Genomic DNA, 72,089 nt, shown 5'->3' with positions numbered 1-72,089 from the left:
ATTATGTAATTGATGATGCCTCTTTATCAATAAGAAGTTCTTCTCCTTCTCTATCTCTATCTCTTGCTTTAACCTAATTGATACTACAATTTTTTTTTTAATATTTGCTTATTTTTATTATTGATAATTAAAAAAAAAGGTCCAATGGTATATAAAATAATTTAAAAGGAAAAATAATAATCTTTACAAATAAAATGATTGTATATAAATTTAAAGGTTTTTTTTTTCTCATTTATAAAATAGGGATAGAAAAATAAATTAAGCATTAAATTTGGGTGGGGCCGAAGTTTTTGTAAAGTTTAAGACCTCCTCCTCCGCAACTTTTAAAAGTTGAGGAATTTTGAAAGTGTTTTCGACAAAAAACACTTTAAAAATATTTTACCAAACACCAATGTAAAAAATTATTAACATATATACGTTTCGAAAGTGCTTTTTGAAAAGAAAAAAAAAACGAAGAAAAAAGACACTACCAAACCTAACCTTAATATATACGTCCAAGCTTCTAGAACCCCAGAAACCCGAATTAGTAGTTTACCAAAATATCCCTACTTATCTAATCTAAATCTAAATAATATAAAGAAAACTACTCTTTTCGGTGAAGCCTTGGTCTAATACTGATATTACCTCTATATCCTCTACCTTAAATAATTTTTACAATCATACACATGAGATACAAAGACTAGTAATGAAAGAGTTTTGAGGGTTTATCTGTAACATGCCGATGTACTGGTCAGAGGTTCTAATTCGGCTGACCTCAATTTGGTGTCTTTTAACTATTTTTTCTCTTTCTCTAGCCAACTACTACTACTTTCGCCTCCACATCTTTCATACGAAGTCAAATACATGAGCATCAATTTTACATCTTTGACACGGTTTTGCAACGCAAATCTATCAACATCATCGAAGAATTGATCAAAACCATCTTCAATCCTTGGTTGTTCCATCGTAGATCAGGTAAAAAACTTAATTTAGGGTTTGGGTTTTCAATCTTTTATTCATACTACATAACTGAACATTGGGCGACGAGAAAATCAATTTAACCATTTGATTCCTTTCCTCGATTTCTCTGCTTCCAAGAGCATATTTAATTTTAATTACAATTGGTTTAATTATACAATTTAAATTACAATATGGTTTACTAATTATTATGCTCAATAGATTTACAATTTGTGATATAAAGTTAATTACCCTCAAAACAGTTATGAGTTTCAGAAAGTAGAAACAAATTAAAAGAAGAGAAATAGTGATTTGAATTACTCATTTTTCTTGTTCATTTGAATTTGTTTTTGAGAGTTTTATAAAAGTTTGTGTTTGGAAATGAAACAATGGAATTAAATGCATGTGCATCTGATTGGGAAGGATAGTAGTAGAATGTTATAGCACTCCGTCTACCTTATCCTTTTGTTTATATGGTTGAGTTCAGATTCAAATGTTAATACTTAGTCTACCTTATCTATTTGATCAAAAACTCTAATATAGTGGATATGTGCAGGCATCACAAATCAATATAGATGAACTAAACTATTTACTCAATTTTTTTATGTGGCAGAGTTTATATTCATTTACAGCATAGTGACAACCATATGTTATCTACTTTTCACACCCCCAAACCTGAACTTTGCTCGTCCACAAGTAAAAAAAAAACTAAAAATACTCCTACCTACACCACTATTGCTGGTCTCTCGATTGGATTTAGCAAATGTAATGAGCCTTTTAAACCACTAAGTGCTCCTATTGTACGAGTTGAAGTCTCGTGAGGGTTTTCTTCGTAACTCAATATACCTAAGTTGTACAAAACAACTATTAGATATATTTCCTTGACACTTTGATCATAGAACGGCCAAGTCATCAATACCAGAGACAAGTAAAAAAAATTATACTTTGTGTTATGTTATTAATATTAAATGACTTGAAAAAAACGTAGATAAAAATGGAACAATTAAAGTTCGTGTTACTAACCTCGAACTAAAAGATGATGTGTCTGTTAATGCCGATACGTCTTCAGCTTCTTCATGAGTAACAAGAGCGAGTCTCAACATTTATGTGTTCCTATTCTAACCAGTGAGGTTCCGTGGAAGAGTGATAGGGTCACCAATTACTGAGGATCTCCCCCTAATCTTAGATAGGTCGTCTGGGGGTTCCCTGCGGTTCATTGTTGTGCCCTAACAAAGTTGATTTTAGTAATAAAATAAAGTATCTTCAAGTTTTGGAACTAAAATATGACAACCAAACTTGACATACCAACGCTTGGTGGGTTCAACCAAGCAATGCTCTAACATATATTTCGAATTCAAGCTAGTACTTGATAAATTTTGATTTATTTTTCAAGAAATAGAAGTTATAAAGAACTTATCGCATAATAGATTAAGAAAAATTTATTGTTCAACATAATTATAATTGCGGAAGAAGTTTATAGGTGACATCAAGTTATATTCATATTCACGAACTGATTTGGCCAGTACACGAAATTTGATCATATTGATAATATACTTGGTGAATAAATATCTTATTAACTCACGTACATGAAGTGATTGGTTAGTTGAACTGATTGATTTTGAGGATATTTTTTAATCCTCAAGTACGTGATCTGATTCGGTTAGTACGTGAACTCGTTAATTTTAGGTTCCTAGATAATCTTGTAACTTGAGTATACGTACGAACTGATTTGCACAGTTCGCGATCTAATTAATATAAAAAGTTTTCGAACTTCGAGATAACAAACTGTTTTTGCATAGTTCACAAACTAATTTAGTCTTTGAGATTTATTTAACTCCTTCACTGACAACTTAACTACTGTTTTTTGGCTAACCATTTGGTGCACAAATCTTATATCGATAAATACATGAGTGCACATTCTTCTTTGTAACTCAAGGAAAACTTATCACATGATCAATCTATATTGAGAAGTTGATATAATTTAGTGTTAAATCAATTTGTATATATGAATACTAGTTCGCGAACTCAGCTTTGATTATGAGCTACATAACCTTGTTCATCATCATAAATAAAAGATTCTTTGTATTTTATAGAATCTCAATCCTGAAATATATGTATCCTAGTTGCGATTAGAGTCGTCCTTGTAAAACTGTATTAGGTTACGACTCTTGATATCCACAATCTTTTCTTGATCATAGTAGCTCTTGTCTATTATAGGGTCGTCTCTTCTGATATACCCCTCAAGATATATCGATCAGGAAATAAGATTGATAACAATTATAAAGTTCTCTTCCTCTCAGACTTCGTAGTCCCACATGTTCCATATTTGTCATAGGTTGATTTTGTGAGGTAGAATCAATTTGGAACCTCCATAACCTTTTGAAAAGAGTAAGTTATCCTAAATATTTAGGTTTGATTATTATCTTATTTATCATTAAAGATCGTTATAAGGAAACATATTTCAATTATCTTGATTTTGTATCTTTCTAGGAGAATGAATAGGCTATTAGATGAAGAATAATTAAATTCTTTACTGTGGATGAAGGAACTTCTAGGCATGTAAAGGATGCCAGCTAAGGAATAAAATGCGTAGGGTCTTACGAGATCCAAAAGACATAAGGAGCACTACTGAAGCTGAATTTATAGAAGGATCAATTTGGTCTCGGCTAACATTCAAGTTTGTCTGATAGCTAGTAGGCTAGTGTTTATAACAACTTAATACAGTACGATGTTCAAACTGGATAACGTCCTGGGGTTTTCCTACAAGATTGTAGTTTCTTGGTTAACATAATTTTTGGTGTCTTGTGTTATTTCCGCATTATATTTTACCTTTATAATTGAAATATCACAAAAAGTACGTTAATCAACCGAGACAGCTTTTAACTCAACTGTATAGAACTTACAATAAGACTTGTTTTTGTTGGAATTTCGTTTATGTGCAGTTCGGGTACATACTAGGTTATTTTTGGATACTGATTTTTGAGATCCTACAATGAACTTTTACAATCAGGTATAAGGATCTTTTCTACTTAATTGATATATACTTATTGTTTGTACAAGTAATTTTCCATATAGGTTCACAAACGAAATAGTTGATGGTGTATTTGATACCCTCTCCTATTCAATTGGTATCAGAGAAGGCAAGCACTGTAAAAACCTTATAAGTTTGTGTTCATATCGATCTGGAATCTATGAAGAAGATTTTTATCTTTGTTAACTTACCACCATCTTTCGATGACACCAATTACTCATGATAAAAGTATTTATGTATTCCTTCTTACAATCTCGTGAATTCAATACATGGGTGAGGTTGTCAAAGGATATACTCGTCCCACAGTTTCTGGAGACGATTTAACCTCTAACAAGGATATTGGTGAATATGACGCGATTGAAATCAATGTTGCAAAGCATAACTATAATAGATTAAGTGCTATTATACATGTAGTAAACCCATATTTTAAACATCATGTGTCTACATGTGAAACATCTAAAGATGCTTGGGATACTTTAGAAACCGTATTCGAATGAAATATATCAGAAAAATAAAAGCACGACTTCAAAACCTAACTTCTGAGTGGGAAAACCTTATAATGGCTGATGAAGATTCGTTTAAGTAATTAAATAACAAACTCTATCAAATAATTAATATCTCCCATGCGTTAAGAAAAATTCTTTCAGAAAAAGATATTGTGTTAAATTTTTTGAGATTGATACCAGCTCGGTACGAGTCCAAAAAATATGACATCACAGAAGAAAACGATCTTTCAACTCCTTAAAGAAGTGAGTATTGTAAATGAGAAATCAATTGCCTTCGAAGAAACTACCAAACCTCGTTTCTTTGATATTTCATGGGCCGATGAATGTTGTGATGATCAAGTTAAAGTTGAACTAAACACCGTAATGTTTTTGATCGCGTAACAAGTCATAGAAATTCCAAAAATAAGAATAGATAGACGCTTTGGGAGGAGATTTAACTCTAAATCTCGAATCCTTAATGAAGAAAAAGACTTTCTAGATGAGGTACCTTTAATGCTTTAAGTGTCGTGATTTTGAACACATGGAAAAGAATATCCTAGTAAGGAATTTATCGAGGAATTAAAGATCTTGTTGTATCTCTTAATGATATGCCTAACAGACACATCTTTGAAAATTGTACAGATAATTCAACCTTTATTGCAAAAACATTTGTAGATTCTTGTCTTGACCTAAATGATGAATCAAATGATCTAATTCTTGATTTTTTGAGCTATAGTGAGAAATTGCATCAGTAAGACTAGATAATGCAGGAAAAGTCTCTTTCAGATGGAACTTATAAGTATGAGAAACTGGTATTGAATTACTATTAACATTCAAATTCAAAGAGGTATAAATTTGTGTATTAACTTAAATACAAGTAGAGAATTAAAATTTTAACATCTTAGAAGCCCGGAATCAGATTATTCATAATCAATCATGGATAAAATACATATAGAGGATGAGTGAAGATTGAACTTCTTACATTTCTAGGATATGACATTGAAATCCAGAAACACTAGCGTCGGAGAGAGAGTTGAGATAGTAGTTGCGATAGTGAAGAGGATTACAAAAAGAGACAAAAGTGAAGTCAGTTGATAGATTCGATTGGGAACTGGAACTGGTTTGTGGGCCTTTTTATTTATTTTTTATTCTTTTGGAACTTTTGGAAATGATATTTTGGCCCAACATTTGCTACACTTAGCTTAGATGTATGTTCATCGGTGTATTATAGTTTGATTATGTGCATTCTTTCTCTAAAGTGTTCACCTGACATTTTTCTTTTAGAAATAATTTTTACCTGACATCCCCATGTAGTGAGTACTGTCAAATCTCATCTGGTCGTTCAATTTAATTTTAGTACTTCTATGTCCAACATATATAGGAGGGGTTTTGGATTTTGGTAGTCTATTTAGATAATCAAACTCCAATTTCAAGATGAGATTTTTCCTATATTGTACACCCATATTTATTATGTATATGTATCGTTAAAATCAAGTTAATGTTTTTAGCTATTGGAAATTGGTTAAGGATTAATTGGGAAAAAAACATGAAAATTTGTATATAAGAAAAAAAATTCTTAAACTGAAAAAAAAACCTCCCCTCCTCGTATATAAATTAGATGGAGGGAGTAGTTAATAGAAGTAAGGGAAACCTTAAAAAAATGAGGAAAAGAGATTGAGCACACTATACGTAAGAGATGAGCTCTCTTCCCATGAATTCATCCGGAAGATTGAAAACTTTTCAAAGATTAACTCTCACGACGGACATTGCTCTAGTGTTTTCTATGTGGGTAGCTCCAAATGGTATTTATAATTTGATTTTTACTGTTTTAATTTTATTTAGCATTACTAATATGTTTCTTTCATATCCTCTGCTTTTGGTTAACCCATCAAAAGATTCTTTTTTTCCTCTTTGCTAATCTCTCTCAATTCTCTCCCTAAGTTTGAATCTCCCTGATTTTTCCCTTTCTTTCCCTCCGGTCTCCTATCTCCGTCAATTTCTAGCCATTATGCTTGTCTTCATCTGAGCTAACGGCTATCTCCTACCGGACTTTCTCGCCTTCTCACCGATCTTCAAATCTCTATGCCTACTTCCTCAGAATCTTAACCGATGTTCCTAGTTTCTGTTATTGGCTACTCAATCATTCACTCTAATGGAGATTACTAAACAAAATCACCTCTGTGCTTGCAATTGTCTCAATTACAATCCCACCCAAATCATAGAAACTATGAATTTCAAAGAAATCATTGATAACACAGGAAGTAAACATCTCAAAGAAATCACTGATGACACAAAAAGTAAATATCTCAGAGCAATCACAAATTTCACAAATTTCACAGGAAAAATAGAAATCTCGAGAATCATAAACACCACAACCAATGCAGGAAGCTCAGGAATCACAAATCAAACTACTGTCCCTGATAATGCATCAATAACATTAAATACAGTCCCTGATAGTGCTTTCACAACATCAATCACAAACTCTCATGTCAACGGTAATAATAACAATCAGAACTACCTGGATGAAAGCAATAACCTCAAGGATGAAACCTCTCAACTCAGGTGCAATCTATCTCAAGCTCAATTCAAGTACAAACTCAATTCAGGTTACAATTTCACCTAGGTCCCTTACTAATTTTCCTAAAGGGTTATCAATCAAACCCAATTTTTACCCAGTACCAAACCACAAATTCATCATACTATCATTTTCATCACAAACCAAATTTAATAAATAAAGCACCACCAAAATATCTTGTCTGCCATTACAGAATTAAAAAACCTTGTCCTGATAAACCAACACTAAATAGAAATAAAATGTTCAACCTAACCAAAAGTCAAAGTTTAAACCTTCCCCCTCTTAATTCTAGCACCCTATCAAATTCACGAAAAGATGGCATTACTTTGCAGATGCTAGAAATAGACAGCTCCTCTAAGTACTTACTTTTGTTGCCGTCCAACTTTGCTCCGAGTCCCCTGGCTGACACTCCGGGGGTCCGGCTTTGAGTCATGCGAACAGAAATCTCTGCAATTCGCTGCTTCGGCTTAGACTGGATGGAAGATCCAACAACTGCTGCAAGGTCAATCTCGACTTCATCCTCATCACAATACGGCTCAAGAGTAGAAGTCATTGGCTCATTCTCGTCAGGAACATTGTATCGATAATTTGGATCGGGGATCGGATCGGCAGAGGAATGCATTACACCATAAAAGATTGCCTTGCCAATCAATCCATTTGCAGGGCAAAGAGCATCCATCACCGGAAAATGCACTGGTTCATTGTGTCACCATGGTTTAGCAGACAATTGACGCACCATAAACCTTTCCTCAACAGCAAAAGTGATGGACTGAAAGCCAACTCTACTCAATCCAAACACAAGGAACCGATCTGCAACAACAACAACACCTTCATGCACTTGGAAAGTCTCGTACTTTGGATGATAAGCATACAACACCCAAGAATCATCATCAGAACCAACCCATCGAGGCTTTGCTGCAGAAGGTGGAGAAGAAGGCCCAATTTCATCTTCATCAGCACAAACCTCATCGTTTCCATCTCGATGCTTGCTGCTCTCTGGAATTTTTTGTTGACCTTGAGCCTCAAAAGGATTACTGGTATCTTGATTGATAGGTGCAGGCTTTGGTTTCTTGAAGAACTGTCTCAATATGTCTACAGGGGAATCAACCAACAACTCATGAACAATTCCAGGAGGTCCATCTTTCTACAAGCACTCCTCCACCTTCACATTTACATTGTGTTGCAGATCGTCCAAATACCAGGAAAAGCTCTCTTCAAAATCAGGGGATTTGCATCCTTGAGGAAATGCAATCCCATAAGGCAAATAGTCTACAAAATACTCATGGGGATACCAAGGAATACGAGGCTCAATATCAACTTCCTGAATCTTTCTATTGCCTTTTCGATCAACGTTGTTGTGATTATCAGACATGATGTTGAAGATCCTATAAACCGATTTAGGACTCAGATAAAGGGGAGGAGCAAACAATAAATAGTGGATATGAAATTCTCCCTGACGGTTAATTGGCTCCATTTAAAGGATTTCTCGAATTGGTCACGGGTCGAATTAATATTAACTGACAGCGGTTCCCGGAAATAAACCACTCGCTTCACTTAACCTCTTCCTTCTTGCACTGTCTTTTCAATCTCCCCTCCATTAGCCCCTATAACTTTCTCTTGTATCGCCTTCTTAGCCTCATGGCCTCCTCCCCAAACTCCAATCCTAACTCCATTGATAACCTAGTCCATAAAATGAACTCAACTCTAAACATTCCAGAGGATTTTTTCCCAAAAGTCTTCATCAATCCTGATAATATCAAAACCAAACAACCTCAAGACTGGAAATGATGTTTTATTGGTAAACTCTGCAGCAACATTTTCTTTCAAACATCCAGAGTTAGTAACCTCATTAATGCAAATTGGGAAATTCATAGTAGAATTGAAGTAATTGATGTTTGGAACATGAGAAGAAATTTCTACATCATAAGAACCACTCATGAAGAAGACTATACAACTTTAAGAAAAGGAGGTACTAGAGGAGTTTTTGAGAAACTTATGGTCTTAGTAGGTGTTTATCAAGATGCTAAAAAACCATATGATAGGGATATATTTGAAAAAAATTTGGAGGTAAAGCTTACAATCAATGTCACTAAATCTCTCAAGTTTGGTATTGAAGCTTTTGAAACTCCTATTATTTCTCATTGGTTGGAAGTTGCCTATGCCCTTAATGGCATGAAGTTCTGTAAAGTCTGTGGAATTCTTGAACACCCTGGCCCCCTTTGTGCCACTTCACCAACCAACTTAAAACCATCCTGCTCACCAGTCCTTTTCAACCCCTCAACCAGCCCCCTCACCAAGAACCCCTCAACAAAAAATTGTTCAAGCTGGTAAAGATATCATTCATAGACACTACTCTGATGCTGATGTAGCTGCAGAATTTGAAGCAAAAATGAAAGCTGCTAAAAGACTGGAACTTGAAAAATCCATAGCTAACGTTGTTTCATCCTCCAACAATCCCATCATCTTTGGAGCCCAGCCTTCTCCTTTTGATCTGTCAAGCTCTCCTCACCCTGATGTGCTGGCATGTCAAATCAAAAACAGAAGATTAGAATTTACAAAAAAAAATAGTGGGTTCATACAAGAAAAAACTTCCAAAAATGAAAGCTGCTGCAAGAGATCATCATATTAACAACTCTGAAGCAGTAGCTGATGCTGCTGATAGTGCTGCTGTTGAACACATTTTCCAAACTTCTCCTGCACCAAAATTTTTTCCTTTCAATACCCTTCCCACTATGGCCCAAATCAAAGCCAATATGGATATTGAAATTTCCAAGAAGAAGAAGGAAGTCTGGAAAGCCAAGAAAAAATCTCATAACTTTGAAAACCTAAGTTAATCCCCTTCAAATACTGTCACTCATGACCCTAAAAGGAAGAAACCTCTCCCCAATGAAAATAATCAACCTCACAACAGTTCTGAGTTGTCCAACACCAAGAGATTCAAAGACTTGACTGAAGATACAAATGATCAGATTGGCAATACTCCTCTCTTAATGGCTAATGGTATCTTGGAAAGCTCCTCTTCTGGATCATTGGTACAATTTCTTATCCCCTTTTATTTCTTTATTTTAAGATCTCTCTATCTTTTATGCATAGCTCACTATATCATACACACTTATTATGACCACATCATTAGAAGACTCATCTCCAAGTATCCAAATGTGTCCTACTTCTGGCAATTTTTCACTGCTTTGGCATGGAATTGTCAAGGATTGGGAACTAGGGATGCTAAGAGCCACCTTAATGATATGCTTAATATGTTGAACCCTGGCATCATATTTCTCTCGAGACTAAACAACATCAAGATAAGCTTAAGAAAACTCTCCATGATATTGGTGTCAACAACTACTGGTTTGTCAATCCAGAAGGGACAAGTGGCACAGCTGGTGGATTATCATTGATATGGAAAAGCAATATTTCCTTAGACATTATGGACTTCTCCTTAAACCATATCAATGAAATAATCAGTCCTGCCAATAGCCTCCCTTGGCTCTTCACAGGGTATTATGGAAGTCCCTATGATACTCAAAAAACAATTAATGTAATACCCAATATTTTTCTGTCCGGGTTTAGGCTTCTAGTTATGGTCCATTTGGTATATGATGAATATAGAAGTCCAATATACATATATTTATAATCAAATAGTTGGCCCATAAAATCTTTATTGTGATATTTAAAAATAATGTTAGACTTTTAAGTTTTGTTAATAGAAGTGAAATGTATGCAAATAGTTAGAATACATTTATTTACTAAAATAAAGTGAATGCTAGTAATTTATTAATTTGTTACGTATATTCTTACATGATGCCTAATTATTGTATTTGATGATGCCTAATTATTGTATTTGATGAAATTGATAAATGAAAGTATTTAGACGTATTTTAGAAAATAATAAGAAGAAAAGTTTCAATTTGTAACGTAAGGAAATTTAAAGCAAACACAAATAACATCTAAGGTTATTATGATTTTAGTGCATATACTTATTATGGCCCAGTGGAAATACAATTAAAATGCATGAAACCTAATAATTAATATTATTTAATTGTTTTGCATGTGTGATATAATAGATTTAATAGTGACTATTAAAGTAGAAGTAGAAAAGTTAGCCAAGGTTTAGCAAAATGTAATCTTGTTGATACGTTTGATATTATAGGTTTAAAGAAAAATTTAAGCTATTAATGGTAGTAAAAGAGAATTATTGTCTTAGTGGTAATAAAGGAAAATTAATCAGTTTATTTTGATTTATGTATATATATTGGCTTTGGAGAGAAAACAATCCTTTTTCTTGAAATCCATATTCTCTTCTTTTTGCTTTCTTTGTCTCTTAGATATAGATCTTTGTTAACAATAGAATTCTACATAGTTATCTACCCTATTTCCTTATGTGAATAATTTGGAGAATAATATTTAGTGTGAATTATGGAATGGAAGAAGCATGTTGTTGTATGGTATGATTTATGGGTTCTATTGGAGTTTAACTATGAGATGATAAACAATAATCAAGGTAGGTTTACTAACTCATCTTCTAATTATATCCATTTGTGATTTCTCTGGTTGGAAATGATGTCTTCATCTTTTATCTTATTTGGAATTCTGAATGAGTAAGTATGATTGTTATTTTGCTAATGTATGCATGACCATGAATTTGAAATGGGAAGAGTATATAAATTAAATTGTAAAAATAATTACTAAAAGGAAGAGTTCATGTTTTACCGTTAGATGAAATATTGTTTCATGCTAACGGCGGGTAATGATCCCCGTGATTTAAATGGGTAATGATTCCCAGTAGGAACTTGTGTTTCCTGACTATCAATGGCGGTTGTTCGTGTCGGATAACGAAAATGAAACGGGTGATGATCCCCGAGAGCAATGGGCATGATCCCCATAGGAACTTTTGTTCCTGACCATTGATGGCGGTTTTCCGTGCCGAGAAACGATAGGTGGATGTACGAACCAAGGACATTCGTACAGTGAACTCGTAAACTGAAATGAACTCATAAATTAAAATGAAAATGAATAATAATTCTGAATTAATTCGGGTGTTGTGAAATTATAAACAAATGGTTGAATGCGTTTTTTTTTGTTTAATTCATTGTGATGTTTGTATATTTTTAGAGGATGGGAAAGTATTCCTATTGAGCCGTCAACTCACTCCAATTGACATTTTTTGCAGATTTCTTAAATGGTGGAAGTAGAACTAAAAATTAGATGGATTTTTGACCGAGTTGCTTTTGTGAATATCATTTGATGTGTAATTTGATTTTAATGTATTCTTGAGAATATTGTTAATAAATTTTATAATTAATTTAATTCATGTATAAGAATAAATCATTATGTTTATCGAAATAATTGTACAAAAAAATAACACTTTTAGTCTCTTTCCGACCCGTAACGCTTCGAGTTCGGATCTCCATACGGGTTCGACCCTGGTCCGGAACTCGGGGTGTTACAATTAAACTCTTGGAAAATGATAGATAAAACTGTAGCCACAAATAAGTTACCTTGGATGGTAATAGGTGACTTCAATTTTATCCTTCATGATACTGAAAAATTCAGTACTCACCCAATTGATGCCCCTGAAGCTTCTATATTCAAGAACAAGATTATTTATATGGATTTGGTTGATATTGGCTTTACTGGATGCCCATTTACTTGGTCAAACAAAAGAAGGGGTCATGCTCTTATTGAAAAGAGATTAGATATGGGACTAGCAACTGATGATTGGCTAGCTCTCTTTCCAAACACAACTATCACCAATATGTTGGCCATTGGGTCTGACCATCACCCCATTCTACTAAATCCAAACCCACATTGAAAAAATGGAAAAATACCATTCAAGTTCTTTGGCCCTTGGTTGGATCATGAAGATTGCAAGAAAATAATAGTTGAATGCTGGAGCAAAGATATTTCTGGATCCAGTGCCTTCACTATTGCCAGAAGACTCAAAGATATAAAACTACAAGTCAGAGTATGGAACAAGGAAGTCTATGGCAACGTCAAGACCAATATTGAAGAAAGCAAATACTGCTTAAACTGGCTACAAAATAAATACTACAAGGAGGATAGAGGACATGCCCTAGCAGATGCAAGGAAACAACTCAAAAACTGGCATGACATATAAGAAAATTTCTAGAAAACCAAAAGCAGAGATCAGCTGATTAAATTGGGAGACTAAAACACCAATTACTTTCACAGATCCACTAAGAGTAGAATTAGAAGAAACAAGATTGACACTATACAAAATGAGAAAGGCAACTGGATTACAGATTATCAAGAAGTCAAGAGTTGTTTTACTACTCACTTCTCCAACATGGCTACTGCTGAACCCATAAACATTTTCCCAGAAGTCAAGAGTTGTTTTACCATAACCTCAACTTACAACATTATGCTCAACAGGAACCCTGATTACAATGAAATAAAATCTATTTTATTCAGCATGTCTAGTGATAAAGCTCTAGGACCTGATGGATTCCCACCAAACTTCTTCAAATCCAACTGGGATATCATAGGAAATGACATTTTCAAAATGGTTCAACACTTCTTCACCTCTGGCCACCTTCTAAAAGAAATGAATTCTACCTTAATACCCTCATCCCAAAAACTGACAATCCTACTTTCCCTAGCCATTTTAGACCCACCAGTCTCTGCAATACAACCTATAAAATCGTATCCAAACTCATAGCTCAGAGAATGAAACCTCACCTAAACAAAATCATATCTCCTTATCAATCTTCCTTCATTCCTGGAAGACAAATATCTGACAACATAGCTATTGCTCATGCGATCATACACAACATGAGATCAAAAAGAGGAAGAAAAAAGGAGACTCTAGAACTATGGGTATCAAAATAGATATGGCAAAAGCTTTTGATAGAGTTGATTGGAATTTTTAGTTATCAATAATGAAGAAGATTGGATTCAATGATCAATGGTGTAACAAGATAAAGCAATGCATATCAACCTCCACTTCTGTTGTTTTTATAAATAGCTCACCTGACAAGTTCTTCAAACCCTCCAGAGGCTTAAGACAAGGTGATCCTCTTTCACCATATCTCTTTCTCTTCTGCATGGAATCTCTTTCCAGAACTCTTATCCATGCTGAGGAACTGGCATTATTCATGGAATAAAAATTTGCAAAGCTGCACCATCAATCAACCACCTCCTCTTCGCTGATGACTGCATGATATTCTACAAAGCCAACTTGCCTGAAGCTCAAAACACCATGGAAATCTTACAAATCTTTGGAAGCACATCTGGGCAACTTATCAATTACAAAAAATCAGGAGTTTCTTCAGCAAGAATACAAACCCAAATCTTATACCTCTCATAAGCAACACTATGGGTGTCCAAGTTCTTCAGTTGGATGATAAATACCTAGGCTTACCCCTCTTCACACTCATAGAAGCAAAATCATCTCTTTCAAACCTGGAGTTGAAAAACTTAAACCGAGACTTTCTAGCTGGAAGAATGTTCCTCTGAATCCTGCAGGGATGGAAGTGCTCATTAAATCTGTCACCTCATCTGCATGTATTTATCAGATGAACTGCTTGAAGATACCTAAGAAGACCTGCAAAGAAATCAACAACCTTCAAAGGGATTTTTTCTGGGGGAAAAACATAGAAAACCCAACTGGCTACTACCCTAAAGCGTAGACTGCAGTGTGCAAACCAAAAGAGCTAGGAGGAGATTGAGCTTCATGAACATGGAACTTTTTAACAGCTCTATGATCACAAAAATTGGCTGGAGGCTAGAGCAAGATAAAGACTCTCTTTGGTACAAACTTATGGATGCAAAGTATCTAATTGGAAGGAATGTCCTCAACATGGATACAAAATCAAAAGATGGTGACTCCTGGATATGGAAAGGAATTCTTGAAGGAATCAGTAACATTCAGCATCACTGTATCTGGAGAATTGGTAATGGGAGAAAAATAAAAATTTGGGAGGATATCTGGATCCCAAATATCACTGAAAGACTCAATAAACCACCAAATTGTCCACATCATATTGAAACAGTGAAGTCTCTCCTTATTCCAAATGGGAACTAGAATGTCACTCAAGTGAAATTTCTTTTCTACAACAATGTTTCTCAAGATATTATTGCCATGGAAACCCGTCCTGTTGAAGAAGATAAGATAATATGGAACCTTAGTGACTCTGGAAAATTCTCTGTCAAGGCTTTATATAAGGCAAAGATTGACAATCTTTACAGGAATGATACTATAACATGAAACTGGGAGGAAATACGGAACATGAATGTGGCTCCAATTATCAGGATCTTTTTATGGAAATGTGCTCATGAAATACTCCCCACTAATGCTAAAAAAGCTAGCATATTGCATTACATTGATCCCTTATGTAACATTTGCAATAGTGGGGAAGAAGAAACCATGACACATATGTTCTTAAATTTCTGCAACTTTAGTTTGGCAGGAAATTCTTGGCTCTTATAACACTCACTTTGATAACACTACTATATTCATGGAATGGCTGAACTCCTGGTTTCTGACTGGGATGACCAACCAGGACTGCAATATGTATGCCACTACATGTTGGTATATCTTGAAGGAGAGATGTGATCTGGTGTTCATACAGATCAAGCCAAATGCGGCAATCACTTCTATGCGCATTAAACAACATCTCTGCAACTACAATAGAATCCACAACTTACCAGAGCACATTATGAATGATTTTTCTCTCTTACCTGAGGAAATAGATTCAACAATGAGCCACAACATCACTCCCTATAATCTGAATCAGAATTTACAAACAGATTATGAGAAGACCATCAAAATATGTACCCTGCAAGATCCAGAAAGCTTGATTTACTATACTGCTCTGACTATGTTGGATTTTGCAGGAAACATCATTGATACCAGAGGACATCCAGGACACTCTGGATCTTGGGGAGCAACAGGGGGTGCAAACCTAGCTTTCCAATGGGCCAAAGAAATGCAGCAAACAAATATAGAGATACAAGCTTAAACCATGGAGATTCTAATTCGGTTCAAGTTGCTCTACCATAAAGTTGTCAAAGGAAGATTTCATTTAAGTTATTATGAAAGAAGCAATAGTGAAGAGGAGGACAGTACTACTGATATCAATCCTGTATCTTTTGTTTTATTAAGTCTCAAGACCATCCATAGACTTTAGAACATGGATTCTTTTAATTATGATCTCTTATGTAAGAACAATTCTGGTTGGATGTGCAATCCTACCACTGAAAACTCTATGTATCAGTCTTAGGTGCTCTTTTAGCCTAAGTTTTCCTAAAAGAAAAAAAAAAAGCTCTCTTCCTTGGGCAGCTCAGTCTAGCAAGTACTAGACAAGGCGTCTCAGTGTGATAGACAAAAAGATTGCATGTGTTACAATTGCGGCAAGTTAAAATCACTTTGCCAAAGATTTTCGGTCTATGAAAATAGACGATTGGTAAAATGACGAATGTTCCCTTTTATAGTCCTGACCAATTGTAATTGCAGAAGGTATACCACGTTCAAGCTGATAAATCACGAAAATAAATGCCATTTTGGACACCGCAAAAAGAGGATGCTAGGTATACCGCTGGAAAACTAAGACACCCTAAAGATGTTATTGTTGACCGACAACCGGCAGGTGTTATACATCAAAACAATATGATGTTCAATGAAGCGTCATCCATGAAGGTTACCACAAAAGATGATATTTCTGTATTTAAAGAAATTCAAAGTAAAGACTAAACAGAGTACAAAGACATGCACAAACCTGAGTCAGCTCCTGCATGCAAATAGACGACACCAGAAACTATCCGCATAGTGAACAAAGTCCACAGAGAATAACAAATCCAAGAACCGATCAAGAGCCACAACCAAAAACAACATTAAATACGTAGCCAAAGAGGGCAGAGTGCGTCGATTAGTTCTGAAATATGATTGCTTGGTCAATTTAGCAATAGTCATCGAAAATGCATTCGGTGAAGTAGAAAAGTCAGCATTGGGAATAGCGTTACAGATCCACCACCGACATAATTAGGAGTTCCTACCTATATTTAGATTTATTTTAGACCAGATCGTCGGATGCACTATGTATGTGCCTAAATTTTCGGATACCCCTCAAGTTTCCACGATTTACTTTTATTCCCCCAATTTATTTTAAATTTTCGTCCATGAGTTGTATTAATAGTTTTAGGGGTAAAATTATAAATCGTTTTTTGTTAAATTAAAACCTTTCTATTATGACGTGGTTACATTATACTTCACTTTATTTTGAGTTTTCAATATTTTCTTCTACAAGTACGGTAGAAGAATCAGAGGATCTCTCCGGTCATACTTTTGTTTTTCAGTTTTTCATTATGCTTTTACTTAAATAAATTGGGGGAGTAAAAGTAAATCATAGGATCCTTCCAATCGTACTCTTGTTTTCAATTTTTTCATTATGCTTTTACTTAAATAAGGGTAAGATTGAACTTCGCAGTAACACACCGTTCATCTGCAAAATGAGCTGATGAAAAAATTTAATAGGGGGTTAGTCAGTTGGGATTAGTAGATACATTAAGAGACTTTTTATGCAAGAGATTTTGGGTGACTCTCTGTGAGTATAGAGATTTTGAGAACTCTCTGAATGATTTTCAAGGAATTATGGTGATTCATTGAGAAAAACATATATGAATTTCAGCTTACACACATGAGACTAATAATATAGTATTTATTTATTTTAAAAAATGAATATAAGAATATTCCAATGAAAATGTATTAGTCCATGCATGGCTAACAGAAATTGTAACCAGTTTTCCAATAAAATCAAAACGAGACGAACAGAAGGGATATGAATCTCTAGTAAACTTATTGGGTTTTGGAAGACAACAATTTTTTTCTTCATTTTTTATGAGTTTAATTGTAGCTTATTTGGTTATTGTTTTTAATATTTTGATATTTAATCCTTAAAGAAACGAGAAAAGAACAAAATCTCTCAAAATATCACCCACTTAGGAGAGACTTTTTTTTATCCATTTATAGTATGTTTTGTAATAAAAGTCTCTACAAGGCTCTCAAAATTATAAATCATTGATTTTAAATTTCAAATCCAATAACAAAGAATTATGAAGACTTTTAGAAAGTCACGAACCAATAACAAAGATTGTTTGAGATTTTAAAGAACTCTCTATTAACTAGCAAGAGATTTTAGAAGTCACTAAAATTCTTTTAACATCTCCACAAATCTCAATTGACTAACCCCGTGTAAATCAAGGGCAAAAGTGAGAAAGAAAAAAATCGAGCTTCCCTATGCACTACCGCCAAACAGTTAAACTTGTCCTTTTAGTGCTAAACAATAGAATCTTCTAATACTTTAAGAGTTAAATTCATCAGTTTTTTAAAAGCACACGTATAAAACTGGGACAAGGTAAAATAGAAAAGTAGAATTTACAGCTTCACTTGTAGTTTTTGGTCTATTGCTTTCATGTATTAAAATTAAAATTTTTGAATTGAATAGAGTAGATATCTCTAGGTTGCTCATCATGCTCTAGAAATTTCCAGAGTACGAGATTGAGTGAAGTGAGAGTAATCAGTTTGAGTGTTGAGATAAGTGAGTAGGTGGACGTTGAAGTTGTTGGCACTGTGTTAATTTGTAAAGTCAAGCTAATAGTGATTTGTGAGTAAAGCTGTAAAGTTCAGTTTGTGATTAATAAACTCAAACAATTCTCAAGAGGATGCTTCTCAAGTGCATCAAACAAACACCGATATGGAAAAAGCAACCAAGTTGGCCCGACCGGCTTGAGCTTGGCCTACAAACATAGCAAGAGGAACAAGTTGCGAGCCCAGCGCCAACTTGTATCCTGACCAGCTTGATGTTAACTCATCATCTGGTACGTGTGTTACTTGACACACGATACCTTGTTAGTCACGTAGTTTGTATTTTAAGAAATCAGTTTTAAGTTAGGAAATCTTCTTACCTTGCGGTTCAAGGAAAATTGTGTGTATATACACTTTGTATCTCTTACGAAAAGTTTGTACAAGTAATAAAAAATAAGTTGTCTTCTAATAAGTTTATCTCTGTCTAGTTCTTCTTCTGTTAAATCAAACACTAAATAGTTTTAACTTGGTATCAGCTAGGTTTAGGTCCTTTCAACCCTTTCGTCGATTATCTTTCTTAAACCAACACCATGCCCACCGAAGCCTCTACAATCTCTTCTACATCCTCTGTTCTTATTAACTCTACTATCTCTTCACAATCTTCAACAATGGCACCTGTTCAATTCTCCCAACCTCACCATATAATTACCGTCAAACTAGATGAAAACAACTATAACTTATGGTGTGCTCAGTTTCTGCCGTATCTCCAGGGATACGAATTGGATGGTTACGTCACTGGTGAAAAACCTTGCCCTGCGCCTCTCCTTGCTAATGAAACTCCTAACCCTGCTTTCGTATCATGGAGAAAACAAGATAAAATTTTGGTTAGTTGGCTCTTCTCTTCATTAACTCCAGCTGTTTTGCGTCATGTACATCGACTCACTACTTCTCAACAAATCTGGACCTCACTGGAATCTCTATATGCATCCAAATCTGATGTTCAAGTTCATCATCTTCACTGTGAGTTAGTGCCTTGAAAAGGGGTTCTCAAACTATGCGAGCATACATAGATCGTGCTCGAGATTTGGTTGACAGTCTTGCTGCTGCAGATACCGTTGTTACTGACAAGGAATTACGCCACTGTCTCCTAGCTGGTTTGGATAGTTCCTATGATGCTATTGTTACATCACTCACCACAACCATGAGCTCTCTTACAGTCGAAGATTTTCTCACGTTTCTGCTTACGTTTGAGTTACGAATTGAACAACAGACAAGATCGTTGAACACCCAGCCAGTTGTTAATCTCGCTGCACAATCTCGACAGCCTCCGTCGCGTTTTTCTTCACCAGTTGGTTCTTCCGCATCCTCTGTTTCCAAGTTTGCTCAATCTCGCTTTTCTGGTAACAGAAGTCAACCTCAACGTGGGCCTGCTCGTTTTGACACTCAACGTGGGCCTGCCAGTTTTGAAACTCAACGTGGGCCTGCTATTTTTGAAGCTTCAGTTGTGACTTGTCAACTTTGTGGGCGCAAGAATCATGAGGCCCAGGATTGCTGGAACCGTTATGACAAAAGTTTTCTCCCACCCAAGCGTCAACCACCATCCTCTGCACCACGGGCTTATGCTGCTTATGGACCTGGACTTCTACCGTCACCCTCATGGACACCTGACAGCGGTGCTACAGATCACATCACCAATGATCTTTCTCGTCTTCAATTTCCTACTGAGTATACTAGTCCTGATCAAATACAGATGGGTAATGGTTCTTCTATACCAATTTCTAATGTTGGTTCCTCTATTTTAGGAACTCCCAATCGTAAGTTGAAGCTGCGCAATGTTCTCTTTGCACCCAAAATCTCTCATAATCTCTTATTCGTTTCTCGTCTTACGACTGATAATAATGTCTTATTTGAATTTCCTCCAAATTTTTGTCTTGTGAAGGATCGATGTACCGGGAAGGTTCTTCTTCGCGGCAGTAGGAAGGGTGGTCTCTATCAACTTGATGCCTCGTCTCAATCTCCTCAAGCTTGCATAGGAGAACGTGCTAGTTTACAAGCCTGACATGCTAGAAAGGGACATCCAATGATGCGCACAGTTCGCAAAGTTATTTCTCAGTTTTCTCTTCCAGTTTCAAACCAAACTATTAGTTTTTGTTCTTCGTGTCATGAACATAGGAGTCATAAGCTACCGTTTAAATCCAGTACAACTGTTTATTTGAATCCATTAGATTTAATTATCTTGGACGTATGGGGACCCTCTCATATTTTATCTAATGAAGGATACAAATATTATGTTATATTTATTGATGCGTATAGTCGTTTTACTTGGATGTTTCCTATGTCTCAGAAATCTTATGTTTTTTCTATATTTATTTTGTTCCACAAGCATGTTAAAAATCTTTTTAATCGAAAGATAAAAATATTTCAGTCTGACAATGTTGCTGAGTATCGCAAACTTACTCTGCATCTCCAGAAACTTGGAATTTTTCATCGTTTTTCATGCCCACATACTTCTGAGCAAAATGGTTTGGTTGAACGTCGTCATCGTCATATTCGTGAAACTGGTCTTACTATCCTAAATATGGCTTCTGTGCCATCTTCATATTCGTATGATTCGTTTTACGCTGCTTGTTATTTAATGAATCGTGTCCCTTCGACTTCCGTTAATAATACCTCTCCATATGAAGCTCTTTTTGGTCTCCCACCTGCTCTCTTCGTGTATTTGGTTTTCTATGTTATCCTCACTTGCGTTCGTATAGGTCTCATAAAATGGATCCTCTTTCTTCTCCTTGTGTTTTTATTGGCTATAGTCCATCTCACAAAGGTTATAAGTGTCTTCATGTTCCCACGGGTCGAATATACGTCAGTTGTCATGTTGTTTTTGATGAGACTACCTTTTCCTTTGCGTCCGCATCATCACCTTCGCCGGCATCGATTGCTTCACAAGTAACTTCACTCTCTCCCCTATCGGTTTCTTCACCTCTGGTTTCTTTTACTCGGTACTCTGCCCCTCTTATGTTGTCAGATCGCACAGCTTCTATTAGACAGCCTACAGTTCGTCCACCTGCTCAACAATTTATGTCCCCTGAGTCTCCAGTGCAGCAGACTCCAGCACCAGCTTCTGCTCCTCGGTCTCCAGCACCTGCTTCACAACAATTGATGTTTCTACTTGCTCAACAACTTATGTTCCCTGAGTCTCCGGCACAGCAGACTCCAACACCAGCTACTGCTCCTCGGTCTCCATCACATGTTCCCAGCAATTGACGTCATCCATAGCTCCTCGGTCTCCAGCTCCTGCTTCTCAAGTGGATTTTTTTCCACCCAATGCTCATTCAACAGCACCAGCTCCTGCGTCTTCTTGTGATGCATTAAGCTCCACATCTACAGCAGCACACTCCAGTGATCCAGCTTCTAGTGTTCTACCCACTCTTTCAACACATCCAATGGTGACTAGGTGTAAGGATGACATTTTAAAACCCAACTCCAAATATTCACTGGTATGTGATTCACTTTGTGAACCTACTTGTATTTCACAACCTCATAAGGATCAAGACTGACGTGTTTCCTCTGATGATGAAATCAATGCATTAATTCCAAATGGTACATGGTCTCTAGGATCATATGATCCTTCTATGAACGTTATTGGTTGTAAATGGGTATTTCGTATCAAAAGAAATCCTGATGGTACAATTGCACGTCGTAAATCTCGCTTGGTTGCAAAGGGATACAATCAACAAGAAGAAATTGATTACTCTGAAACGTTTAGTCCGGTTGTTAAACCATGTACTATACGTATTATTCTTACATTAGCTTTATCTTCCAATTGGCCTATTCATCAACTTGATGTGCAGAATGCTTTCTTACATGGAGAACTTCAAGAAGAGGTGTACATGAATCAACCTCCAGGTTATGTAGATTCTCGTTTTCCTACACATGTTTGCAAGTTACATCGTTCTCTTTATGGACTTAAATAGGCTCCTCGTGCATGGTATCACAGGCTTAGTACTTTTTTGTTACAAATTGGGTTTGTTACTTCGAAGTGTGACTCGTCATTGTTTATTTACAATGGCACTCTTGGTGTTATTTATTTGTTGGTCTATGTGGACGACATTATTGTCACTGGCTCCAGTACCACAGGTATTGCCTCTATTCTCACTCGTTTACAACAAGAATTTGCAATTAAAGATCTTGGTCAATTGTCTTATTTTCTCGGTATTGAGGCAATTCGTACTTCTTCGGGTTCATTTCTTTCTCAACAACGTTATGCTCATGATCTTCTTATTCGAGCAAAAATGGATGGAGTCAAACCAATCACCACTCCACTGAGTACTTCTGGTGATATTTCTTCTGATCGTAGCACTTTATTAACTGATTCTACTGAATATCGTAGTATTGTTGGAGCATTGCAATATTTAACATTTACTCGTCCAGATCTTGCATTTGTTGTCAATAAAGTTTGTCAATTTATGCATGCTCCTACCGAGTTTCACTGGAGTTTAGTTAAGCGTATTCTTCGTTATCTCAAGAGTACAAGTACCTTTGGTATACTTCTTCGGCCATCTTCTTCTTTACAATTATCTTTCAGTGCATATATTGATTCTTATTGGGCTGGTTCTCTTGATGATCGTCGTTCTACTAGTGGATATTGTGTCTATTTAGGTGGAAATATTATCTCCTGGAGTGCTCGTAAACAAAAAACAGTTTCTCGTTCTAGTACTGAAGCTGAATATCGGGGACTTGCTATTGCTACTGCTGAAATTATGTGGATTCAGTCACTCATTTCGGACACGATCTCCTCCAATATTATGGTGTGAAAATCTTGGTGCAACTTATCTCACAGTTAATCCAATATTTCATGCTCGGACGAAGCATATAGAAATTGACTATCATTTTGTTCGTGATCAAATCGCTTCTAAACTTCTTGATGTTCGTTTTATATCCTCTAAAGATCAAATTGCGGATATTTTTACAAAACCACTCTCTAAAGATCGGTTTTCTCTTTTACGGTTCAAGCTAACGGTTCAGGATAACCCGTTACGCCTGCGGGAGGGTGTTAACTCATCATCTGGTACGTGTGTTACTTGACACACGATACCTTGTTAGTCACGTAGTTTGTATTTTAAGAAATCAGTTTTAAGTTAGGAAATCTTCTTACCTTGCAGTTCAAGGAAAATTGTGTATATATACACTTTGTATCTCTTACGAAAAGTTTGTACAAGGAATAAAAAATAAGTTGTCTTCTAATAAGTCTATCCCTGTCTAGTTCTTCTTCTGTTAAATCAAACCCTAAATAGTTTTAATTCTTGATGAACTCAAGTTACACTCCGGTTCATCTGTTTTTGTAATTCTATCATGCATCAAACAATTGCTTTGTCAATGTTAGACTTGTATATGTTAATGGTTGATGGAGACGGAGTCACATGTTTTGGTTACTTCTGCGCATCAATGTCAGCTTTAATTTAAATCCAGGTAGCTAGACTTTTGGTTTTGGGTGGTCTTAATTAGAGAAGAACTAAGAGAAATCTCAACAAATTATATCACCTGAAATGGCTTATGCTAGGAATGATAGAAATTAAAACTGAAAACAAACAAGGAAAAAAGGAAAAACAATTGTCCATTTTTTCAACACGCAATCAATTCATCCAACATCGAAAGCAAAAATTAATTTCTTTCCCCATGTCTATATAAGCCCTGCTTTATCAACTGGCTTAAGCTAAGTAATCAGCACTAACAACATGTTCGTTTCAAGGAATTGGATTCCGGGGAATCCAATTCCTAGGGAATGCAGCCAAATTCTTGAACCGAACGGTGCAAATGAACTTTTTGTAATTAAGAATTTTGATTCCTATGAATCAAATTCCCTCCGAAATAGATTGGTCCACTAGTGCAATGGAATTGGATTCCGAAGTAAAAACAAAGATAATTGAATTATCTCAACCGAACTTGAATTTTTAGGATTTGATTTGCATTCCTTGGAATCCAATTTCAAGAATTGGATTATCCCATAATTGAATTCTTAGGTTTCCAATTCTCCCAACCGAACGGGCTATAAGTATAGTCCTGCAGGAGAGATATCAAACTCTTTCAAAGATGAATTCTCAGTTAGGTCATCCCATCAAAATATGCAAAATAAACCAAAGTGATCATCATGAACCTTTTATCTTGAGAGATTCCAGTATTGTAAAACATCTTCCAGTCTTCCTACACATCTCATATACGAAATCATGTTAAGAACTCCGACAGAATGTTTACTAAGATTCAAGGGCGTATGCAAGGATTGGTGCTCACTGATCAAAGATCCTAAATTCGTCAAAAAACATTTTGATCATCACAAAGCAAATGATCAATCTATTGGTATTGTTTTCATCTATGCAAATTGTATTCAACAATACTATCTTTATCTGACAATTTTCAACAAATTGTGGGAATACAAAGATGTCCCTAGTTATAAGATCATGGAAAATGACAAGTTCAGAGTAAAGGTGCCTACCGATGGGATATCAAAACTGACTTCCTGCAACGGCTTGCTGTGTTTTCATACGGAGTTTCCTTTGCTTATGGTGAACCCAATCACCAGAGAAATACTAGAGCTTCCGAAACCTTGGATTGAAGAAGAAGATGAGGAGGCAAGCGCATGTGGATTTGGTTTGGACGCTAAAATGAATGTATACAAAGTGGTTCAATTGGAACTGTGTTTTTCCAACTCTTCATTGGAATGTGAGGTCTTAGAGTTAGGTACAACCATATCATGGAGAAAAATCCAACACCAACCCAGCTTTCCTTGCCCAGATTTAGGGGACCCCGATGAGCATCTGGAACCAGTGTTTGTTGAAGGATCTATATATTGGCTCGCTTCCGAAAACATTTTGTGTTTCGATGTTGCAGCTAAGAGGTTAAAATTGATTCCTGAACCTGATCATCAAAAGGCACAGTGTTGCGGCAACTACAATACGTTCTTGGTAGAACTTGATAAGAGTCTTTGTCTTATGACGCATGGTATCTCTTCTGGAATGGTAGGTATATGGAAGATGCAAAAGGACTCTGTCAATGAAGAAACTACATAGTTTTAGTGCGAGGCGTATGATACACAACGCCATAAATCCTTATGGCGTTGAAAACATCCATATTAAATCCTTATGCATGCGAGGTAAGAAGATTTATTTGAAATACAACGAAGGATTGGCTTGTTATGATACACAACGCCAAAAATTGATTGCTCCGGTTTTCAGTAGAGTAGCTGATAATAATAATTTAGGTGCTGTAGCCTACACAAAGAGCATTGTTCGTCTCCAGGATATAGTCGGGTCTTCTACTCTGCGCTTATGCACCGTTAAGTTTCTGATGCATTGTGGATGTTCAACTCTTTGTCGAAACTACTGCAAACTAAAAAAGCCTGAGGAATTTAGACCTTGCTTTTGGTTTACCAAAACCCCCCTATAAGAAAGCCTGCCTAGAATATGAATAAAGAACATATGCCAATTTCTTATTTTCGGTTTTGGAACATATGTTTATATTATACATATATACAACTTTCTGTTTTCTTATAATATCCGGCACTTAATGTTTAGTGTATTGCAACTGCCTTAAATTCTTATAGCTTTCTCATCTGCCACTCACTAAGGCGGGTACCTATGATTTGAGCGCTAAATCTGACTTCTAATGTTAACTCAAGTGCATAAAAGTTTGGTTTAGAAAAATCATGGTGCATTTTCTAATTTGTATATATGACAGCAACAGAGAGCTGCAGCAACTGTACAAGTGTCTTAAAAAAATTAAGATTCTATACCATGAACCATGTGGTTACAAACTTCAGAACAAGGTAAAGAAGCAAACATGATGTATCAAGGATTCAAAAAATTCTGTATCTTGAACCATTACAAATTTCCATACCTGGCTTCGGTACAAATAGACATCATGTCTTAAAAGCTGCCATGCTGCAGGCACACTATGCTCAACAGAAAATAATCTGGTTCTCCTGAAAGCCTTTTGGTGCTATATATACTATTGTTCATCAGGGAAAGAAAAAGCACATCAACACTTGCTACTCTGCATCCAGCAAATTAGGAATGGTTAGCAAATGCAATGTCAGGAATCACATGAGTTAATAAAAAGTACATCTAGTTACCTATTTATCCAAATTCTTGGGTAGAAAAAAACACTGAAATGATATTGATCTGCTTCATTACCTCCCACCTCCAGGAAGTTTTAGTTTATCATTGTTCTTACCCTATTAATCCAATTCAAAGTGAATTATGGTATCACCTATCTTCCTTGGCCATGTTGCGCCTCCAAAATATTTGATATAAGAATACCAATTTAGAGCTCTCTGCCGCAAGGCTAGTCAGAAAGACAACAACATATGATTCTGGGCAAGACTCTTAAGTCGAAACAAAAAAGATGATTGAGCTTAAAATTCACCAACCACATGGAGGGGTCTTCTTGAGCCACATTAGCAGCGAGTGACAAATTCTCACTCAAGAGTTACCAGTACAAGAGATTTACCAGCAGTCCCTATCAGTGGTTAAAAAATGAAGCTTCTCGGCGACAATTTGCATATCCCCCCAAATTTCTATACCAGCTTAGTCCCGAGTTCTTAACGACAGGAGAAAGATTTAAATGCAAAAACTCACAGACATATTCCATTACGGCTACCGAGTTCTTCCCTTCCTTGAAAAATGCTTTCGACAATCTTTTTCCATGTTCCCATCTTCGGAACAAATCCTTGGTGCATCATCTGATTCAAAACAAAATCCACATCTCCTAAACGGTTCTCCTTGCAGAGTCCCTCTATCACCGTCTTGTACGACAAAAAACTGGGCGAAAATCCCTCTGACATCATCCTATCCATGAAACGCTTAGCATCAACAAACTTCTTGGAATCAATTATGCTGTATAGAACAACTTGATACGACCCCGAATTTGGTTTACACCCATTCATCTTCATTCTATCCAAAAGTTCAATCCCCTCCTCCACTCTCCCTTGCTTCCCTAGTCCAGAGATCAATACATTGAATGTAATTGCATCCGGATCACAACCATCATTTTCCATTCTTTCCAACAACTTAAATGCTTCATTTATTCTTCCATTTCTGCATAAACAATGCATCAAAGTGGAGTATGTTACCGCATTTGGCTGACAATCTTGTTTAGGGAACTCATTGAGCAATTCACAAGCTTCTTTCACATCATCATTTTTACATAAACCTTTGATGAGTATATTAAAAGAACAAGTATCAACAACCACTCCCAATTTAGCAGCACCCAAGCAAACTTCATGAATAATTTTGTACCGTCTCGAAGAAACAAGCAAGTTAAGCACAAAATTGAAAGTTCTAGTAGACGGCCAACAATGGTAATCCGGCATCGCGAAGAGAGTCCTAACAGCTTCCTCAACATACCCACCAACATTTCCATAAATCTTAATAACAAAGTAAAAGAAATCATCTGAGAGCTTACACCGACTCTTTTCTTCAGTTTTGATTCTCTTCATAATATCATTAATTGCATCGAAATTCTTAGATTGAGAAAGCTTCGTAATCACCAGAGTGAAAAGTGTTTCATTAGGTTTGTAATCTTTGCGGTGTGAGACTCTTTCCAAGGCGTTTATAAGTGAATCAGGATCTCTAATGGTATTGAAGATTTTCAAGACTTCATTTGGAGCTAACCAGTCTTTATGATTCAACTTTTGCAATGGATCAGAACTGGAACTAGAAATTGATTTTGCAAAGATGGTAAAGCAACATTGTCTGCGTAAGGATGAGTAAATGATTGCCTGATGAATCCTATCACCAAGAGCAATACCACGTTTAATCATTTTCAGCATTTCTGCAAAGCCAACAGGAATTACAATCAACCTTCACATTCAAAGAGGTATAAATTAGTATAAACCTTGAATACATGTAGAGAATTAAAAAGTTAACATCTCAGAACCCCAGAATCAGACAATCTCAATTTCAAACCCTAATATATGATTCATGAATAAAATCTGTAGAGAGGAAGAGAAAAGAGGGACTTCTTACATGTCGTTGGAGCTCAGCAGCATCCGAGACGGAGTTTGGGGTACTAGTGAAGAGGAGGATTACAAGAGAAACCTGTTTTGAGGCATACTGATTTTTTTTTGAGGCATACTTATTTATTATCCCATCTAGGGTGGTTTTATAAGTGGTGTATAAAGATAGTGCAATTACCTATGTATTCTTAAATAATCTAATTATTAGAGTACCCTTATCCTCAAAAACCTAAAATCAAAAATCAAAATAATCTTTAAACTTAAACATCTTGGACTCCAATTCAATCAAGCAATCAATCAATTAAAGGAAACACGAATCGAAGTGAGCGATGTTGGAGTGCGAAATCCAAATCTCAATTGCTCTTAGATGTATTTTATAATGAATTTGTAACAAACTCATCTTGTTTTAGATTGATTTTATTTTGTTTGATCGATAAAATAAGATTTCAAAGATGAAATTAGGGTTTTCAAAAGATCAGTTCGGCTGATCTTGGAATATCAATTTTTAGCCGAACCTAGTATATGATTTAGAGAAATACTATGTTCGGCTAATGCGATTTTGCTAGATTTTGTAAGTTACAGAGTGAAGTTCGGCTGATAACTTGTCGGTCGAACCTCTGTTTTTTGAGAATTCACCCTGGTTCGGCTAACAACGATTTTATTTGAATCAGGCGAACCTAAATTAGTGAATTACAGAGTAAAGTTCGGCTGATAACTTGTCAGCCGAACCTCTGTGTTTCAAAAATATACCTAGGTTCGGCTGATAAGTTGTTAGCCGAACCTAGGTATATTTTCAAAAAACAGAGGTTCGGCTGACCATTCATCTGGTCAGTATATCTGGGTTTTAAAAATTCAATTTTTTGACAGATTCAACTTATAAAAAGGACATTAAACCTTATATAGAAGTCAACCTCTGATTTGAATCACACATTTTAGTCACTTCTAATCCCTAAAATCTTAAAACCCAAGTTTTTTTCACTTCTTCTTTTTCCTAAATTTGATTTCTCTACTAATTTACCACTAATAATTTAATTTTTAATCAATTCTTAAAATTCCTAATTAACATTAACACTAATTATATAAAGATAATTATGTCATTATCAAAAAAAGTGGATAAGAGGTGATGTTGTTTTTTATTTAGTGATCCTATTTTGGCATTATTTAGTATGCCTCAAAAAAAATTCAGTATGCCTCAAAACAGGTTTCTTACGGGAGGAGTAGAGGGTCAAAAGACGGCAAATCTGGGTTTGAGCCCAACATTTGCTACATGCAGCCCAACAATGATGATTACTTGATCAATCAAATGAGAAGATCAACCATGGAGTGATTGTTAAAAGTTTGAACAGTTGGTGCAAGTGAAGTGCAGGCCAAATACTGCTCCCAGCCAAGAACGTTTTGGGGAAACAAAAAAATCCTCGGACGAGGAAAACAGGAGAAAGCAACCTAGCAGACACCGGGGGGATTGCCATTTATGAATATGAAGAAATGCACACTGGGCAGGCTCCACTCCAATTTCACTCATTTTCATAAGTCTGTTTATATTACAAGCAAGCAGTGAAGACACAAACTTATATTACATTAAACTAGCACATTGTTTCCCATGGATGCTACACAAAAGGAGACAATATACAAGAAGCACACAATTTAAAAAGACTGGGAGAACTGGACTATACACTCTGCATATACCATACAAAGAAGTTCCAGAAAACCTATCCACTTTGCACACAAAACGAGACGTTCGACTAACTTGAATATATACAATAAGCACCATGTAAACAGTTATTTACAACCAAAGCAAGAAAAGGTTAAATAGGTCTCTCGATCACACATCCAACATTGTGTCTCAGTCGGACCAACTGAGATTAACCGCCCACCATGAGCTTTTTCGTCATCATCATTGTCTTAATGTTATGCAGAGGGACTGGCCCTGATCATGTAAAAACTTTGTCGCTGAGCAGCACCACCCACAACCACATTTTTCAAACGAGATATTGGGTTCAACATCTTATAAAGCTTCTGCAGTAAGATCAATTTGTACACTGAATATTACTAGGTGAAAAATAAAACATCAAAAAAGAAAAAGGGGAGTCACCATCGGAAAAGGATGATCCAATACTAAGTATTTACTATTTCAGAAACTATATATGATCGAGGAACTAGTCATTAACCACACTTTGACAAAGTAACTGAGAATAGAAAAGAACAAGTGTGTTTTCATTGTATTTGAATTTTGACGAAGAATCGGAAATCTTGAGAACAAACTGATAAGTGGAGCTTATAATCTGTGATAGTTAAATGAACTTGATTGTATATTTTTTCTGCAATTCCTTTGCAATGATCTTTCATTGGAGCGTGCATATCTAGGTTGAAAAGTATAAAAACCTGGTGTTATTCAGTAAGTTTGAAAACTAACATATATTCGTGTTATACTGGAGGTTCTCTATTGGCCTCCTGCAACTACTTTACGTGATCATTTGTCTATCTTAGATATTGTATCAAAAAGTTATTGGGTCCATGGTAAATCCTATACCCAGAGGTCATGTAATTCAAAAGTTAAGACTAAACCAGTGTAGAAACAATTATCAGCCGGGGGATTCAAAAGGATAATGGGAAAAGCAGTACGGGGTTTCTTTAAAGACAACTCCTCAAGGAGAAGTCATGATTAATAGGTCACCATGTAAAAAGAAACATCACAATGTATTTACGAGTCATTTGACCTGGAAAAGGAACAAAATTCCATAAAAGGTGCAATTTAACCTTTCGACTTTGCTCAATGGGCATATAATCTCTTCCAAACACTTCCATGCTTCATTGTTTGTCCATTAAGGAATATACTCAGCGATGGATTCCAACAAATTCCAAGGAAAGCGAACAGTTTAAGAAATCATATTTCAAGAAAATAAGATGCATGATCTGATGGTGCATTGTCAATAAAACCATAGAATAATCAATAAGCTACCAAAATCATTATCATTAATGCTATGGAGTGCTACGACAAAGACAAAAATGGTATCAATAAAGCATAATGAAAAATAGTGAATAGAATACCTCATCGCTGATGCTGAAGTGCCACTTAAGCTGGCGACCTTGACAACTTTCTCGCTGCCACCTCTGCCCGATGACTACCAACCCCATCAGAGCTGCAGCCACGACAACAGGCCAAAGAGCTTTTGCATCCTTAGCTTGAGTGTACCAAGAAGTTGCGTGTTTCTTCCACCACGCTTCACAAGGAAGGTCATAGTTATCTTCCTCCGAAGGATTGTGAGGTTCGGAGATTTTAGAAGAAGAATCCAACTTAGCCACATCACTAGGTTCAGGCATAACTGTGCAATTTGTACTCTCACTAATTGTGGATGCACTTAGCCTTGCCTCAACATCATGAAATGAACAGAGATTAGCATTCATATCTATAATTTCCTCTTTGTTGACCAATTTTATCCCTTGGAAACTATTGCTTTCTTCACAAAGAGGTGGGTTTTCGCCCTTTTCATCAAAGAACTGAGAATGGTGCAACTGTTCAAGTACTTCCAATCCTTTGATATTCCAACTATCTTCGTCAAATTTCTCAGATTTCTCACCTTCCTCCATATCCAGTAGAGACACTTCATTGTGATGCAAAGAATCCTGAGTGACACCGTTACTGCAATCAGGCTGTACTGGAAGATTCTCGTGCTCACTCGGTGGGAAGACAAAATGTTTAGACATGAACATTGCAGTAGAGGTTTCAACTGCATCTTCACCAACATCACTGCCCATATCATCATTGTTGGAATCCAACCCTTTTGGACCAGGAGCAGCAGCATAGGTTGAAGCCGTAAGAGAGACAACTTCCCATTCATTTCCACGAGAGAGAGCTCCCTCTCCTTGATATTCACTATCCTCCATTTTTAGGTTGATTCAAGTGTTCCCTAGACATTTATTTTTGTCAACTTTATCAGATCATAAACTACAAAGAGCATCGAAAGTGTAAAAACATTTATTTTTGTCTTTTTGCATGCTTTCAAAAGAAAATAGAACTACTGAGACTATTTTTGTGTTCTGCTATTAGTATCAAGTCATTTATCTTTCTTTCTCCCTTTTGTAAAAAGTCAACCAATGTACTTAATGCTGCACCCAAGAGCAGAGAAATGTTTACAGATCTGTCTGAAGTGGACTTGTAACCAAATACGAGTAAACATTGAGACAACATATTGGACATCTAGTGTCTCAAAATCAAATATCCTAGGGCTATCGCATGTAACAGTAACTTCATTTACATACCAATGTATCCGCACTAAACATTGAAACAATCCCAAGAGGCAAGATTAGAGACACCAGTATCTAAGAATGAATTGATGAAGATCCAGAAACAACAGTGTCAAAGAAAAACAATTTGCAGGGGCTAATAATCAAGTTTAGAAGAGATCAGCGATTCTTTGTCACGTTGAATTTCTCCCATCTTAATATCTTGTCTAATAAAGGGTGTGACAGAGCTGCATTTCAGCAGACTAATCTCTCTGCTCATAACACGATTGGGATAGTATCTCTACAACATTATCCATTAACTCATACGATAAGTTATCTGTACCACAAAACTTTGACATTAGAAGTCAGATAAATGTGTTGAAGCATCAAACGTGACCTTATTTCTAGTACACAGAACGAAGTGAATTCAAATTCATACAGACGCAACCCTCCAAACATCAGAATCCACACAAATGAACAAGAAGAAATGTTGAAAAAGTACTCTTGATAATACTTAGATGAAAACTAATTTCAATCAATAATTCAAACTTAAAATAGCAATTAAACGCACAGAATCAGTAAGGATAGTGAAAACTTGATAAGGGTCCAAAGTTTAATATCTTCTAACATCAACTAATAATAACCCTAATCATGGATTTGTAGCCAAAACCAAGAGAACTATAGTAAGTAATAATCTCAAAAAAACCTAAACTCTTCCACAGAGAAACTAATGAAGTTACTAAACATAAATTGAAGTTGACGTAGATGATAATATTGATTGATTCTAAGAAAAACTTACCGGAAGATGATACTTTGAAGGTCGCGGTGGACGAGATCCAGTTTTGTTTGAACTAAGCAAGGAAAGAAGGAACCAAAGCTAGGTATAAAAACCGCAAAAGAGAACGACTTGCTGGAATGCTTTCTGGTTTTTAATACAGCTTATTTTTGATGTGGTTCGATGAGATTAGGTTCAATAGATTGTGTGATAAACGGTATAGATGGATCTTCTATCACTTATTGAAGAGCCCGTTTGGCTACGAGAAGTATAAGTCTACATAAAAATCTTTTTTGCTTTTATACACGTCAATCAGAAGTTTAGTTTCCAAACTAACTTTAACTTTCGATTTAATCGATAAAAAAAGTCCCTCTATTTTAATATGATAGGTTTTAATCCCTTGCATTGGATGTATATGTTTCACAGCTTCTGCCTTGTACCCCGGAAGAAACGGAGCTAAATAGGCGACAGAAAGGGGATTGACAAATTTCAATGTGGAAGAAGATTGTAAGAACCTGTTTGACTATTTAAATGGGACACCTTCTCAAATTTCCTGATAGAATCAAACAATTATGGATGAAGTGAAAAGAGAATTTAATCGTTGCCAAAAATTTTTGGGTTTTTTTTTTAGTCCTAGATTAGCTAACAATGTGGCAGATACTCTAGCAAAAGAGGCAAAAACCTTCATTAATTTTGTTGATCGGAGCAATACTCCACCTAATTGTATTTTGCAAAGTTTAGAAGTAGATACATTTAATGCAAGGAATGGAAATCCTAATCCAGCATTAGACGGCTCTATTATCAATGATGTAAGGGTTACTAACTCCATAAGTTAGTCTTTTGAATGCATTTGAACTTACAAAAAAAAAAAAAAAATCCTTCTGTAAACAGTAATTAAGAGAGGTCATGAGTCCATTTTTGTGGACATTCTCTAAAAAGTGTTAATTTTTTCTTAAATTTGATCTGCAAAAATTTGATGTCTGAAAATTAAAAGAAAATTCATGAGTCTGTATCGTGGACATTTTTAAGAAGTGTTTGATATTTCAATTTCGGTCATTGTGTAACGAGAATCTGAGTTTTTAGGCTAACTCCTATGGGCTAGATTGAACTGTTATATTGACTGAAAAGTGTTGCAAATCATGAAAAAAGTGTGGGAAATTTTTTTACACTGCTAGTTGATAGTTCTCTCTCCTAGCAACTGCTCGCAATTCAACTATCAGCGAGATTGAAATGTTGAACCGTTCAGAGCTCAAAAAGTGGTCTAAACGCTGAACCATTCAGCGCTGGGAGAAAATTTTCTGATCTAGCGGCTGAGATTTAAAACGTTGAACCGTTCGGCACTCGGCATTATATGGTGGTCCCGCTGCTAATCTAGCTGCTAGATTAGCCATCCCATAGGACTTAGGAGGTTGCCCATACTGACGTGGATGGCCAATCTAACGGCTAGATATTTAGCCCATAGGACTGAGCCTTAGCTAGTGAAATGATGAGATTTGTCGGCAATTACTTGAATAATCGAAATATGTGTGGTCCATTTTGAGTGGCATTATTACACCAGAATCTTTGTGGATTGAAGGTTGAATCTTGTTGTAAGCCTGACCGACTAGTTGGAAAGTAAATTTAAACAGTCAATCTAAGTGGGTGGTCAAAGATGTGAATAATGGAACTGTTTGGAGGAGAGGATAGAAAGATGAGGTCTATATAATTCTCCAGGAAAACAACATTCTCCATGATAATATTGATTGCAGTTTCTTTAATGGTTGCCCGGCAGCTCTTGACTTATATACGTTTCAAAGGTTTTGGTTGGCAAAGTGAAGATTAACTCCATCTATGGCGACAAATGACATCCCACCACGCTACGATCCTAAACACACTGAATCCATTAGTGACTCATCTCATAAACTGCTAGATGATCCAGAAACAAGTGTTGAGGAGGAACTGCTTGATGATGCTAATACAATTGACACATTGATTAAGCACAGCCACGAGTTACCTAGAAGACCGATATTGGTAAGAGTCTTGTTCATTCCCAAATGTTTGGTTACCGTAATTTCAGTCTTTATGGAAGCCAAACTTGTAAGACATATTGATATGCGCAGCCTCAGAGAGCTCCCGGTGTGCCTAAGTTTGGCAGTTGGGATGCACATGATTCTTCTTCCTGGGACGGTCCTGATGGGATTTTTGAAAAAGTTACTGAGGAGTCTAGTGGAAAGGCGACATCAGGAGGGGGCGATTCTGAGGTATTATTATTGCTCGTCAACTTTTTTTTATCGAAATTTGTGTAGAGTTGTCTAATTTTTCCTTGAAAGAATTGTTAATAAAGAGTTTCGGCGTCTAATGCCCATAAATTCATTTGTGCTAGTCACCTGGACATCAAACTACAATTAGTGGGAACGGTAGCAATGAATCTATGCACGGTGGACAGGATGCGTCAGACCGTTCTCATGAATTTACCACCGGGAATAACATTTATTTTGACAATCTGTGGAGGGAGGGCAGTGAAAAAGATCGGTCTGATCCTGAAAGTATAAAGAATCCAGGGAATCCTGAAAGTGCAAAACAACCTGGCTCTATTGATAATAAGGTAAACCGTTTAAGTTAGAAGTGTTCTTTTTTTTTGTTGGGTTTCTGCATCTTTTTATAAGTCGTTTAACAGTTCTGTTGTTAACTTTCAGAGGCATCGTTGGTATCAATGGTGGCGTAGCAAAAGATAAATTGTTTGCACAGAGTGAACAATGAAATTTGAAACCTGTATCTCGCTGTATACTGTATTATATATTTTTTATAATTTTTTGATTAGTTCCACCCTATAATCCAAAACTGGGATGGTCAATACAATTGAACTCATATTAACGAAAAATAACTGATAAACGAAATCACATTTATTGTATCAAGTAGCTAGTACATATTCAAGAACCACAGCAATAGCAGGAGCAACGAAATGCTTCAGACTGAAGGCTCCAATGTTCTTGCACAGATGTATATTATTCCATACAGAGCAACATTTCAATCCACTTTCTCTCAGTTTTAATCAAAACTGCTATGGTATTTTCAAGCCATGGATGGAAGCTTTGAAAACCCTTTCCATATTTTGCTTGTACTAATTAGCTGTTTACCTTAACTTCCTCAGAGGCAGTGCTTGTCTAAAGAGTTTCTCTACATCATTCGCCTCCATTTCCAAATCATTTAAAATTGCCATATCTTCTTCACTAAGTCCTCTCAGGAGGTTCTCTTCGCCTTGCTTGAGTTCATCGAATCCCTCAAATAGCCTCTCCAATAGTGTCATTTCAGTTCTCTCAACCTTCTCTATACTTCACTATCAATCTCTCCTTCGATCTCCTCTACCTCTCTTACAATAGTCACAGTCCTTTCTATTCTTTCTACTAGAGGAGGTTCAGGCCCACATGAACGTAAATGAACGTACATTCCCACTTAAATGAACGTACTAAAATCCCGTCCTACACTTTTTGCTGCTCTTTTTATTTCAGGGACTATGCTATCAGGTAAAACCAAGCTTCTCGTGTACAGGAATGCACCTCCATATCCATCCCATGCATCATTCCTACCACGATAATATACGGATATATAATCATCCTCTTTATTCTCCATCTTGGATGACTAAATGTACCTGCAGAAAGCAACCTAATGAGGTCAATAAGGACTAGCAAGTCAGGTGGATGAAATGTAAGAGAGATGCATAAATGTAAGAGGTTAATGAGGCAGTGTATCTTGTCTTCCGACACTTGGTTTACATCGGCCCACAGAGTCCACACAGAATGACTTTGGACTATTTGTTTATTTCTGAACTTAACCCATAATACTGGTTAAATCAACAGCTAAATGCACGGCTAAGCTTATGATGTTCAGCATTTGAGGAAGTTTACCTAGTCACTTGATAGAGAAAGGAACCATTTGTGAAGGGACAAAACTTAAATCTTAAAACTAGTTGAACAACACCCTTCTCTAGGGAGGATGACTACTTAAAAGCATGGTCTCCATTATGATTATGATTTTAAACATGTGAAGAGAGAACAAAATGGTCTAAGACTAAGGATAGGAACTCTACATGAATCCATATGTATAAATATCAAACAACTGGAGGCTTTTAAACTACCTACAAGTTTGTTGGCCTCCGTGTGGAAATCGTGCAGTTGGCAATCAAAAGCATCAAAAATGCGATCCCAACCACTGGTGATATACCACGTCCAAGTGAAATTTTCAATGTAAATTTGACAAGTGCGGAAGGATCTGGTGTTGGGAATTCACCAACATCTGACTTTTGAGGGACACATTTCTTACGAGAGACAGCACATTCATGAACTCATCTACAACTCTGTTCCCAAACAAATCACCACATTTGATCTGCAAGAATACAAGGGCTTAAACAGTCAAACCACAAATCAGTCTCCTGAAATACTTGAAACATTAAGTAGTCACTTGAATGACTTCAGAAAATAAAACTCAGATAACCTGGCATTCAGTCTCATCGGGCCGATTATTACATGTCTGCAGACATGCAACATTGGCTGCACAAGATGGGTTCGCTATACACTTGGCTAGTTCCACCCTGAAACAAAGAGAGTAAGAAGAATGTGTCACACAAGATTGAAGCGTCGTGTTCTTAGACATATGGAATAACATACAACACTATGCAATAAGGTTCTACATTTTACATTGAAGACTCAATAAAATTTTGGGAATATGAAAAGCTTGTGTCCATCATAGACTCATAAAATGATTCTACGAATATCTGTAATGATGGTATGACCTCTGCATAGAGAATAATCTTTCCACAATAGTTAGAAATTAAACCAAATTAGAGACCTCTAACAGTTTTCACTTTCTTATTGTGACAATAAAATTGGATAGATTGCAGAGTTTAAAATGTGACTCAATAAAAATATTTCATATGAATTAATCGATCCTTCTTAAGGTAGACACAGTGAGGAGGATATGCAGACAAGAAAATGAGGCCTCACATCCATGTGGAGACATAGGACAGTTTGAACAAGGTATACAACAAAAACTTGATACACTAATTCATGCTGTATGTCTGTACATCACTACTGACACCTAGGGTTATTATGAACCGATGAAAATTGTGGATCTTGTACGATACATGTCATCCAATGAGCTTAGATAAATCAGGATTATTCATTTCCTCTTTTGCTGTTATTTTGGGTGCGAGAAAGAGAAGGATGCCACATAGAAAATCATGAGAATTTCAGGAGGGCTACTTAACTCAAAGTTGAGCTTAGCAATTTAAAATTTATAAATGTTCTATATTGGAGCCAGACATTTCCCTTTTTAAACATTTTTACTCATGCAACAGGTCAGTATTCCAATTGAACCTAGAGGAACTCACGGGAAACGAAGACACGAAGTGATCTTACTTCACTGCATTACCGTTGCATCCAACAGGACCCTATTCAGGAATGGATGAGCAACCTACTTCATGATGGATATCAAATTAATTTATTTCAAAGTAATATCTGCTAGTTAACTTGAATATAAAAATATCAGTACAGTTGGTTTGTGGTAATTACCCATGTGGATGTAGTCAGAAAATTTTTGAATGCTAGTAGTACGATTCCACCTTATTGTTTTTGAAAATTGATGACAAAATACTGAACTTAGATTATTAGTGACACGTGGTACCCAATTGCATACTTGAAAAGTTTCGGCTAGTTTGGACAAAATACCTGCACTCTTTCAGTAAACAACCACATGTCTTTAGTGCATCAACGGCACCAGCAGATGGAACAAGTAAGAATATACGTGCAAGTACACCAGCTACTACCATGACCTGTGCTTGCTTCAAATGCTTGGTAATATGTGACAGCATTGAAGCCCGAATATCAACTTCCCCCCTGTATTTTCAAAAAAAAAAAAAAGAGTGAGTGCCTCTAAGTATCGTAAACCTAAAACATCTTTACACCAAGAGAAATACAATGTATTTTTTACCTCGGAACATTGTTCACCAATTTTGACAGTAGAAGCCGAAGCAGTATTTTCTTCTCCACCTAAGGAGAGATGCAAATCTCTAGTCTTATACTGGAAATAGGTTTTGAAGGATCTTGCCTGCTTGGGGATTCTAGAAACTAACCTTTGCTGGTTCCAGCCAGGTCCCCTTTTGTAGAAACCTTCCATCGCTTTTAGGTAAGGACTCAATACAAGCAAGAACAATACTTCTATTAGCATACAGTATATATACACCATTTGTATGAGTCAAAATCCTATGGATCGAAAGATATGCTAATAGAATCGACTGTCTGACTCCAAAAATTCAGATGAGAAGTAAAATCTGTAAAACTTAAAAGGATGCAAAATGCACATTCAAATGATGCAGGCAATCACAAGGAATACTTATCCCAGACAAAATATTGGAATTACTGATAAGAGCAAAATCACCATAAATAAAGAAATGGGGGATAGTGTTGAGACTGCATGCTACAGAATACCAAAATTGATAATGCAGGCAAAGTAAAAGATACAAATTCCATATCCAATTGTATGAAAACACTGAGAAGAAACAAAAAAGGAACACATTAATCAAAATTTAGAAAAAGATCACCATATTAAATTAAGTTCATCCCCATTTACATCAAAAGATCACCTACTACTAGTAATACTTGTTCATTACCTACATAGTGACTGACAAATCAAGATTAACATCACCCTTTCCATAAAATTAGAAACCCCTAATCCCATTATTAACATTACCCATTCCATAAAGTTAGAAACCCTAGTTCCGCATCACTAAAATTTTTGTTTCAAGAACCCAACATCAGAAATACTAACTCCCAGTTTTGACCCCCAAAATACCAACAACTACCAGCAGTAATGCTTCTATTTGTTCTACCCACACTTGAAACCTAAAGAAACCCTAATTGTTAACTAGATCATAGAAAAACTTCCTTTGAAGAGCTGCAATTCTTTCATTCGCCTTTGTAACCTCTTCAACTATGTAATACTTAGCTGTCTCTCCATCAACTTGGTAAACATCTTCAATTTCACGGACCCTAAATATCTTCTGCTTCTCTTCTTCTCCCATCAATGTCTTCATAACTTTGTATAGTTGCCAGACTCCCAAAACGGCAACAACACCACCAGCTATAGCAGACTTGATAAGAACCTGATTATCCATGGTAGCAAATGGCTTGAATGGTTGAGGAGCAGAGAAGAAAGGAATAGAAATTAATCTGAGCTTCAGCTCTGCTGCTACAAAGAAAAGAATTCTCGTGAACTCTCACGAACCTTTTCTAACCTCGAAAGGAAAGCGAAAAATCAACCTAGTCAACCTTATTCAAATCCAACTCTCCTTCGATTTTTCATCGCGTTCACGTTTGCTAAAAGCTGATACCAATTCTTTCGGGGGACACCATTTTATGTAAGACAAAAAGATAAAAACCGATCCTGACCGTCGGATCACCAAACGGTTACCCCTGCTGATTTTTCTGTTTGTACATTTTAGTGTTGCTTTCCCCTCTAATTCTAACCGGTTTTCATCCTTTAAACCCTAATTTTTCATCCTTATCCTCTATTTTTTCCAATTTGTTTAATTTTAAAAAAAAATCTTCTTTTGTTGTAAGCGGATCTTACGAAATTTGGGTTTTTCTTGTCAAACTACTATTGTTTGATTCTGATTCCTTGTATGCAGCTTTCAATTTATTTTTTGTTTCTTTTGTTGTCTTCTGCGGAGTTATGCAGCATTAAAACCTTGTTGTCTGCATCAGTGGTTGCAACAATGTCTACCATCTTCAGTTGGCTTAAATTTCATAGGTTAAAGGTCTGTTGGCTTATCTTATATGCAATGGTGCATCTTATTACTATCCTTACTTGACACCTGACACTTCAAAATGGTTATGTAAACTTTAATCCTTAGCTTCACACACTATCTTTAATTGCATCGACGCCTATATATTACTCACCTTCTCTGTTATCAATACTTTTTAATATTTATCATCGAATTGTTATCAACATCACTACACCCACCTGTTATACTCTTATTTTAAATACCTTCTCAATTATCACTACTCATTTACATGTTAGTTCTCCATACCTGAAATTTTCAATTCACTGTCTTTCAATGTATGATAATATAAATACCATCTCTTAACATATGAATGATATCAATCTTGCAGATTATCCTGAAAAAGTTAGAGTTTTTAGCTCTATCTCAAGGCATTAAAGACCGGAAAATTTGTCTAACTGGTAAACACTTTTCTCCTGGCATTATATTGTGGAAAAAAACTGAAAAAACTACTAGCTAGATTTATATGGCCTCATCTTAAGCATGATAATAATTGGCAGTTTATAGTGAGATCTCTTGAGCCTTATATTTACGCTATTAGATTTTGTACCAATGAAGACAAAAATGATATCTTGTTTGGAGGAGATTGGAACTTTGATGGATATTTGATTGTTCTTAGAGACTAGCATCCCTCTTTTCCTTATCAAAAACTAATCTTTGACACTTCACCTTTTTGGATTGAATACAAATACCTTCACCTAAATTCACATATCCATAAATCCTTGGTCTCTTTGGTAATATTGTTGGAGAAACTGTTGTAGTTGAACCTGATGGTGTTGATCCTACTACTTCAACCAAATTTAAAGCTTTGGTTATAATGAGAGTAACTACCCCCATGATTAAAGGTATTCATGCTGATAATGTCGCAGGAGCTTCAAGATGGGTAGGATTCTTTTTTGAAAAACAACCTTACAATATTTGTGATGACTGTAAAGTTCTTGATCATGATACTAGGTTATTTGCTGATCGCAAGACTTGAAGACTGAACATGGAAAGAACTGTGAGGAATTTTGTTCATGCTTTAGAACATGTTATTATATTATACCAGAAAGAAATCCTCAAGAATTGGCCAATTTGTTTATGCATCATGGTCATCAGAGACGATCTTACTTACGAGAACCTGTTTCTTCTCAGCTTGGTCCTTTACATGGAATGGATATTTCTCACTTTACGGCAACAAGGCATTACCTAATCCTAATGCTCTAGTTCCTGCAAGCTCTAGTTGTGGTTGTCATACCTTTACCCGTCCAAAAAAAGAACCAGAAATATGAAGATTGGTGTTCTCTATGATGGTGATTTGGATCAAGCTTCTACTAGTAACCATGCTTCTACAAGTCATCAACATAATGTAACCGCACAAGCCTCGGCAATCCATCAACTTGTTGATCATAATATTCAAGTTTATGAATCTTTTAATGAACGTATTGGCGGTAAGCCGGTAATCGATATTGGGAAGCACAAGCAAATGTTAAATTTGAGCCAAATGTTTGGGACATTGCTGCAAGAACTAGATTTCTTAATCGGAACCTCACTGATGCTGGTCAATGAATATTACTTCTCACTTTTGGTCTTTGTTTAGTTTGTTATACCATTTCTCTTATCATAAAAATACTCTCTTGGAATTGTCAGGGTTTTAATAATCCATCCACTCGTGGTTATTTACACTTTTGCATTAATAAATATAACCGTAACATTTTCTTTTTGTCGAAACAATAACTCAGTATTTTGTAATGTATTATTTCCTTCAACAAATATCCATATTTCTGGTATGCTTCTCCTATTGGTTTGTCTGGTGGTATTTATATTGCTTGGAAACTTGGTGTTAACCTTGAAATCATGCACACTACTAGGCATAAAATTCATGCCATCTTGCACACTCATTATCACCATCCTGACATTCATTTAAGTTGTATGTATGATGCTCATGACCCTATGGAAAATCAAGATCAATGAAAATATTTATTAGATATGTAACATCATGTTAATATACCATGGGTCTTGTTAGGTGATCTTAACTTTACCAAGAATGATTCTGAAATTCTTAGATCCCATATTGCTCATCATCATCACTCTAGATTAATTAAACCAATTATTAAACAATTAGGTTTGATTGATTTAGGGTTCTCTGGATCTTCTACAACTTAGTCTAATCATCGATATGTTAGACTAAATAGATATTTAGTCAATACTTTATGGATAAACAACTACTCAACGGTTTTTCTTCAACATGTACCACCTGTTGCTTCACACTTCTCAATATTCAGGACCTAAATATACCCCTTTTAAGTGTATATATGTTTGTTATCCCAAACTTCTTGTACTGATATCATCAACAATAATTGGTCTCAAAAAAATTTAGGCTCTCCATCTTATCAATTTTCTTTTAAACTTAAACATACTTGACATCACCTATAATTTTGGAAGAAAAACTCATTTGGTAACATTGAAAATCAAATTCCATCATTTCATCAACAACTTGAATATTATAACAACTTAAACTTCCCAACTCCTCATCCTATTGTTTCTCATTTAACCAAATCCCTTGAACATTGGTTATCGATTCCAAAGGATTTTTGTATGCGAAAACCTAGAACTCATTCTCAAGATGCTGACAGAAATACATCATATTTTCATTCCAACAAGAAAAGAAATATAAATTCAATTCAAGATTCTTTTAGTCTTTGGCATGATTCAAAGAATGAAATAGAGCATACTCTTGTCTAACATTTTTCTAGAATTTCGACATCTTCTAATCCAGATCAAGATATTTCTATTTTGTCTAACTTTCGAAAATATATAACACAAGAGGATAATAATACTCTTCTTCAGATTTCTTCTGAACAAGAAATAAAAGATGTGGCATTCCAGATCAGACCTTGGGCTTCAGGGGCAGAGCCAAGGGTTGACTAACCTTGGCTTTAGCCCTATCTAAAATCAGCAAAACAATCAAAATACCCAATTTTAATCCCATTTTTTATATTTAATCCACCTAATAATTTGCATTTAGTCTAAATTCCACATGTTCATGAATTTTTTTAGCCCCTCACAATTTTAATACCCGGTTCCGCCAATGTTGGGCTTCAACGGGATCAAATGGATTTCAAGCTGTTTTCTATCAACAATGTTGGTCTACTATAAGTAATGATGTGGTCTCTATGGTTCAACATTTTTTTTCTCATAAATTTATGCTTCTAGCTATAAATCATACTTTTCAAGTTCTGATACCCGAAACTTTACATCTGCAAACTCCTAGTGATTATGATCATATATTGACAAGGCTTCAAGGATGAAGCAGTAAAATCATCAACCAAGTTGGTAAGACAACCCAACTTAACTCTATCCTTAGCACAATGAGCATGTACTATATGCAACTTTTGAAGTTGGACGACACAACAATCCAATAAATTGATCATCTTTAGAGGAACTATAATAAGAAAAGACATTTTATTCCCTGGAAAAAGATGCAGCTTCTCAAAAGACTAGGAGGTTTAGGGTTAAATTAGTTACATCATTACAATTCATCTATGTTAGCGAAATTAGATTTATGATAAACTTTCAAATAAAAAATATTTTCCTTATTATGATCTAAAATATGAACCTCTACCTTATAACAAAAACTCTAGTTGGATTTGGAAAAGTATTGTGCATGGTGCTCAGATTGTACAACAATTCAGTAAATGGCAGGTTGGTGATTATTATTATTTTGAAGCATGTAAACAAAGGGAACATGACTAAGATAGGTTGATGATGGTACAACCATCAATATATGGAAGCACAATATCAGATTCAAATTGAATACTTAGCTTCATATTTGTAATACCCCGATATATTCGGCAGTGGTTGGCCGGATGAAATATAGGTAATGGTTTGTCCTTTTCTAACACCGAGGCCTAATGTGTTCACTTGACTGAGTTGTGAGAAAAACTTCTCAGTTGAGCGTGCTCGGCTGAGAGTAGTCACGGGATGGGTGACCTCTCAGAAAGATGCTGCCTGATGACCGCAGTAGTGCCGCTAAAAATCCCACACTGCTGGATAACCGTAGTGGGTAAGTGGGAACAATATCGGTGTTAGTTGGGATACAACTAGGTATGGTTCGCTTGTGCTCGGATGGGAGAGTAAGCTAGATACTGGTCTCACAAGAGGCAAGGAACATCTACATTATACCGAGGCCTTTTCAGCGCAATTGGTTCCATCGTTGGCAGAAAACTATGAAGTTAAGCATGCTCGTACATGAGTAATCCAGGGATGGGTGACCTCCCGAGAAGTTTCTGCCGGATTACCGCAGTGATGCCCGTTGAAAACCCCACACTGCAGGATAACCGCAGTGGCTAGGTGGAAACAATATCGGTGGAGGGACAAGTAATTACAATATTATTGGGATGCTCTCAGTACTAATGATATTCAATAGGCGCCTCAACTCATCAATTCAGATACATCACAATGGAATGTTCATCTTCAACATCTGATGTTTTCTCCTCTACGAGTGCACTTTATTTTAACTATCCCTTTATGTTAGATCACTGCTCGATCGAACTAGCAAGCGTTGCTCTCTCAATATTGTTTGTCAAGTTTAGTTGATGATAGACGCATTTTTGTGTCTAATTTGTCCTCAATGTCCGTATTGTTGGAACTCTATTTTTGTACTAATATTGTGTTTTTATGTATTTTTAGGAAATAAACATTTTTGGAAAATTCGGCTCGAAAAGTTACCCGGGGCACCCTTGAAGGACAATTGTTATTCGGACTCTCACTATCGGTTAAGGGGCACCTCAGTGGACACCTGATATTCGCACCCCAGTTCAGGATAGGGGGACACCCTTTCTTCTTCGTTGAAAACTGTTTTTTGGCGGGAAATGAAATTCTCAACTGGCAGAAGTTTGATCACAAAAATGAAGGGGTTACGGGTCGATTCAATGGCTGAAATTTGATAGAGAGATGTGATATAGGTTAAGGAACACATTTTGGGCAGTGGGTTCGATCGGAATTGGCTGGAAAACGCGTGATGATTCACACACCCAAAACAAAGCACGTGTACTGTAACACGAGAAAAATTGAAGTTCTTGTGTGCATGGAGGAGTTCTACTAGCGTTGAAAGAGTGCTGAGACGTGGAGAAGGCTAACTAGAGCGTGCAGGATCAAATCTAACGTGTGTAGAAGCCAAAAATGGAAATTATTGTTAAATATGGGCAGCAAGCAATGACGGGATTAATGGGAGATTATACGGTGTTATGGTCGGATATTTTTGTTCTAAAACACTATAAATACAAGGCTAAAGAGTTTAACAAGTTTGGGGGGAGTCTTTGGAGAAAGTTTAGGAGTCGAGAGAATCAAAAGAAAATCACGCAGAGAAGAGAAGAGTTCTGCTGGTGTAGTTGAAGACGAAGAACAAAATACGCTCCAGGAAAGTCGTTGAAAGGTGTCGCTTAACTGCGACAATTTCCAATTCCTTTCCCGCGACTTAGAAACAGTGCTTACAACACTTCATTTGTATCGTTCTTCCCTGACGCTTCCTGTGTGTCGCAAAGTACGGTCGAATATTGATTTTTTTGACATTTCTCTTCATTGTAATCAACTTTTGAGCATCAATGAAATATTTTGAGAGGTTTTTCATCATGAGTAGCTAAACCCAATCCCAGGGGTGACGGAGGAAGCCTTTCTCGCAATATTCATGTGGTAATTTTTATTTGATTAATTTTTGCAATATTTATATATGATTAATTGCATTGAAAATAAATGATTTAAATGATTTTTATTAATCAAACATATTTTATCTTGATAATACATGCTTAGTTTTATACTCTTGATGTATTATGCTTGCGATTAATCTTTGATATTTTGAGAATCTGCTTTTGGCAATAGTTAGAATCAAAACAATTATTAAATTTGCATAATAAAAATTAAATAAAACTACATAAATATTGTTGAATGGTGGAATCATCACCCCTATTTTCTCCATAAAATTTATATCACTTGTTAATTGAATTTTCTACACTTCTAAATTATTTAAATCTAAAAAAAAATTATTCCCTTCACAAGTTCGAAAAGAACCCCTTTTACCACAATCTACAACAACTTTTGAAAATACATCAGTTGATCAAAACTATATACTTGATTTCTAGTCTACTTATAGCTATGTCTCGGATTAGGATAGAAGTGTGTAGTTGAGCTTTAGACTTCACGGCGTTCACCAATTGAAGAAGAAGATCTACTGAAGAGCTTGGAGGAACTTCATCAACAAAAGGTATGTGAGAACTAAACCTTATCTATCACTCAGAAGTCTATTTTATTCTATCTTTTAAAGAGACTAAGTCGTATAGATATATAGCCGTTTACATTATACACATTTGAAATTTCGATCCGAGTTTATCTCGTTTATATATTTCTCAAAATACGTGTTTGAAGCTTTTATCTCTAGCTTAAACTTGATCATCTACTTGACGAGTTTATTCGTAGACAATTTATTTGTTTGAAACTAAATATCAAGTCGAGATGATCATGTGAAAATTACCTTGAACATCTTACATAATTTGTGTGAGACAATCATTTGATGTCAACTTGGGAAGTTTCGTATTGATCGATTAATCACTTGAAAATTACTTGAAGATAGTGATATGTGTAAGATTACCATTGTTGTCTTTTAAGGATGTTTTAATGATTAAATGAGAGTTTTAGAACTACTACCATATCTGGATATATCACAGTATATGTATATGGTATGCGAACTGTGAAGTTCTATTTCAAGTCTGGAACTCTTGTTTGCGAATAATGTTTGCGAATGGGTTTAACTGTCAAAGTACGGATCTATAGTTCGCATACTCTATTTGCGAACGGCTAGACAAGATTAAGTCTGGAACTGTGGTTCGTGTACTCTGTTTGTGAACATCATGTCTAATCCAAAGTCCGGAACTGTAGTTCGCGTACTCAGTTTGCGAACACAGTGGTTAGGTTCTAAAATCGGTAAGTATGTTTTTCATACTCATGAACTCAGGTTCGTTTGCGAACTTGTTTTGCAAACCGTGACATTATGTTCATAAATTGGTTCTTGTATGAGTACTTTGTACAATTACAAACCAAACAGATTTCGTTTCAAATGGTTCATATATATTTATATGAAATGATGAACATTTGAACAGCTCTCTTAAAGCACATTTAGATTCATTTGATTATCTATCATGATTGATTGATCATTATATTTTATCTAGAAGTGCTAGATGAATGTGCCTAAACTATAAATGCTTATGTGGCTAACTTCGGTTAACTATTATTGAGCCAACAAGGTATACACGTTTGGGTACGGTTCATCCATATCTAAATATAGGTACATTTCATTTGTGTGTATCAAGATAACACCATCTAAAGGTGGAGATTGATTACTTAATTTCTAAGCAGACTTAACTTGAATCTTAAATCAGGAGTGCATCTGACGGTGAATATCATTTTCTTTGTTACTAAGTTATCTTAACTTTGATTGTAAGCAACCCTGATTTGAATGACTATATAAGAGAGAACTCTAGCATCTGGGAAACCTAATCCCGACACTTTCATGTGTCCTAGTTGAAAACTAGAGTCGATTCTCTATTAACCTAAGGTTTTCCAAAACCATTAACGACTTGAAGACTTCATTAGGGATTCGTGAAGCCAGATCCAACTATTTTCTCTGTAGTTGCGTGTTATGATCTTACTTTTTCTATCTTATTGAGTTTTATCTTCTCTAAGATTTACTCGAGATTTATCTCCGATAGGTAAGATATAAAAAGTAATCACAACAATTCTTCGTCTCAGACTCTTGTAATACCGCAATAAGTTTTTCTACTTCCTCTGTTTTTGGAAAAGTGTTACTTTCACTTTTTGAATTTGGCCTAATTTTAGGCTAAAATGAAAAAGTGAAAGTAACACTTTTCCCGAAACGGAGGGAGTATTAATCAGTAGGGTTATTGTGAGGTGACTAATATTTCTAGGCTGCTCTTCGGGAGTATAAGACCAGATTATTAGTTGAGTTTCCTGTTCACATTGATTTATCTTAAGACGGAAACAAAACAAGAATAGAAATATCTGTGGGAGACAGATTTGTTTATAAGTCTTCGACTTTGGATCGTAGCAAGTCTTAGTTGTAGGTGAGATCAGCTAAGGGAATCACATGGGCAGAGTCCTGCTGGGATTCAAGAGGCGTAAGGAATGCGACTGTACCTTAATCGGTGTGAGACTTGGTTAGGGATCAACTACATTCCAGTCTGAAGTTAACTTGTAGTAGGCTAGAGACTGTAGCGGATTAATACAGTGTGGTGTTCAAATATGGACTAGGTCCCGAGGTTTTTCTGCATTTACGGTTTCCTCATTAACAAAATATCTGGTGTCTATGTTATTTAGTTTTCGCATTATATTTGTTTATGTAATTGAAATATCACAGGTTGTACGTAGTTCAATCACATTTGATAAATCCGACCTTCCTTGTTGGATAAAACTTGATTGACATCCGGACATTGGTCTTTGGTACCATCCGAGTTATTCTCATATCAATCAGTCTCATGGATTTCTATCTAGTTGATTTAATGATTGTATTGAGAAAGGGATAAATCTCTTTGATATCTTTCTTGATTGAGTCTCACTTTTAAGTTGGTGCTCTCGGGATCATATTGGAGTTTAGTCCATACAGATTGTCAAACGAAATATTGGGTGTGGTTGTTATACCCCCGCGTTTTCAATTGGTATCAGAGCAGGCAAACACGCTAATACCTCATAAGTCTATGTTTGTAGGAATCTGATTTTGTGGAGTGAATTTTATCTCAAACAAACGTACACCATCATGTATTCGAAATTTTTTGATTATGCCAAATGTCTTGGGCTTACCTCAAAGGATAACTCCTTAGCAGATTCTTCTGAATCCCGAGGTAAAAATCTTATGCTGTCAGGTTCTGATAACATCCCCTCTAAAGTGACAGATGTCTCTATGTCAGAATCTGAGTTGGAACTCACCGGAAGCTTATAAATAAAATCTGCTTAGATTATTGATTTTCAAGCTTCTAAAATTAGATCTCTTGAAGAAAAATATGCTCAGTTCACTGATGAACTTGAGAAGTCTCTTGATAGAGAACGTGAACTTTATTGTATTATTAAGTCTTTTTCTAACAATATCGGAAACCTTGTTCAAGAAACTACTCTACAGCGTGAAAAGATTAGTCTCCTTGAAGGTACTGTTAAAGAAGGCTTGATAAGAGAATAACGTTTAATCAAGACTCATTCATCAGAATTGAATAGTTGTCATAGAAACTAGTTGCATCCCTTTCACTAGCCCGGGAACAGTATAATTCCTTGAAAAAAAGGAAAACTCTGTTTTAGTGAGTAAGTCTTCTTCGGTGTCTAATTCTAATACTCATTTCGTATTACCTAGCATGGAGAAAATTACTCCTAAGGAAATATCTGGTAAGAAACACTTACATGGCTTGCTGATATCTGAAAGGACTGTGAACCGAAAATGGGGTTCTCCACTGGTTTCTTGTCTACGAGTCTGTTCATTCTGTGGGAAAAAGAACCATAGTATTCTACATTGTTTTGCTATAAAGAAACAAATTTCTGATCTTCAAAATTTGCTTCTTTTTACAGTCAACAAAGTAAATAGTCTGACGACAATGGATTGCATTCCTGCAGAAAACCAGAAGTCTCATCAAAGGGTTTTCCCAGGTCACTCCTCTCAAAAACTCTACAGGAACAATGACTCTCATAATGGTGTGATTTTTTACACCACTGATGTCCATGTTCCCATTGATAATGAGAATATGTTTGGCAGTCCTAAGTCTAGAAAATGGAACTTTCATGACTCTTCTTTTCTAAAGCGTGTCTCAAGAGTTCCAAGACTCAATCCGCTGAAAAATCCTTTCAATGGACGTTCAAAAGTCAGTGTCTGAATCTCCTGAAATAAGGTGTAACCGAAGGAAGGTAAGGAAGACAAGGCACAAACTCTTAGGAGGTATTCACAATTCTTCCCGCAATGATTGTAGTGAGATCGTGTCTCACTTTGTTACCTAAATCTAGGTAAATTCATCCCTGGAACTAACTTGAGAGTTTCAGGGATCACTTTTGTGGGATACTTAAGTTGTTCATGTGATTACTTCTGATTGTGTGTTTCATCTGATCAGTATACTAAATGAAACAAAAAAAAAATGTTTTCATCATATGAATGTCGAGTCATATGTTAACTCCTAGTAACCGATGTACCTTGTTGGTTGTTCATGTGCTCTAATTAGATGTCCTACTTTTGAAACTTCTAATTATCGTGCTATGAAGATCTTGAGATAATTGGAAATCAGATGCATTATTTCCTTTTTGGATTCTGTTTGGTCCATTAAATGGTCCACGAACAACCGTGTACTCTGGTTCCTAAGAGGTTATATAGGGTTTCCACAACAAGGGATTTTCTTATTTCTCTTGTTCACGAATATATATTATATATTTGTTCGTCTCTATCCCTATCTCAAAAAAAATATATGGAGAACTCTTCAAGATCTCATGAAGTGGTCGATCTTGATATGGAAGAAGACATCAAAGGATGCAGCTCGGTTCAAAAACTAGTTTTGAAAAAGATGATTGCAAGGAAAGAGTACAACTCTTGGATTACTGAGTCTGTCAAGGATTTGATTCATTATCAGAATGATTCAAAGGTCGAATTTGCAAATCTACAACTGCAAATAAATAATCTAATTTATGGTTAGACCAAAATCATTGAAAAAAAAAGTCTTGATACGGAACCAGAAGAAACTTATCTCTGAATGCATCAAGGCCAATCAACTTGCTCACAATGTTGATCGAAAGCTGAATGTTCTAACTCATGAACATGGAGTCTCCACGGTCAAGAGAATCAAGGACATCAATAATACCTTTTATGATGGAGTCATGGAGAGGTATGAAGTAATCAAAGAAGTCTGAATCTTTATGTCTAGGAAACTTCTTATGAGAATTTATTCTTGTGTTTAAGAAGGATAACTAGGGTTTGGTATAGCAAATATTGTGATTACACATAACTATTTCCAGCGATTTTCATCTTGCAATGTTTTTATATTTACTTATTTAAATTCTAAGTTATTTTGTAATACCCCGATATTCGGCAGTGGTTGGCCGAATGGAATATAATTAATGATTTGTCCTTTCCTATTATAGAGGCATTTTGAGCACATTTGGCTCCAGAGTTGGAAGAAAACTCTGCAGTTAAGCGTGCTCGGGCAGAAATAATCCAGGGATGGGTGACCATCCGGGAAATTGCTGCTGGATTACCGCAGAGATGCCCGTTGAAACCCCATAATGTCGTAGAACCGCAGTGGCTAAGTGGGGACAATATCGGTGGAGGGACGGGTCATTACAAATGGATCAGAGTTGACGACGGGTCACCTGCCGAGGGCGAGAGAGTACGCTGAATTGAATGGTGTCAAGTACTGGCCTCATGAGGGGCAGGAAACGTCAGAAATCTGGGTTGTTTGAATATATTCCAGAGCCGAGGACGGCTCCAATTTAAGGTAGTGATATTCGGCAGTGGTTGGCCGAATGAAATATAAGTAATGGTTTGTCTTTTCTTAACATCGAGGCCTTTTCAGCACAATTGGCTCCATAGTTGGCAGAAAACTCTGCAGTTAAGCGTGCTCGGGCGAGAGTAATCCAGGTAGGGGTGACCTTACAGGAAGTTGTTGTCGGATAACCACAGCGATGCCCGTCGAAAACCCCACACTGCCGGATAACCTCAGTGGCTAAGTGGGGACAGCATCGGTGGAGGGACAGGTCATTACAAATGGTATACGACGGGTCACCTGCCGAGGGTGGGAAGGTACGCTGGATGGGGTTGTTCCAGGTGCTTGTCTCATGAGGGGTAGAGAACGTTGGAGATCTGGGCTTGTATATATATTCTGGAGCCGAGGACGGCTCCAATGTAAGGTGGTGGTATTATAATACCCCGATATTCGGCTGTGGTTGGCCGAATGAAATATAACTAATGATTTGTCATTTCCTATCACTGAGGCCTTTTTAGCACAATTGGCTCCAGAGTTGGCAGAAAAATCTGCAGTTAAGCGTGCTCGTGCGGGAGTAATCCAGGGATGGGTGACCATTTGGAAAGTTGGTGCTGGATTACCGCAAAGATTCCCGTTGAAAACCCCACACTGCCGAACAACCACAGTGTCTAAGTGGGACAATCGGTGGAGGGACGGGTCATTACATATTTGGAAGATGATCTTGTAGTATTTGATCTTATTGGTTTTATATATTGCAAATGTCTTATGAGATATATTGTGTTTACGTTCGTGAACTGTGCTTATCTCATATATTCTCAAAAGTTAAGTCTATTATGTCTTTATGCAAATATTGATAAAAGATACAATGAACTTTTTGAGAAAATTTTGCAGTATTGATCTTTCCCCGATCCACTATTATGTGAAAGTACTGTATGTACTCCGTAATTTTTCTTATGTTGAGTAATTTATTCGACTTAACTGGATACAAATCCATGTGATTTGTTAACGTCCAAAGAAATCCTTCTTTTCTCGTAAAAGTAAGGTCGCTCTTGGGAATGACATCAAATGGGGGAGAGTTCTTAAAATGAACCTGTGCTTAATTGCCATATCTTTGTGGGGAGAGCGGTTGTGGAATTTTGTAGGGGTCAACTTGTTTCTTAATGAACTCCTTGATGAATACACTAAGTTTCGACTATATGAAATCATCAAAACAAAGTTGATATGTTTCTCTGTAGTCATGAATTATCTTTTGAAAATTTCATTATGATCCCATAGTTTTCGTACCTTTGCCAATTTTTATTGACAAAAAGGGGGAGAATTATTTTGTAGTTCATACTACATACATATGGTTTGCGAATCACTATATAAGGGGGAGTGGTTTTCATTCTAAGATGGAAGTATTGATTAAGGGGGAGCGATACATATCATCGTAGTATTATTTCAAAGTTGTGATGCAATTGGACTTTGATTCTATATAATAATATTATGGAACTGAATAACAATGATTGAGAACTTTCGTTTTCGTATTGTTATTGCTATGGATCTTCAACAACAATGATGCTGAGTTGAACACATTCAGAATCGATGGAGAACTTGAATAACGAAGAATTCAAGGAAGTTGAAGAGCCAAGGAAATCAAGCATGGTGGATCAGAAGCTACAAAGTTTATTTATTTTGTAATCCATATGCATTGATAGTTTTGTCACTAAAATTGAAAACGGGGAAGATTGTTAGAGCACTGCTCGGTCGAACTCGCAAGCATTGCTATCTCAAGCTTGTTTGTCAACTTTAATTGATCAAAACTATATACTTGATTTCTATTCTACTTATAGCTATGTCTCGGATTAGGATAGAAGTGTGTAGTTGAGCTTCAAACTTCACTGCATTCATCAATTTAAGAAGAAGATCTACCGAATAGCTTGGAGGAACTTCATCAACAAAAGGTATGTGGAGACTAAAACTTATCTGTCACTCAGAAGTCTATTATATTCTATCATTAAAAGAGACTAAGTCATATAGATATATAGACTTTTACATTATACACATTTGAAATTTCGAGTCGAGTTTATCTCGTATATATATTTCTCGAAATACGTATTGGAAGCTTTTAACTTTAGCTTAAACTTCATCAACTACTTGACGAGTTTAGTTGTAGACAATTTATTTGTTGGAAACCAAATGATTAGGTCGAGATGATCATGTTGAAATTACCTTGAACATATTACATGATTTGTGTGAGACAATCATTTGATATCAACTTGAGATGTTTCGTATTGATCGATTAATCACTTGGAAATTACTTGAAGCTAGTGGTATGAGTAAGATTACCGTTGTTGTCTTCTAAGGATGTTTCAATGATTAAATGAGAGTTTTAGAACTGTTAGAGCATTGCTCGGTCAAACTCGCATGCGTTGCTATCTCAAGCATGTTTGTCAATGTTAGTGATCAAAACTATAAGTCTTGATTTCTAGCCTACATAGCTAAAGGTCTCAGACTAGGATAGAAAGTGTAGTTGAGCTCAAGAACTCCATGGCAATCATCATACAAGATGAAGAACTACTCAAGGAACTGGTGGATCTTTACGACTAAAAGGTATGTGGAGACTTGAACTTATCTGTCACTCAAAAGTCTATCTATTCTATCTCCTACTCATGAGACAAAAGTCGTTTTGATATATAGACTTTTATTATGCACACTTGCTATTTCGAGCCGAGTTTATCTCGCCTATCTATTTCTCGAAATATGTGTTGGTAAGCTTTCGCTTTAGCCGAATTCATCTTTACCTAGTGACGAAAGTCATGGTATGTTTCAATCACTTTGAAAATTGCTCTGACGAAAAATGGTCTGTGAATAACGGCTATATCCGTCCTCTAAGAATGTTTCAATAATTGAAATGAGAGTTTAGATTACATAACCATTGGTAGGATATAAGCATTGTTGTGGAAACATATATATGTATAAGTCCTTATTCCTTGAACCAAAGTTTGCGAACTTTGTTGATCAAGAGAAATGGAAGTGGCGCGAACTAAGTCCGCGAACTGGAGGAAGTTCTCGACCCGAGAATTTCTGTTGGAGTTTGTGAACTCCTTCCATGAGCTTAAGTCCGAGAACCCAGTCCGCGAACTTGGGCAGGTTATATCTAAAACTGGTTGTTCTTGAACTCATGTTTATTTAAACTAAGGACTGCTTTTGCAAACCATGGCTATAAAGTTCATGAACTGATTCGAGTGAATCAAACCGTTTTTGCTTTGATTGTGTCTTGTGTAGTTACATAAGATCTAAGCAATTGAAAAACTCTCTAACTAGTTCATTTGAGTCATTTGAACTAGTTATGGTGAAGAAGAATATGGATGATATGAAAGTAATCATATGGCTAACCATTTGGTTAACTATTGTTGAACCAACAAATGTTAATGTTTGGGAACGGTTCGTAAACCCAAAATTGGACATTTTATTTGTGTGTAACAAGCTAAGTTTTCGATCCAATGGTTGAGAAATATTATCTTGAACCTAATCAGGTTTTCATCTAACGGTGAATATTGAATGGTTTGTTACCAAGCTAACATTGATTGCAAACCCTGATTCGAAAATTATATAATGGAGAACTCTAGCAACTGGGAAACCTAATCCCCACACCTTACGTGTGATACTAGTTGCATAGCTAGAGTCGATTCTCCTTTAACCTTTGGTTTCTTCTTCTAAACCAGGTTAAAGACTTAAAGACTTCACTGGGATTGTGAAGCCAACCGATACTACTTTTCTTGTAGTTGTGTGATCTGATCTTGCATCTTCTATCGTTACGAGTACGATTGTAGTAATTGGCTCGAGATTTTATATCTCCGATAGGCAAGATAGAAAAGTAATCACAAACACTTCGTCTTATCGTTTGTGATTCCACAATATCATTTTTCGCTGCGTCGATTAAGATTATTGTGAGGTGATCAATAATACTAGGTTGTTCTTCGGGAATATAAGACCGGTTTATTGATTGGTTCCTTTTCACCCTGATTTATCAAAATACGGAACAAAAATCGTAGGTATATTCGTGGGAGACGAATTTATCTATTACCGTATACTTTTCTGTGTGATACATATTTTTTTGTTAAAGTCTTCGAATTTGTGTCGTAGCAACTCTTAGTTGTGGGTGAGATCATCTAAGGGAATGAAGTACGTAGCATCCTGCTTGGATCAGAGGCGTAGGAGCATAACTGTACCTTGGATCAGTGTGAGATTGATTGGGGTTCAACTACAGTCCAGACCGAAGTTAATTTGGAGTAGGCTAGTGTCTGTAGCGGCTTAATACAGTGTGTGTTCAATCTGGACTAGGTCCCGGGGTTTTTCTGCATTTGTGGTTTCCTCGTTAACAAAAATCCGGTGTCTGTGTTATTTCTATTCCGCATTATATTTGTTTATATAATTGAAATATCACAGGTTGTACGTTGATCAATCAATTAGAATATCCGACCTTTTGGTTGTTTATTTAAATTGATTGACACTTGGATATTGGTCTTTGATACCATCCAAGTTATCTCTCTTTGATAAAGACTCGCAGATTTCTATTTGCTTGAGTAAAGATCAAATCGAGAGATTGAGATATAAACTCTTTGATATACTTTTATCCATATTGAGTCTGATTGTCTAGTTGATTCTCTAGAAAGTATATTGAAGTTTGTCCATACAGATTGCTAATCGAATTGTTGGGTGTGGTTGTTGTACCCCCACTTTTTCAATTGGTATCAGAGCAGGCAAACACATTCAAGACCTTACAAGTCTGTGTTTGTAGCGATCTGATTTATGGACATTAGTGCTATCTCAATAAATGCACCACCAGATCCAGGGATTTCAGAATTTTCTTCTATGACTGATTTAATAAAATCTGTAGAAGAAATTCTATCTAAACCTCCACCAGGTTTAAAATCCCTTGAAGTGTTTTCAGGGCTTGAGATCTTATCTCTTGATGTTGAGTTATACCTCCAGAAAGAGCAAGAATCTCTTGACAGGCTAAATCAAGTTATGATGAATAATATTCATGTTGAGGTTGATATTGATTTACTAATCAGTGAGAGAAATGCTCCTCCTCTGCGTAATCCAATTAGTTGTGATAAACTAAACGAATTACAAGAGGAATTTAAATCTCAGTTATCAGAGTGTACCACCTCAAAGCATGAATTGATTCGTTGCTCAATTCCTGATACTTCCTATCAAGATAGTAGTATTGTCTTCTTTTATGAAGAATCTAGGACGTCTCTTTTTATCAAAAAAGTTTCCCTTCGCAGTACTAAAAACTATCTGCAGAAACTGTTTTTTTATAAGTTGGAAAACAAGAAATCAGAAACACAAATTTTTTTGGGTTCTCTTGAAGTTCTTTGATAGACTTATAAAAACAGTTCCTTGGGTGTTTCTCAACACTACAAGATTTAAGAGTCGTTGGAAAGAAACTCTTTCTTGGTGCCATGGTGAGCAAGACATTGTTCACCTCAACACAACTTGTTTGTGTTGAAAGTGCATCCTCACCAAGAATTTCCCTGCTATGTATACGGTGAGGGAAGCACAACAACTGGGGCGCACAGATTATATTCGGTAAACTTGTTTTGGCCGTAACTTCTTCGTCCGAACTCGAATTGACCTCATTCTTTTTGCACTCTCTTCCTCTTTGGATTCTCTTCAAAATGGAGATGATAAACCTTGAATTTGGATGAGTTAAGATTGGTATTTGTCCTGTCTATTGTTTTTGAGTATTTTGCTCCGTTTCGTTGCACTTGTTCCACTTCTCTTGAACTTGGGCACTTGGATTCTTGGAGTACTACTCTTCTAAGATAATTTGTAGCTTTTACAAGACTGTTGTTGGTAAATCACAAAGAAGGAAGTTCAAGAATGGAAAGTAGTACGCAGTGTTATGGAATTCTTGAATGTTCACAATCATCCTTTGTGAACTATGGTGCATAGTCGTTATTGACTTTGTATGTTCTTCTTTGTTAAGAAAATATTTTTTTACGCCTTTGTTAGCTATTATTGGTGTAAATCCATGTGAAAAATATTGATTCTACCCTATAAGGACAAATCATCTTGTTTGTGCATTACGAGTTTGTCTTTTTTCCTAGGAAACTTCTTATGAGAATTTATTCTTATTTTTGAAGGATTACTAGAGTTTGGAATAGCCATTATTTTGATTACACATAGCTATGTCCAATGTTTTCATCTTCTTGTTTTTAGATTTATTGGTTTAAATTCTAAATTTGTTTGGAAGATGATTTTTGCAGTATTAATCTTTATGGTTTTATATATTGTAATATTGTTATGGGATATGTGTGTTTACGTCCGTGAACTATGACTGTCCCATACCTTGTCAAAAGTAAAGTCTTTCGTATGTCGATATGCATATATTGATAAAAGAGTGAATATATTTTTGACAAATACAAAAGTTAAGCCTATATTGTCAATTATTGATGGAAGATAGGTTAAAATCTTTTGTTTTCAAGGATTATGTCTATTGTATGTCATTGTGCAAATGGTGATGGAAAAATAGAATGAATCCTTGTGTTTTCCGCAGTAATTGATCTTCCTTGATCCATATTTTATGTATTACTGTGAGGCTCCGTAAAGTGTCTTATGTTGAGCGTTGAACGACCAAGTTGATTATTTTCATGATTAGCTATGTTGTTGTTCCGTAAGGTACTTTATGTCGAGCATATTCAACTAAATTAATCATCTTGTTTGATTATTTAGTTGTTTCTCCGTAGGTTTTCTTATGTCGAGCACGACCAATTAAATTGATTACTTTTGTGATTAGTTTGATTGTGTATTTTGATTAGGTTAATTATGGGTTCTCTTGTGATTAATCTAATTGTATATTTTGAGTCTCCATAAGTTCACTTATGTTGAGCATTTGTCGATTAAATTAATCATGGGTACTCTTGTGGTTAGTTTAATTGAATTTTTTGGATTCAAATTCATACTTGTATGTGATTTGTTTTGTCCAAAAAGAAATCCTTCTTTTCCTTCGAAATTAAGGTCGCTCTTGTTGTTCTCTCGGGAATGACATTTTATGGGGGAGAGGTCTTTTGAACTTGTGCTTAATTGCCAAATCTTTGTGGGGAGTGCGGCTGTGGAATATTATAAGGGTTATCTTGTATCTTTACAAACTCCTTGACGAATGCATTTAGCTTCGGCTTTATGATTGCATCTAAATAAGATGATATACTTTTGCTTTCTTTTGGTCAATAAATGTCTCTTTCGGAAATTTCATTAGGATCTCGTTCTTGTACCTTTGCCAATTTTATTTACAAAAAGGGGAGAATTAATATGTAGTTCACACTACAAATACATATGGTTTTCGGATTATTATGCAAGGGGGAGTGGTTTCCATGTGAGATGGAGTATTGACTAAGGGGGAGTGATACATATCAACATAGTATTGTTGTTGAAGTTGTGATACAATTGGACTTTGACGCTGTGTAATGATACTATGACACTGTATAACAATGATTGAGAACTATTGTTTTCTTATTGTTATAGCTACGGATTTTCAACAACGATGATGCTAAACTTACAACCTTTGGGATCATTGGAGTACTTGGAAGTGACGAAGATTTCGAGTAATATTGAAGATTAGGCATGTGGAATAGGAGCTACAAAAGTTAATTTATTTATTTTTTGTATTCCATATGTATTAATAGTTTTGCCACTAAAATTAACAAAAGGGGAGATTGTTAGAGTATTGCTCGGTCGAACTCGCATGTGTTGCTATCTCAAGCATGTTTGTCAATGTTAGTGATCAAAACTATAAGTCTTGATTTCTAGCCTACATAGCCAAAGGTCTTGGACTAGGATAGAAAGTGTAGTTGAGCTCAAGAACTCCATGACAATCATCATCCAAGACAAAGAACTACTCAAGGAACTGGTGGATCTTCATCGACTAAAAGGTATGTGGAGACTTGAACTTATTTGTCACTCAAAAGTCTGTCTATTCTATCTCATACTCTTGAGACAAAAGTCGTTTTGATATATAGACTTTCATTATGCACATTTGCTAGTTCGAGTCGAGTTTATCTCGCCTATCTATTTCTCGAAATATGTGTTGGTAAGCTTTCGCTTTAGCCGAATTCATCTTTACCTAGTGACGAAAGTCATGGTATGTCTCAATCACTTTGAAAATTGCTCTGACGAAAAATGGTTTGTGAATAACGGCTATATCCGTCCTCTGAGAATGTTTCAACGATTGAAATGAGAGTTTAGATTACATAACCATTGGTAGGATATAAGCATTGTTGTGGAAACACATATATGTATAAGTCCTTATTCCTTGAACCAAAGTTTGTGAACTTTGTTGATCAAGAGAAATGGAAGTGGCGTGAGCCAAGTCCGCGAACTGGTGGAAGTTCTCGACCCGAGAATTTCTGCTGGAGTTTGTGAACTCCTTCCATGAGCTTAAATCCGCGAACCCAGTCCGCGAACTTGAGCAGGTTATATCTAAAACCGGTTGTTCTTGAACTCATGTTTATTTAAACTAAGGAATGCTTTTGCAAACCGTGGCTATAAAGTTCATGAACCGATTCGAGTTAATCAAACTGTTTTTGCTTCGATTGTGTCTTGTGTAGTTACATAAAATCTAAGCAATTGAACAACTCTCTAACTAGTTCATTTGAGTCATTTGAACTAGTTATGGTGAAGAAGAATATGGTTGATATGAAAGTAATCATATGGCTAACCATTTGGTTAACTATTGTTGAACCAACAAATGTTAATGTTTGGGAACGGTTCGTACACCCAAAATTGGACATTTCATTTGTGTGTAACAAGCTAAGTTTTCGATCCAACGGTTGAGAAATATTAGCTTGAATCTAATCAGGTTTTCATCTAACGGTGAATATTGAATGCTTTGTTACCAAGCTAACATTGATTGCAAACCCTGATTTGAAAACTATATAAGGGAGAACTCTAGCAACTGGGAAACCTAATCCCCACACCTTACGTGTGATACTAGTTGCATAGCTAGAGTCGATTCTCCTTTAACCTTTGGTTTCTTCTTCTAAACCAGGTTAACGACTTAAAGAATTCATTGGGATTGTGAAGCCAGACCGATACTACTTTTCTTGTAGTTGTGTGATCTGATCTTGCATCTTCTATCTTTACGAGTACGATTGTAATAATTGGCTCGAGATTTTATATCTCCGATAGGCAAGATAGAAAAGTAATCACAAACACTTCGTCTCATCGTTTGTGATTCCAAAAAATATTTTTTTCGCTGCATCGATTAAGATTATTGTGAGGTGATCAATAATACTAGGTTGTTCTTCGGGAATATAAGACCAGTTTATTGATTGGTTCCTGTTCACCTTGATTTATCAAAAGACGGAACAAAACTCGTAGGTATATTCGTGGGAGACGGATTTATCTATTACCGTAGACTTTTCTGTGTGATACAGATTTGCTTATTAAAGTCTTCGATTTTGGGTCGTAGCAACTCTTTGTTGTGGGTTAGATCAGCTAAGGGAATCAAGTACGTAGCATCCTGCTGGGATCAGAGGCGTAGGAGCATAACTTTGCCTTGGATCAGTGTGAGATTGATTGGGGTTCAACTACAGTCCAGACCGAAGTTAATTTGGAGTAGGCTAGTGCCTGTAGCGGCTAAATAAAGTGTGTGTTCAATATGGACTAGGTCCCGGGGTTTTTATGCATTTGCAGTTTCCTCGTTAACAAAATTCTGGTGTCTGTGTTATTTATTTTCCGCATTATATTTGTTTATATAATTGAAATATTACAGGTTGTGCGTTGATCAATCAATTAGAATATCCGACCTTTTGGTTGTTGATTTAAATTGATTGACACTTGGATATTGGTCTTTGGTACCATCCAAGTTATCTCTCTTTGATAAAGACTCGCGGATTTTTATTTGCTTGAGTAAAGATCAAATCGAGAGATTGAGATATAAACTCTTTGATATACTTTTATCTAGATTGAGTCTGACTGTCTAGTTGATTCTCTAGAAAGTATATTGGAGTTTGTCCATACAGATTGCTAATCGAATTGTTGGGTGTGGTTGTTGTACCCCGACTTTTTCAAGAACTACTACCATGTCTGGATATATCACAGTATATGTACATGGTATGCAAACTATGTTTACAAACGGGTTTAACTGTCAAAGTCCGGAGATGTAGTTTGCGTACTCTGTTTGCGAATGGCTAGGCAAGGCTAAGTCATGAATTGTGGTTCGCGTACTCTTTTTGCGAACGACATGACTAAGCCAAAGTCCGGAACTGTGGTTCGCGTACTCAGTTTGCGAACACAGTGGTTAGGTTCTAAAATTGGTAAGTATGTTTTTCATACTCATGAACTCAGGTCCTGGAACTTTAATGAAATAAGGTATGCGAACTTTTTTTGCAAACCGTGGCATTATGTTCATGAATATTGGTTCTTGTATAAGTACTTTTTACAATTACAAACCAAACCGATTTCGTTTCAAATGGTTCATATATATATTGGTTTGATTATCTAAGCTAAGATTCATTTGAACAAACTTTGAACAACTTTGTTAAATCACATTTAGATTCATTTGATTATCTATCATGATTGGTTGATCATAATATTTGATATTGAAGTGTTAGATGAATGTGGCTAAACTATTAGTGCTTATGTGGCTAACTTCGGTTAACTATTATTGAGCCAACAAGGAATACACGTTTGGGTACGGTTCATCCATATCCACATATATGTATATTTCATTTGTGTGTATCAAGATAATACCATCTAACGATGGAGATTGATTGCTTAATTTCTATGCAGACTTAGCTTGAATCTTAAAACATGAGTTCATCTAACGGTGAATATCATTTGCTTAGTTACTAAGCTATCTTAGCTTTGATTATAAGCAACCCTGATTTGAAATATTATATAAGGGAGAACTCTAGCATCTAGGAAACCTAATCCTGGCACTTTCATTTGTCCTAGTTGCAAACTAGAGTCGATTCTCCATTAACCTAGGGTTTTCCAAAACCATTATTAGGTTAACGACTTGAAGACTTTATTCGGGATTCGTGAAGCCAGATCCAAATATTTTTTCTGTAGTTGCGTATTCTGATCTTACTTTTTCTATCATATTGAGTTTTATCTTCTCTAAAATTTACTCGAGATTTATCTTCAATAGGTAAGATATAAAAAGTAATCGCAACAGTTCTTCGTCTCAGACTCTTGTGATTCTGCAATAAATTGTTTTATCAATCAGTTGGGTTATTGTGAGGTGACTAATATTTCTAGGCTTCTATTTGGGAGTATAATACCGGATTATTAGTTTAGTTTCCTGACACGCCCCAAATACTAAACCTGCTTAGCTATTAAAAATATAGCCTAAACCTGAAGTAACATAATCAAGATCTTCGAAATTAAGGAACATAATCGCATAGAGTAAAACAAAACTAATTCCCAAACACTCTGATACTTAATAAATGAAAACTCTCAAATAATATGGATATATTAATGTGTTGTTTTACAGATAAACAAAGAATACATATATATAAAAGACCCATAAACGTTCTTAATCTGCTAAAGATTCAAAACTACGAAACGAATATCTTCATGCGCGCCATCTCTTCTGAAAACTGAAACTGAAGTGGGAACAAGTGAGCACATCATCCCATAAGGGGGAACAAGTGATCACATCATCCCATAAGGGGGATCAGTGGTTATCATTATAACAATCCAGTAATCACTAACATGCATCACAGTTCTACTAAAGAAAAACGATAAACATCTTCTACACGCACCAAAGAGCAGAAGATTGCTTTAATTCATATCCCCAGATATTACGTCCATAGTGGTAATATCCGTGAAATATCCACCTCCGGATAGATCTACGAGAAAAGAATTAAACAACCTAAACATATGTTATCCCAACCTCGTCTCACTCAATGGAGGAGAAGATGCTAGGAATAACTCCAGTCTCAAATGATAGCATGAATCCAGGTACCGTAAGATATTATCATGGAATGCGTACACCTCATAAAACCCAATGCCACCATCTAAGTCTAGAATATAATAAGATTTTGATTACTATGATCTGACACCGCACAGCAGGTTCACAAAAAGCCCAATCATTATTCGTAGACCGAAGTCACCGAATAATAACCATATCCAGTCATGAACCTAAAATTTCTTCCTAAGTCAATATCATAGTAACCCAGTCATACTACTAAGACTGCACAATCAAGTATAATTTGCACATGAGTGACTTCCCCGAATAAAATAATATATATAATATTTAACCGGCTTAACCCGACCTACTATGTAATATTCAACCGGCTTACCCCGACCTACTAAGATATAAAAGTAAAGTGTGTAACATTTAACCGGCTTTCCCCCATCTACTAAGATATAAAAGTAAAGTGCGTAATATTTAACCGGCTTTCCCCGGTCTACTAAGATATAAAAGTAAAGTGTGTAATATTTGACCGGCTTTCCCCAGTCTACTAAGATATAAAAGTAAAGTGTGTAATATTTAACCGGCTTTCCCCGGTCTATTAAGATATAAAAGTAAAGTGCGTAATATTTAACTGGCTTTCCCCGGTCTACTAAGAAATGTAAAGTGCGTAATATTCAACCGGCTTTCCCCGACTTACATAAAACATATCAAGAAGCCGTGGGGATACACGGTCACTCCTTGCGGGGATTCACACAACACATATTACACACATATTTACATACATTGCAAACATTGTACATATTGATATTAAAAACACATCAAGCTCGCAGATAGAAACAAAGCTCAATGATTACAAGAAGGTTACAGAGTTCCCACCTGAATTGATGACAAGCCATGCCTAGTTCGAGATCCATGATCTACTGGTTCATCCTTTGAATTGATCGTTGTTAAGTAAATAGTAATTGTTAATCACACAAGAACTCTCAGAAATTAGCCGATAGGCTCATACAAGGTTCATAACATAATTCCTTATAAGTCTCTAGTTATAGGCTAAGTAATTATCTAATGGTTCTAAGTCCATTTATGATTCTACACCTTTCATTATCTATCTTTAGCAAATCTAAGGGTTTACTAATTCTATTGGGTTGATTCTATAGTCCATTAGACAAGTCTCCCAAAGTTCTACAACTTCTTAGAAGAGACCAAAAGCTAATTCGGACCATAAGTGGTCCAAAATATCAAACTAAGATTACATGGCACTAAGCCCAAGCCCATTGGGCCTGAACTGGTACGACCCATTAATTTAAGGCATGGTCCAACCCGGTTGTCTAACGGTCTTTAACAGTCAAAGGAGTCAACTAACAGTCAACGGCTGGCCCACGATCAGTTAAGTCAAAGTCAAGGTCTAAGTCAATGGTCAACTCGGTCAAAGTCAGGTCTTTGGTCAAACTGGGTCAGACAGGAATTGGTGAGTTAACTAAGTCAACAGACTGATTCATGCAGATAAACGATTCAGGCGAGTCAGACTAGATTATCAACTAGCCAGGCTAAAATACAAGGCGTGAGACATAAGCTCATGCCACGACCTAAAGTATTAAACACACACACACACAACTCAGACTAAAACTGCATTCCTTCCTTGATTCAGTTCAATTGATTCTATACACAACCCTCATTACAACCAATGTAGTCGATCTCGGATTCCGGTTTGTCTCGGTCCCGAGCGAGACACTGGTACAACGTTGTCTCTGGGAGATTCCGTTTCCAAATCTCGGTGTAATCTCGGTTCAAACTTTTATATATATAATTTGATGGTTTAATGGACAGATTATTACACTTCATATTACTGGAGCACTGAATGTAGTGTTGTCTGCTGAGCATAAACAAGAGATGTGTCGTTGTCTTTATAATCATCAGGTGAGTGAAACATTTTCCGATTTTCTTCTGTCTTTGTTTGTGGCTTGCCTTGTTTAGAATCACTGAACACTATTTAGTTTTGTGTTGTGTGCATATGTCAAACATTTGACTGTGAATTGATAAATGTGGACTGTAAAATGAAGATGGGGGTTGGGGTCTACATACTGAAGGACCAAGTACAATGTTCGGTTCATGCCTAAACTATGTTACTATGAGACTGATTGGAGAAGGAGCTGATGATGGAGAAGGGGCAATGGAAAAAACAAGGAAATGGATTCTGGACCATGGTGGTGCTGCTGCTATAACATCATGGGGGAAATGTGGCTTTCAGTACATAATTTAACCTCTTTATTGTGTTTTCTTTTAAAATTAGAGGGGAATAGACAATGTTCGTTAGGAGTTTCTAGTTCTTTTTAACTAATTCATTAATGGTGACATGTGCTAGAAGTTTTTGAATGGTCCGGCAACAATCCACTTCCCCCGGAAATATGGTTACTTCCTTGTTTTGCCTTTCCATCCAGGTTTCTACTTATCCTTCATTTACCGAAGCATTTATAATATATGTTTTCAGCTGAAATTGTAATCTGTTTAATAGAGCACTTTGTAAGTAAGCCATGTGCCTAGCTTTTCAGTGCACTACCCTCTCTCGGCCGGAATTCCGGTTCGTTTCCGCCTCATCTCAGCCGGAATTTCGGTTCGTTTCCGGGTACTTTCCGTCTCAGCGGAAAGTTGTGTTTCGTTTTATGTTGGTCCGAAAACGGAAATTCTGCCGGAATTCCGACCGAGATGTCCGAAATCGACTACATTGATTACAACTCACATCTCCACCTGCAATGTAATCTCATCCTATGTAACTCATTCACACAATTCTGACCTCCTCCCTGTATTCTACAACACCACCAGGTTCATTTCTAATACCATCAACACCTGCAATCCATACTCAGTTCAGCACTACCACTAAACTCAGCTCCAACCCCTAAGTATCTCACAACACACTATCTGAGATACAAACTCAGGAATTCTTACAACACCACCATTTCATCCAAGACTCCCACCATCTGCTCATATTCAACTTCTCCACCATTATTTCAGTATCTACAACACAAACAACCTCTCAACTTCCGATCATTCAACCCTAATCTCCACCATCTTAATTAAACTTATCTTATCCATTTCATGTAATCATTTCTGTCACTGCCATCAACCCATGAGTTGCTACAACTCAGTTAAGTTCAACACCACCAACTGCGGCTATAAAATTAACGCTAGGGACTCAACTCCATCTGCGACACTAATTTAAATCCATGCCAAACCCATTTTACAAAAGCATAAAACTTCTCTAGTCCAATTGTACATCCCATTTACATGCCACCATAACCACTACACACCCTCAATTCAAACATAATAACCATTACATAAAACTTAACACCAACTCAGCTCTAGCATCATCAACTTATTTAGCTGCAACCTAATTCATTTCTACCAGCAATCCCCATTTCTGCAAAAGCTAGTTTTCTACAATAACCACTTTCCTCTTTACCAATTCAATAACATAGTTATTTCCACTTCAGCTACAAATTCCTCCACTAGCTCCATTACATTCACTGAAACTCAATACAACCATCACAATTCATCCAACTGCCTTAGTCCCCTATGAGATTCCAAAACTCTAAATTGCAGATGAAAAAAATACTCAAACCCCCCCCCCCCCCCTTCACCTAAGTCCAAATCTTTCACCACAGACTCAAATACATGATAGACACCCTAATTAGTACGAACCCTAATTTCTTCTTTGATTTAGGGAAGAACTGAAATCCTAATTTTCTATGAAATCGAACTTAAACTTCATACAACCCTTTCTACCCTAATTAACAGCAAACCTAGGAAATAATTCATCAAATCAAACTCAATTTCATATCTAAACTTCAATCAATTAAAAACCCTAACTCAACTTACCATTTCTCTGCTTCTTCATGATTCCCAGCAGCAACATCTCCTTCGTTTTTCACAGAGAATAACTCAATCTTCATCTATGCAACTTCACTAGTTGATTCCCTCAAAATAAATATGAACTTTGTCGCTCGAGATTAAACAGGGACAGTTGAATAGAAGAGAAGGAGAAGAACGAAGAAAGAGAAAGGAAAAGAAGAAATAAGAAGATGATAATGATTTCCTCTCGACTTGGAGTAGATAATACTAAGGCTAAATTACTGATACACCGATTTGGATATGGGCAGCCCAGGTCGGCTAGACCGCAAAGAGACATTTTACTCTTCATACAACATCTGATGTTATCTTCTTCATCTGGTGTCCGAATGACACGTTCGAGTAGTCTATTTCGCGTAACATTTCGAGATCTATCTAGCAGTACTAGTTTCGTATCTAGATCGTTGTTAGATTAATTTTTATTAATTAAGGTTTAACTCTAGATAATCGAGTCATTAGCGGCTTGGTCGACTCTTGACTGGTCTAATAACGTTGACGAGCTTGAGGGTCCTTACATTTCCTATTCACCCTGATTTATCTTAAGACAGAAACAAAACCAGAATAAACATATCCGTGAGAGACAGATTTGTTTATAAGTCTTTGACTTTGGGTCGTAGCAACTCTTAGTTGTGTGTGAAATCAGCTAAGGGAATCACTTGTGCAGAATCCTGATGGGATTCAAGAGGCGTAAGGAACGCGAATGTACCTTAACCGGTGTGAGAGTTGGTTAGGCTCAACTACATTCCAGTCTGAAGTTAACTTCTAGTAGGCTAGAGTCTGTAGCGGCTTAATACAGTGTTGTGTTCAAATCTGGACTAGGTCCCGGGATTTTTCTGCATTTGCGATTTCCTCGTTAACAAATTTTTTGGTGTATGTGTGTTTATGGGTGAAAATCGTTTCTGCTGATTTTGGTAATTTTGGTGAGTGGGTGAAAACAAATCTAAACCCTAAACAAATGTACTGCACGGGAGTACTTTAGATTCGAGAGATCAATTTGTACAAATCTGGCCTAAACCAAGAAATGGTCGTTCCGAATTTGCTTCGGTCACAAAGAGGAGGAGAAAGGCTGGTTTAGGGAGGGAAGCGAAGAGAGTGTTGAGACCAGAGCAGTTCTGGAAGAGTAGTACTTGACTTGTATCAGAAGATGAAAGCTTTGAGAAAGCTAATAAGAGTTGCTTTTCTGAGTGTTGTATTTCTCCCTGACCAAAAACTTGTGTTTTGGTGAAAATGGGTAAAACCTATTTATACAAGTCTAAGTGAAACGTACTCTGGCCCCGTAAGAAAAGAAACAAATGATTTAAATGGGAAGAGATGGTAACGCCTGGTATTGATGGAATTGATGTTTCATAATGAAAGAGCATTTCACCATTACTTCCTGCATTTACTAACCGTTTTATTCTTATTACACTTTCTTGAAACGGGCATTTGTGTATGCCGCACGCTGTAGACCGCCAAACCAAAACCCTAATGAGCATCCCCCAGTTTGTGACATACGTTTCAATGTCTCGAGTATTTTTCGTGGAAAACATATAGCATGTCGCTGGTGTTCGATAAGTTGAGCTTGAGAGACTTGCCGGCTCAGTGGCGACCTTCGACGGTTGAGATTTTGCATAAGAGGAATCGTGGCCTTTGATGTAGGCGCGGCATTCCAAAGTGCAAGGGTTGCACGACATGTGCCTCTGGCATGCCTCGGCCCTGGGTTGCACGTCGGGTGCAAGTGGAAGTGCCAAAGTGCAAGGTTTGCATGGCATGTGTGGTATGCCTTGGCCCTAGGTTGTACGTCGGGTGCAAGTGGAAATTCCAAAGTGCAAGTGTTGCACGGCATGTGCCAATGGAATGTGTGGTATACCTTGGCCCTATGTTGCACGGCTTGCATGCGAGGTTGCAAGGGTTGCACGGCATGTGCCAATGGCGCGTGTGACGGCTTTGGCCCTAGGTTGCACGGCTTGGCATGCCAGGTTGCAAGGGTTTCACAACATGTGCCAATGGCGTGTGTGGCGGCTTTGGCCCTAGGTTGCACGGCTTGGCATGCCAGGTTGCAAGGGTTGCACGACATGTGCCAATGGCGGCGTGTAGCGGCTTTGGCCCTGGGTTGCATGGCTTGGCATGCCAGGTTGCAAGGGTTGCGCGACATGTGCCAATGGCTTGTGTGGCGTCTTTGGCCCTAGGTTGCACGTCTTGGCATGCCAGGTTGCAAGGGTTGCACGACATGTGCCAATGGCGTGTGTGGCGGCTTTGGCCCTAGGTTGCACGGCTTGGCATGCCAGGTTACAAGGGTTGCACGACATGTGCCAATGGCGCGTGTGGTGGCTTTGGCCCTAGGTTTTATGGCTTGGCATGCCAGGTTGCAAGGGTTGCACGGCCTGTGCCAATGGAACGTGTGGCGGCTTTGGCCCTAGGTTGCACGGCATGGCATGCCAGGTTGCAACGGCTGCACGGCATGTGTCAATGGCGCGTGTGGCGGCTTTGGCCCTAGGTTGCATGGCTTGGCATGTCAGGTTGCAAGGTTTGCATGGCATGTGCCAATGGCGCGCGCTTTTGGCATGGTTGCCATTTTGTGCAATGGTGGTGCGTTTTTGGATTTTTGGCATGGTTAAAGTGATGATTGCGCGTTGCTTTGCGGTTTGGCGTGGTTGTCATATTTAGCGCAACAGTTGCGCGTTATTTGTAGTTTTGGCATGGTTGCCATATTTTTCACAATGATTGCATGGTACATGCAATTGCTATGTTTTGTGTGATGAGTGCCGGGTGCGTGCATTTGGCATGTTTGCCATGCTTTTGAGCAATGATTGCACGGTACGTGCAATTGCTATGTTTTGCGCGATGTTTGCACGATACGTGCATTTGGCATGTTGCGTGACATGTGTGAGAGGCATGATTGCCATGCTTTTGCGCAGTGATTGCACGGTACGTGCAATTGCTATGTTCTGCGCGATGATTGTACGGTGCGTGCATTTGGCATGTTGGGTGACATGTGTGAGTGGCATGATTGCCATGCTTTTGCGCAGTGATTGCACGGTACGTGCAATTGCTATGTTCTGCGCGATGATTGCATGGTGCGTGCATTTGGCATGTTTGCCATGCTTTTTGTGTAATGGTTGCGCGGTATGTGTGAATTTAGGGTTTCGCGCATCGAAACCCTAATTTAGTATTTGAAAAAGGGGTACCCTGGTGATTTTTACATAAGCGCGTTAAATGTTCTAATAAATATGCTAGTGTCACTGGTGACGTCATGCTATAGTGAGGTTTTACGATTGTACCCTTTGTTCAAAAACCACCATCAACATTAAGTCCCCGGCTTAGCTTGGAACAGGGGCCTTGTTCCGAGGTAAGCATAAGATGGTGACAGACGAGGATAGAACTGAGACATTAAGTCGTGAAAGAGGGCCGAGG

At 36.6% G+C, this 72,089-nt stretch overlaps 4 protein-coding genes and 1 pseudogene across 8 annotated transcripts; 2 read left to right on the top strand and 3 right to left on the bottom strand.

Moving 5' to 3' along the window:
* Positions 1-24,162: 24,162 nt before the first annotated feature.
* Positions 24,163-28,683, bottom strand: LOC113296745 (pentatricopeptide repeat-containing protein At3g14580, mitochondrial-like). 4 transcript variants are annotated; one of them, XM_026545072.1, is made up of 6 exons: positions 28,586-28,618; positions 26,989-28,420; positions 26,692-26,903; positions 26,457-26,612; positions 25,057-25,607; positions 24,163-24,767 (listed from the first exon to the last, which is right to left on the bottom strand). In XM_026545072.1, the coding sequence occupies exons 1-2, from the start codon at positions 28,606-28,608 to the stop codon at positions 27,193-27,195; spliced, it is 1,251 nt and encodes a 416-aa protein (XP_026400857.1). In that variant the 5' UTR covers positions 28,609-28,618; the 3' UTR covers positions 24,163-24,767; positions 25,057-25,607; positions 26,457-26,612; positions 26,692-26,903; positions 26,989-27,192. The 4 variants fall into 4 exon arrangements, with proteins under 4 accessions (XP_026400857.1, XP_026400859.1, XP_026400856.1 ...); XM_026545074.1 differs by having other exon boundaries at positions 26,692-28,391; positions 28,586-28,683; XM_026545071.1 differs by having other exon boundaries at positions 26,692-28,420.
* Positions 24,791-25,630, top strand: LOC113294393 (putative F-box protein At1g47790). Its single transcript, XM_026542791.1, has one exon. It carries the CDS (start codon positions 24,791-24,793, stop codon positions 25,628-25,630), a length of 840 nt encoding a protein of 279 aa, XP_026398576.1.
* Positions 28,684-30,053: 1,370 nt separating the features above from the next.
* On the bottom strand, positions 30,054-33,811 carry LOC113296743 (ATG8-interacting protein 1-like). The gene is made up of 3 exons (XM_026545070.1): positions 33,599-33,811; positions 31,624-32,483; positions 30,054-30,591 (listed from the first exon to the last, which is right to left on the bottom strand). The coding sequence occupies exons 2-3, from the start codon at positions 32,458-32,460 to the stop codon at positions 30,484-30,486; spliced, it is 945 nt and encodes a 314-aa protein (XP_026400855.1). The 5' UTR covers positions 32,461-32,483; positions 33,599-33,811; the 3' UTR covers positions 30,054-30,483.
* Positions 33,812-35,212: 1,401 nt separating this feature from the next.
* LOC113296742 lies at positions 35,213-36,480 on the top strand. Of its 2 annotated transcripts, none has more exons than XM_026545068.1 (4): positions 35,213-35,584; positions 35,674-35,814; positions 35,937-36,141; positions 36,241-36,480. In XM_026545068.1, exons 1-4 carry the CDS (start codon positions 35,405-35,407, stop codon positions 36,276-36,278), a joined length of 564 nt encoding a protein of 187 aa, XP_026400853.1. In that variant the 5' UTR covers positions 35,213-35,404; the 3' UTR covers positions 36,279-36,480. The 2 variants fall into 2 exon arrangements, with proteins under 2 accessions (XP_026400853.1, XP_026400852.1); XM_026545067.1 differs by having other exon boundaries at positions 35,937-36,158; positions 36,250-36,480.
* LOC113296741 lies at positions 36,442-40,860 on the bottom strand (annotated as a pseudogene).
* Between the last annotated feature and the right edge of the window lie 31,229 nt (positions 40,861-72,089).

Source organism: Papaver somniferum, chromosome 7 (genome assembly GCF_003573695.1).
Source record: "Papaver somniferum cultivar HN1 chromosome 7, ASM357369v1, whole genome shotgun sequence".
NCBI classification, from domain to species: domain Eukaryota; kingdom Viridiplantae; phylum Streptophyta; class Magnoliopsida; order Ranunculales; family Papaveraceae; genus Papaver; species Papaver somniferum.
This window is presented reverse-complemented; position numbering and strand designations above follow the sequence as displayed.

What these genes read in the sequence shown, in the direction of transcription:
- LOC113296742 (XM_026545067.1), top strand. Translation starts at nt 35,405, where the DNA reads ATGGCGACAAATGACATCCCACCACGCTACGATCCTAAACACACTGAA. An exon ending in CAGGAGGGGGCGATTCTGAG is followed by an intron (nt 35,815 to 35,936) that starts GTATTATTATTG and finishes CATTTGTGCTAG; the next exon opens with TCACCTGGACATCAAACTAC. An exon ending in CTGGCTCTATTGATAATAAG is followed by an intron (nt 36,159 to 36,249) that starts GTAAACCGTTTA and finishes GTTAACTTTCAG; the next exon opens with AGGCATCGTTGGTATCAATG.
- LOC113296743 (XM_026545070.1), bottom strand. Translation starts at nt 32,460, where the DNA reads ATGGAGGATAGTGAATATCAAGGAGAGGGAGCTCTCTCTCGTGGAAAT. An exon ending in ACTTCAGCATCAGCGATGAG is followed by an intron (nt 30,592 to 31,623) that starts GTATTCTATTCA and finishes ATCTTACTGCAG; the next exon opens with AAGCTTTATAAGATGTTGAA.
- LOC113294393 (XM_026542791.1), top strand. Translation starts at nt 24,791, where the DNA reads ATGTTAAGAACTCCGACAGAATGTTTACTAAGATTCAAGGGCGTATGC.
- LOC113296745 (XM_026545071.1), bottom strand. Translation starts at nt 28,608, where the DNA reads ATGCTGCTGAGCTCCAACGACAT. An exon ending in CTGCTGAGCTCCAACGACAT is followed by an intron (nt 28,421 to 28,585) that starts GTAAGAAGTCCC and finishes TTGAATGTGAAG; the next exon opens with GTTGATTGTAATTCCTGTTG.